Here is a 72,089-nt window from a genome sequence, read left to right on the forward strand (position 1 = left end):
GACAACTATTGTTGTAATTTGAGTAATAAGTTGATTTTCTGAAACAGTAAACGATAAATAATGAGTAATCAGTATGGTGCTTAAATAAAAGTGTATTATTTACTCTCACAAGTTTGGGGCCATATAGGATTAAATATTATTGTTGTGTTTCAGTTTGCATGTTTTGACTTCCAGAATAACTGGGTTATTCGAATCTCCACAGTCGATCATACGTTGGAAGTAGGTATGAAAGAAGATTTTCATGAATCTATCTGTAGATTGTCTAAAGTCTTTAGACATAGCACAAGTTTGCTGCAGGGTTCATGAGTGCTTTGATAAGATTAGAGTATTGGATTAAACCCACGCTCACTTGGATCACTTCATGGATTTATCACGAGCGATTAGTGAGACGATAATATTGTATATTCTTGAAACCGAGACGTGTGAGTTGTTATTTGTTGGTCGGTTGCACATTGATAATAAGTAAACGCACCAGTAACTTGGTGTTATAAAACTTATTGTTGTGTGTGATTCGATTAGTGAATGCAAGCGAGCATTTGAGTCGAAGTTTATCCATTCCTTTTACCCAAAGTGGGATAAAAGCGATATATGTTGGCCCCTCAATGATTTAGTGATGACACCTAAGCGCTTGGCCAAGCCAAGACTAAGTTGATGTGTTCAATTGTAGTCTTTTGTCAATCGTCATAAATCGGAAGTCAGGAAATAGTATAGAGAGGATGATTGAAATTCATGTCTTGTGTATATACGATATCTTGAGAATGGAGGAATATATGATCCCTTATCTAAACGACACGCTATCTGATAAGATCAGAGTTAACAACGACTTTTGAAAGCTACGATTGCTAATCAGGTTCTGAAGTCATACGGAAAATAGTTATTAGACTTATCCAAGTGGGAGACTGTTGGATTAGTGTCTAAGTCCATAACTATTTTGGTATGTACTTGACCCGATTATGAGCATGGTCCTTTTGGGTTGCCTTCACCATAGCAATATGTAGGATGAATTATGGAGAGAACGGTTTAATTATGATTTATTAATATATTATGAGAATAATATATTAAAGGTGAAATCATATTGTTTAATTAATATTAGTCAAGAATTAATTAAGAATTAATTTTGTGGCTAAAAGAGATTAATTAAACTTAGGGGACTGGAGTTGTAACTATAAGATAATTACAATTTGTCTATGGCTCACCTAATAATATATAGGTTGGATGAATTCTATGGGAAGCCCATTAGAAATCGTCCAAGGGATATGTTAAAGGAGTCTATGGGTTGCTTAGGGCTTAAGCAGCCATATTAGGGTTTCCTAGTTGTAAACCCTAATAGCCTACATGTATATAAAAGCCCCTATGCCCCAAAAACGTGGTGAACTCTTGGATTAGGGTTTCTGGATGATTTTGGCAGCCTCCTCTCTTCTCTTCTTCATCTTGTTGCTTAGTGGTGTTTGTGACTCCATTAGAGGTGCAACACTTGAGGCACTAAGCTTTCTGAAGCAAATCAAAGCAAGGAATTGATTGTTATTACAATATAACAATCAAAGGTAATTACTAAACCCTTATTTCAGTTCTTATATGATAGATCTAGGGTTTATAGCTTTGGATATTCAATTGCATGTTCATTAGACAAACTAGATCCAAAAGCTATTAGGGTTTGCATGTACACCATAGGATTGATGTATTGCTCAAATCCCATCACCTATGACAAAGGGACGGTTCAAGCAGTTACCAGAAAAGCTTGACTTAATCTTAGATCATTCTCAAGCCTTCTCTTCTACTAAATGGGAAAATCTTCTGACTACTCATCGAGCAACTGTGGAAATGATCACATCTGCAAATACCAAAGTCATTGAAGAATCCACCATGGTTGCCCAAGTCTCAGACAAGAAGATAATTCAAGTTGTAGAAAAGGTCATGCAATTATAAAACAAAGTCAAGGAATTCATGGCTGACTTTAGGACCTCTTCGGACAAAAACACAATAGATATTAATAAGGTCGTTGAAGGCTTTAGTTCTTCTTTGAAAGCTGAGAAAGAAGATCTTTCAAAATTTTGTGCCGACATCAAGCTTAACAATGTCGATCTGAACTCAACCATCACCACCCAGCTTGATAAATTACAGACTAACTTGGCAGCAGAATATAAGATAATACATGCCTTAGCGGAGCAAACTCATAAGGAAAATGTTTTGCATGAAAAATTGAAGAATGCTAAATCTGATGTTGCTAGGCTACAAGAAGAGAATTTCTCCATCAAGGCTCATAATTCCAAAATTCATCAACGACCATTGAGAATCGTTAAGACCAGATCTCCTCCATTCAATGATATAGTGTGCCTTAATTTGTCTGAAAAACTTAAGCCAATGTTCGCTCTGCTGAATCAAATCAATGGTGTTTCAGGAAGCGGTGCTTCTTTGAAACAAGGGGGAGACGAGGAGGTTAATGTGAAAGAAGATATTGATCATAATGGTAATGAAGCTTCTCGATCAAGGAATAAATGCAAAGCCATTTCTAAAGAAGAAGATGAAAAAAATATGTTTGAAGCAGAAAAGGATGAAAGAAAGAAACAGGATAAAGAGCTTGATGAGATCAATGCTCTCAGAAAGAAGCTAGACACAGAAGATGCTAAAGTTAAAAATTTAGTTTTTATTTTAGAAAGTCAGAAGTCCTTGTTTCCTGCTTGGACTTTACATCGAATTCATAAGGTAGCCATTGATCTTCTGGCGTTATACTGGCTACAACCGAAGAAATCTTTTGACACCAGAAATGAGATTGAATGCCAGTTAGACTTCCCCCTCACCCCACGAGTGTTTCTTTTCCAATGCTTCCAAAAGATTGAGAAGTCCCCAATCTCCAACAACACGATCAACAGAAAACTCTTCAACTTTTATCTCAAGTATGGGAAGCCTTAGTACGAGTCCTGGAGTCTAAAAAGGATCATAGGTTTGAAGGTCAGATTACCTGTGGAAAATGATGATTTTTCAAACATTCACTTCAAAGGATCTCGGGATTCAAATCATGTGCTTCATGAGTTTATTTTGGCTGATTTACCTTTCATGAATCTATATGATTGGATTTCGTTATTCAACATTATTACGAAGGATGTGAATAAATACGAGCCTATCTTTGACCATCTGAAGCGGATGATTAAGAGCTACATCCAGGAGATTGTGAAGAAGGATATTAAGATTGCCTCAGTTTTGAATAAAAGACCCATAATAAATCCATTTGAAGAACCTGAGGACATCCAGCAACTGCTAAGGGGACTGATCGACAAAGAATATTAGAGCATCATGTATAAGAAGAAGGAGGGTGCAGTTCTGAAAAATTGCATGTTCTTTTTAAGAGACAAACACTTGTATTCCACAAGTGCTATGAATCAAATCATGACAAGGGCTAAAGCAAACAAAACCAACCCAACTTCTGATATAAAATGCATGTCGGATATGATTCAATGGTATCTGGCTGTTAGGGTATCCCATCTGAAAATAGTGCCTAAGGTTTTTGAAGCGCAAAGACAACAGTGAAGTCCTTATTCCGATTTGACACAAAGCGGGAGATTGTTAGTTCTAATATTATGTTGTGTCAAATGTATGTTATTAGATTCCGAAATGGGAATGTCCATGTTCGGAACTGTTGTTTGTCTTTGTTTATATATAGCATGCATGTAACTTTTAGGGTTACGATTTTTAAAAGCAAGTACAGAATAGTTTTGCCTCAAGAACTATTATATTGTTGTGATTAATAATCATTCGGCACCTTTTTATCACTGTTATTTCTTGTCTTTAATTCATCTCATAAATATAAAATCTATTGATATTTATTGTTTCTCACACAAATAACAACCATATAATTCAAATTAGGCAGCAAATCCTAAAAATATTGATATGTACCGATCTCATGTCGTAAGAGATACTTCTCACGTCGTGATAACAGTTCTTTCGAAAAAAAAATTGTTCAGTTCACAAATGTGCGATCAATGCAAGACACACCAAGAGGCTTTGATACCACTGATGGTTTTCTTAGATTACAATAATATGCTCAAGCAGAAAATCACTTAACAATTAAGATTGGGCACATGCAACCTAAAAGGATCTATGTCTTCACACTAAGGCAACATACTTTGAATTGACAAAACTATGAAGAACCCTAACAATTTCAAAAATCTCATAGTAAAGTTATATACCCTGAACTTGTTATAGAAAACAAGTTGATTGAATCCTTCCTTATAGATTTGATTAGCTAGCAACAAAAGCTCAGTGCCTCTGATGGCTCGTACCCAAACCCTAGCAACTAGAACACAATGAGAGATATGAGATAATTTCTGGTTATTCTTCTAGTAGAAGATATTGAAGAATTATAGGCACCAAATGGTCCTATTTATACTTGATATGATAACCTATAAACCCTAATCCTGACTTAAAATAATATTATTTCAAATCCAGGTAGTTATCTAGTTTCCTTATCTTAGAAGGAATATTCCAAATGCCTTATAAGCATCCCTAAAACTGTCTACCCTTGTGGAAGGTTCTGGATTTCCTTTTTGTTCAACTATTAAACAATTACAATCCAGTCCTTGCACCCTTAATTAATTCTAATTAACTCAAAATTAAATCCAAATTAATTATGATTAATTCTTGATTAATTATTATTATTATTATTTCTAATTAATATATTAATCATATAATATAATAACAAATCATTTATTGCAATTTATTAATCATATAAAAAATGAATAAATTAATCTCTTTCTCCCAATATTATTCTAATCACTTGCTGGTTTTGAAGGCAACCCAAAAGGGATTTTGCTTCTAATTACAAATGATACCAATTTAGTTATAAGCTTAGACACCTTAATCCAACTGCAAAAGAATAGCTTTAACCTCCTTTTGACATGTGTTATCATATTAGGTCTCCTAATTAATACACATTTTATTCTTTTTTTTTGTCATGTGTCACCCTATTAAACCTCTTAATTAATGTATGTCACTTGTCAACCTATTAATTCTCTATTTCAAATTTTAATATTTTCACTTTAATTACAATAAATTAATAACAATGGAATAAAATTTAAAATAAAATTAATATAAATTATAAGGTAATATAATTTCACATATTTATTTAAATTAACGATTATAATTGATTAATAATTTTGTGTTCTAACTATTAAAGTTTAATTAATTTTGTAACCGTGGTTTCACGGGTTATAAACTAGTTACAGAATAATAACATAAAATAATGTTTTTAGGTTCTTACACTATTTATTGTTTTTATTTGAATTTACTTTTATATATATATATATATATATATATATATATATATATATATATATATATATATATATATATATATATATATATATATATATATAAAAGAGCCAATGGGTTATTGGGTCCATAAAAAAAAATAACATTATTTTTATTAGGACCGAAATTAATAATTTGCACATAATCATTTTTTATATATTACAATATCAATAAAAACTATTTTAAAGACATAAACATATAGACACACTTCATGATTTTAATTATATGAATTCATGCCGAAACATAAAGCCAAAAATCATAATAGAATCAAAATTAAGGGGAAATTAATTCAAACATATAGAAAAAATAAAAGAATTCGTTTCATGTCATATTATACTGGATCGAAAGCCTAATGTATATATTTCATACACACGCTTTCCCAAACAATGTGTACAATATCTTACCCATTAAATTTTAGAAACAAATTCTAGGTGTTATTAACAAGAATCAATGGCTCTGATAACATTGTAGATTCATAAGGTGTTCTTATTGTTCATATGAAAATAATCAATCAAGCAAATAATAACATAGTCTTTCAAAACTAGAACACTTATGATTAAACATTAGATCATGATTTTTTTTAAATTAAAAACAACCATAACCCTAAAAGTGAGGTTAAGGATTACCTTTAACTAGTTGTTGGAAGATCAAGGAACCAAACGATAGTCCCTCTGACATTATCGCATCCCTTAACAAGCCAACAAAGCAAGAACCCTAGTTGTGGAGTATGAGAAAATCAACCACAAAAGAACATTGTGAGTTTCTATAAGTCAACGATCAAGAGGACAAAAGGGAAGAGGAATTCGGCAAGGAAATGTCGAATTAAGGTTTTATGAGATGCCTTTGATGCCCTGTTGCTGTTATATAGGTGAGGAAAATCCAATCCTTTAGAAATTTTAATTTCATTCCTTGGTAATTATCCTCTATAATTATCTATTAATTATTCAAAATAATCAATTTAATTCTTTTAAGCATAATTGATTCCACTTATTTATTCATTAACTCTTAATAAGTAATTGTCATGTTAATTTCTAAGTATTTATTAAATTAATAATAAATAGTAAACTAACCAAATTAATTCTTAATTATTTATTGGGCATTGAGTAATAATAAATTAAATTTCCTCCATCTTTCATTAACTTCGTTTTTTTGTTTTACATTCTGAGTCAAAATGTATAACCTATACAGACACATAAAAACTGATTTGTGTGTTGCCATTTATAGTTTCATATATTTTAACCCAACCTTAAATAATAAAATTTCTTACAGATAAGTCGTTTTTGTTATCCACAATTCTCAGTCTTAACAAATTAATTAAAAAATGTTATTTTAAAATAACAAAATGTTAAATTTTAAATCCACTAATTTAATTTTTTTTATTTTATATAGCACTTCACTTAAGGGGTAAAGCTTACATCTCCAAAAGGCCAAAATGCAGTTGTTGCTCAAAATGTCATATGTACTTCAGTGAACTTATTTACTTTACGAGAATCATGTCTAACACGAGACTTAGCCGTTCGATTTTGTATTTATATTTATTTTGCATTCTATAATAAGTGCAACAATTAAATTAAATAATTTTATAACAGATTGAATTTTAATTTTAAAGCATGTCGGTTTCTAAAAGCATAAACTAAAATTTTAAATGGCTTCACTTGTTGCTTTAGATGGTTGCAAATAATGTCGAGGGACCGCAAAACAAACCCCTTTGGGGATCTAAATCAAGCTTCTTGAACTACTTAAAGACATTGAATTTCTGTTTATGAATTCAAGAATCCACAATGCAAATACAACACAAATAGAATATGTGTTTCCCATGAAAACTAAGAACAAGTCAAGATAAAAAGGGCAACACCATGCGACTCAACAGAAGCCGAGAGTGAATGTTGTAGTGACCCGTAATCTTTCCCACTCCAAACCTCTTTGCATGAACACGAGCCGAAATTTATCATAGGAAATGCCTTTGAGAGATTTGATATTGTTGTGGAAATAATTGTTCTTGAAGTATTCAAATTGAAATAAGCAAGATACACCTCTCCTGAAACATTACAATATTGGGTTGATGATATGAATAGGTTAACAAAACTAAATGTTAAAGATGTTCATGAGGTGTCCACATGGTGTCTACAATACATAAGTGATCATTTAAGTTCAAAAACCGAATCTTGTAAAAGTGATTTAAAGTTTTAAACATTTACCTTTCTTTCCGGTTGCAATCCATGAGCGAACTCCTCCGGGACCCGCATTGGCTTTTGTTTCTTTGATAGAAGCACATGAACCCGAATAACTATTCACAAGTGTTCCATTGCTATTTAGCTCCCACATCTAAAAACAAAAAATCAACAATCAAATAATGCATCACGTTTTATCGATATAAAAGATTAGCTCTCTCACCTCCTAAGAGGTGTTTAATGTTCCAACTCATACCTGGTTAGCATCCGGCCTACAAGGAAAAAAAGATGCTCTCTTATGCTCCTTTGAAGTAAGTTTCCGTTTGGATGAAGTATCAAAGCAAAACCCATCCCTATTTCTTGCATGTAGGTGAAGCTTCCCTCGATATTTTTCTCTATATGTAACTTCATCTCTAAAAAAAAAAAAAAAGTTAGCATCAATAAATTATTGGCCTTTATGTTAAAATAACCCTCTTCTCCCCGAAAGGTTCGAGTCTCAGTAGTTGCAGTGTGGGAGTTTTAATTCCAATGTGGATTGGGCTCCTTCTGGCTATTGGGCCCTTATGCTAGCCAGAGTGTCCCTGATTTACCTCTCACATGATGGTTCTAGGGCAAACAGTGTGGGCCAGCTCAGGGGTTACCGGAAGAATAATCTTTTTTATCAGAAAAAAAGAATGCTCTACACATGAAAGAGGTTTAGAAAATTACGATTGTAAAAGAGGGTCCGATTTGTAGAGACAAAAAGGTTCGAAATTTTTGGTTCTTGATGGCCATCTCCAACAAACTTGTTCAAGATCCGCATCAACTGCTCTCACAAACCACCCTTTGGCTTTGGAATCATGACAACTCGAGAGCCCTAAAATGAGTTTTTCTGATGCACCCGTGTCTTTTAGACTTCTAGTTTGAAAGTGTGGACCTTGTTTCAAGAATTGGAATTCAGCCGTGTTGGTAATGTAAGGAAACTGTAGACAACAAGATACAATTGTTAGACCAAGTTTGACTTTCGAGAGTCAACTTACTTACTTACCCTTCAACTTCCAAATTACAAAAATTTGGAGATAAAAAGTTGAAGTTCTCTAGGTCGAATACGGGTTTCAAAAACAAAAAGTTGACCTTTTTTGAAGCAAGTAATTAAGTAAAGGAATTAGTGGAAATAGTAAAACATGCCTCCTTATTGTTTGAGCTAAAAGAGTTGATTTCCAGTAGTGTTGGGTTTGTGATTAGTTGATAAGTTGCATCATCAAGCTTTCTCATATCTCCTCCAAACATTAAAGGCGATCGAGCCATTGACCACAAAGTCATCTGCAAATTGTAAAAAGTCAAAGAAGGTCAAAATTAAAAAAAGAATGAACAAATTTGATTCGATTATCTTTAGAGAAAGAACCAAATCAAACCCACCTGAGTTTTTTGCTCGTCTAGAGTAAGTCTCGACAACCTGTGTGGACCAACATTGACTCCTACAAATAAAACTTAATTAATCGATTTGGTATTTCATTAGCTCTTTACAAATTAAAAGAAAAAGATCTGTTTTTTTTTTATGAAATTAAAAATTTTGAGAACGAAAATTAACCAGGGTCAGTAAGCCATCCGAGTGGAAGCATATCTAAATCAGGCCATGAGTTTCCGAGCAAACCTCCACCTCCTATCATACTAGCAGCTGCAAAATCTCTAAGAAACAAGAAAATTTTCCAAATTAATTAAAAATGATACGACTTGGGTTATATTTAATTGGAAATCAACTTCGTTTAAATTGTTTGAAATTTCTGTAAGAGACGAAATTGGATTTGGTTCGACTTCATAACAAGTAGTAGAAAAATAGAAATGTTGTTAAATTACGACTTGATTCATAACAAATTTCAATTCAGAAAATAATATGGTTGACTGAAAAAGTCAACAATGTATACACATTACCTTGAAACATCAAAATGGGCTGCAACATCTCCCCAATTATCCCAGTCATCACCAGTGACTCTATACATGTTCACAAGGGTTGAAACTTGCTGAGCCATGACTGGTGTGGCACTTGTTCCAGGTGAGAGTGAATAAAGAATTGGACGATTAAGCCCCTCCAATATCTGCAATCGTTATTTGTTAAGAGGGCATTTATGTCATTTGCACACACAAGCTTTTGAGGAGATAAATTCATGTACCTCTGAAACAATCGTTATCTCACTTAGCTCAAAATCATCACCAAACACACAGTCGTGTTTTACTGTTAAAAAACACAAGCAACCATTATATTAGAACATGTTTCTTGTTATGAAGGTCAAGAACGTGAAATTGCAAATTTGAGTTAAAACATAATGTCCCTTTAAAAATGTATGACCATTGGGAAAATGTCTTGCATACTTTTAATAATATGACAAAATAAGGGAATCTTATGTATTCGCATCAAAATCATTTCTCTCTATAATGAGGTTATGGAGCTAGTGTAGAAGATGGAAGAAGTGTTATTTAAAGAATAGTGAGAAACTTACAAAAATCGACATCCCATTCAGCATATTGATGATAAAGGGACTTTAAAAAGGCTCTTCCAGCTCCTAATGTAGTGTCCACACTCATGAAACCATTTTTCATCCAACCACAAGATCTCTCTTTCAATCCTATATCTTTTGCATGCCAAACCTTTCCGGCTTCTGTGTATGCTTTTCCCTATTCATAATTCAAATAATGTTTATATAAACACATTTTGGGAAGTGTGCTATTAGTCAAATGTCTAAAATACCCTTCAACGATAACCAAATCAAGAATCTTGTAATGTCCTTCAAAGAAAGACGATTAAAATATGCTCCCACTATTGCATGAAATTGCCATGTTTGACCAAGCACACACTTTTAGGGAAGTGTTTTGTTAGTTAAATGTCTATAATACCCTTCAACAATAGCAAAAGAAAGAATCTTGTCGACCTAAATAAGTATTAAAAAAATGCATCTTTCCATTTTGATTCAATACTTTTAGGAATGTACTCAACCATCAATCAAATGTTTGAAATAAGCCTTAAAAAACAATAAGTAAAGAATGTTGTGAACCAAAATCGCTATCATCAATCTTGTAAGTCGTAACTATGAAATTTTATTTATCAAATGTCTAAAATACTCAAATGCCCTTCAAAGATGATAATATAAAAGAATCTTGTAAACCAAAATCATCTCATCACAATTTGTAATTTTGAGTGAATCATTGTAATAGCAACTTGGGAAACTTCCCATAACTACGAAACCTTGAAACGGGAGCTCTTGCAATTTTCATGGGTAGTAATTAAAGTACACTGTCTATATTAGTAAAGGAAAAGTACATTGCTACTCCCTACAATTTACCCCTCTCCTAACAAATGAAGAGCATAAAACTAAACTTCATCCTACGAATGTAATCTTATGATAAAACTACATATAGATAATGAATGGTGACTTTAAATCAAACAAAATATTTCATCTTTTGAGCTTAAAATTTTAGGAGTAATACCGTTGTAATGTCTAAGATAGGGGTGTTTGCATTCACGGCTTGTGTGCTTATGCCTCTCATAATATGGAACCCAAACTTCAAACCCATGTCATGAACTTTCTTGGCTACTTCTTTGAACCCTTTGCCACCTTTTGATGAAGGCCACCTACGTGGGTCCGGACTCATCCTCCCCCATTCATCAATCACATCGAATCCAAGCGAATCAACATAAGCACCAGGGACTAACTTTCTATACCAAAGGTAATCCACAACCGCATACTGTAACAAAATCAAGAAATCACAAAGAGAAAGGGTTTAAACAACAATGCTTATGTTAATTCAAGAATATCGTTTTTGGAGAGCTATTTGACTATTTTATTGAAAGTCTGAAATACCCTTTATCAAAATCAAGAAATCACAAAGCGGTAGAGTTATAACATCGATTTTCGATGGAAATGGATGATTCTTGGAAATGGTTGTTAAATTCAAGGATGTCATTTTGGAGACATGTTTGAGTATTTTATCAAATATCTGAATTCTGAAATACCCTTTAATGATCACAAAGGAAAGAAGCACACATCAACATCATACACATTTTGTGAAGATGACAACGGGCAAATTGGTAATTGACTAATTGTAACTTCAAATTTTTCAAAAGTGGAAAAAGTTGTGATTTTGATGGGCCAAAAACTCATAGTTTTATATAGACGTTTGACTATTTATCAAATATCTAGAACACCCTTTTGAAAATGAGAAATTAATGAAGCCCATATCAATATCTTCTATCTTTTTGTGATGACGAAATTGGGAAAATAGGAAACTATAACTTGGGACTACTCCAAAATGGAAAAGTTTCAATCTTTATGGGATGGAGGGATTATTGGTAAGACCTCATAGCCATGAGCATGCAATTTCTGTGAAATAAGTTGAGCATTTTGAAGAAATTCGTCTTCAGAGATTGTCCAACAAAACGAATCGTATGAATTCCAACCTCTAGGTGGTATGCTAGCATGGATTTCTGATAACACCCTGATACAAAAAAAAATATATTTCTAATAATTATACAATCGAGCATCTTAAATCATGTTAACATTAAAAATCCACCACAACAAACGCATAATCCAAAACCAAACAGAAAAAGACACATTGCAGTTAAAGCAAGATTTAGAACTTCAACTTATGCTTAAAGAGGAGCATTCCTTTCAAATTATACCAAATTGACAAGGATTTCAAGAAACGTAAGTAGTTATAAAGTAGTTGTTTCAAAAACAAGAAATAACAAATCTGTACAACTGATAACTGATTATGTAATTCGTATTTCCAAAAAAGCACGTTAAACACACACCCCCTAAGTTTTCGTTTTATAGATTAATGTTGTCATAAACTAATTATCCATAAACCATCAACTCTTATTCATTTCGATATTATGAATTGCTAAAGCAACTCTCATTTTGAGCTAAAGGGGGAAAAACGGCTGTGTTTAAATCAAATTCAAGAACAAACCCGTTTAAAGTAGCATAAAAGATTCAGTTTTTTCACTGTTTTTCGCACAAAAAATAAAAGATATCCTTCCATTAGATTAGTGTTGTCACGTATTTGAAACTAATCGTGATTCTTGAAAGTCAAAATTAATGTCAGCTAGATCACTAGAACCGAAAGCAAACCCCACATTTGAATTAATCGAATTCAAGAAAAAGGTATTGCTATTCTACAATTATTTATCAAATAATCAGACAAAGTTTCTATTATCGTAAGCTTTTACAGCTTGATTCAGGGAACCCATATGAATAAGACCAAAAATAAACCCATTTCTGTTGATTAAATTTAAGAACACGAAATCGAATGTCAGACTCTTTTGTTTTTGACCAAATATAAGTAAATAAATGACATGGTTTTAATTCCAATCACTGTAAGGTCGAACAGCATGAAAGAGAGAAAGAAAGTACCTTTCCGAGGAGAAAACGAAGACGATGAAGATGAATGAGTAGATAAGCTTATTCATGGCGTCACTGGTGTTTGACTGATCGAAGGTTGGAATCAAAATTTATAATGGGAACGGTTGAAAGCGACAAGGATAGAAATAAGATATAACGAAACGACGTCGCGGAAGAGGTGGAGGACTTATCGGCGTGATAAGACGATAGTTTGAGGAACTCTGGAAGACATTTTCGTCGGCTTTTGCCGGCGGTGATAGCGTAGTTTTAACTTCTCCGGCGAGGAGTCGCTGTCGTCGGTGGAGGGCATTGTGTTGGTCAGTAGTGGGGACATATAATAATAGAAGGCCGTTCAATGTTCGAACACGCGTGTCAATAGTTTGCATCATAGTACTCTCACTCGTGTCAATACTTTTAATTAAGGCTATCAAAGATTGGATCCTATATCATCGTTTTTTTCCCTTGCAAAACGTTAACAGTAAGATCTTATTAGAAATAGTTTATAATATAAAATAGTGAAATAAATAGTTTAAAACATAAAAACAAATCTTCAATATATAATTTAAGGATAAACAATTCAAATTAAGTTTTATATGATGTATATTCGATTCATTTAATTAGCCTGTATGTACATCTTATGCTCTCAACATAGTCAAAGTATGTACATATACTTATTATTTTTGAAATAACAAAATGAATATCTACAGATATAGGGAGACCTTCTTTGGGTGAAGCTACTTAGGGGGCGGTTAGCAGAGACACATGGTTTATTAGCGGGTTGGTCATATAGAAAGCGGTCAATGTTGTTGATTTGATAGTCTTCTTCCACAACTATGTGACCCGTAGAGTGAGCTCCTTTTGCTCTGATCATGTATGGGCATTACAAAACTTTTATTTGGTTTAAGGACATGTTAGCCGGTATAATAGAAGAGGCAGCTTTGTTCTTTGACAAAGGATTGCGCAGGTCTATCGAGGATACGGTGGTATGTGGAGGCCCCTTCTTTGGAGACATTCAGTGGCGTCTGACTTCCTTACCTATTCGTTTCGGTGGTTTGGGTTTGTACTCGGCATACGAGGTTTCCTCTTATGCATTTGTAGCCTCGAGGGCCCAATCTTGGGCATTACAAGACCACGTCTTACGTGACAGTGACGTATTTGGTATGGACTCGGATTACCTATGTGTTACGACTTGTCTTCGCGATACGATTCCGGGATTTGACTGTATCGATTTCACTAATAAGGACACCCCCCCCAAATCCCAAAAAGCTTTGGCGTGTGCCCTTTTTAGCAAAATCGTCCAAGATATGGAAGTCGACTTTGACATGACTGTCAGACAGAAAGCAGTCTTTGAGTGTCTGCGGGCACCTCATGCTCAGGATTTTCTGCTAACTATCCTTATTGATGGTCTTGGCCAGCATATGTCTCATGTGGAGTACTGAACTATCCTTCGTTATAGCCTCATGATTCCCCTATTCCCAATTGACGAGATATGTCCGGTTTGCCGCAAGACATATTTGGATACCTTTGGGGAACACGCGGTTCATTGTAGAGAGCTCCCTAGTTTCAAGTACAGACATGATGTGGTTCGGGATGTTCTTTTTGATGTTTGTCGGCATGCTGGTATTTCTGTGAAGAAAGAAGCGCCAGTGAACTTTTTGATGGACCCGCAGGATGGAAGGTCCACACTTAGACCGGCTGACATTTTGGTCTTTGGATGGATAAGAGGGAAGCATGTGTGCGTGGATCTTACTGGGGTCTCTCCTCTCGTTGGTTTGAGGAGCGGGGGGTTCACAACAGGGCATGCCGCTTTGAAAGTCGTTGTGTGCAAAGTGGTAAAACACGAGAATACATGTATAGAAAATCAACATGTGTTTGTACCTTTTTGCATTCGATACATTTGGTTTTCTCGCACCAGAGGCGGTGGAGCTCCTCAATATAGTTCAACGGGTCATGCATTCTAATGTCATATCTCCAAGATCCACAAATGTTGTTTTCAAAATAATTGGTTTTGCCATCCAGAAAGGGCTAGCGGTGCAGCTTATTGTTCGTTTGTCTTCAATCAATATGTGTTGAACTATTATAATTAATTTGATATCTAATAATAACAAGAAAGCATATATTACAAAATAGTAATTCTTTTTATATATTAAAATACATATATGCCTCTAAAAACCAATTTATGTAGCAATTTAACATAAATTGTTTATAGATATATTTTGTGACAAGATTATTACTGTAGTCATTATTAAATGACATATAATGTAATTGACATATAAACATAAGTAAATATGACATATATGTAAATAAAACTTATAAATAAATAAAAATGACATATATGTAATTAAAGCTTGTAAATGACCTATAAACATGACACATAAATGTTATAAGTTCAAATACTTATGTTTTAAACTTATAATATAATATATTTGTTTGTACCCCCCCCCCCCCATAAATAATTTAAAGGGACCATAGAAACTCACCCTTCAAGCATGAGTTTGATTTGTTCGGAGTTGGTTCTTTTTTGAGAGGTTTGACGTGAGAAACCACAATTTGACACATTTTTGAGCTAAAACAAACCACCGGGACCGCTTTGTAATATTTTAAACTAAAGGGATGGGTTTTTTGTAATGATTTAAATCAAAATGGATTATTTTAAATCATGTAAAATAGATGGAAGGGCTCTTTTGTAATTTTACTAACATAAGGGACTATTTTCATGATAAATTAAATCCAAAGGGACTGTTGTGTTTAATTTTTAGAAACCGTAAGGACTGTTTGGTAATAACTTAAATTAAAAAGGACAATTTTGATCTTTTAAAACAATGAAAGGGTTGTTTTTGCTTAAAATATACAAACAATGGCTGATTTGGTAATAACTTAAACCAATGGGGGTTGTTTTTGATCATTTAACACAAGTGAGGTGGGGTTGTTTGGGTTAATTAGCTAAACACAACAAAAAGGGGAGGTCATCGTCTTCAAATTGATCTGGAAAGGAAAAAGGAATGCGAACGGAAGCAGTCAACTGGAAGTCAACTGGAGCTCCGGTGGTGCCGTAGGGCCGGTCTAGACGGTGGGCGACCTGGGCGACCGCCTAGGGCCCACGGCTCCAGGGGCCCAAAATTTATTGGCTATATATATATATATATATATATATATATATATATATATATATATATATATATATATATATATTACCTAAATGATTTTTAAGGCCTAAAGTTGGTTCAAACTCAAACTAGCTCAAAACATAAACAATTTGGCTTGCTTGTTATTGTTAATTGAACGCGTTTATAGTGAAGAATAAATGATATTTTTTTTAATCTTTATTATATTTGTATTTAAAGGACCTTTTTTTTCTTTTTGCCCCGGGCTCCATATACGTTTGGACCGGCCCGTGGTGGCTGGGAAAATTGCGAGGAAGGGAGGAAACGATCTTCGGCGGCAGTCGCAACGAGGAAACTCGGTGAAGCATACCAGAGGTAGAACGATGGCAGGTGGGGTAGTGTTGTGGTGTTCGATCGAGAAAAGAAGAGGGGAAATCGGAGGCAGCGGTGGTTGTCGTCGATAGTAGTGGTGGCTATGGTGGTGGCGATTCGATTGTGCAAGGAAGGGAGCACCACCAGTGCTTGATTGTTTTGAAGGAAAAAAGGAAATGAAAGCAGCAAGGGATGCCATCAACGGTCGCAACTAGGGGTTGCTCCGGCGGCCTCTTGGCGGTTCCTTCCTGGTCCGATCAGCAGAAAACACGAAGGGGAGTAGGCAAAAGGGAGCATCGATCTTCAGGGGGTGTTTGGTTGTTGCTATTTGTCGAAGAAAGAAGGGAGGATGAGGTTGGAATGGCTGATGATGATTACCAGCAAACCTCTTCGTTACCATTGCAATAAGAGACGGGATAGTGAAAGAGTTGAGAGGGTGAGGAAGATCGTGAGTGAGGGATAGAGATATTGAGTGATCTTAATTTTATTGGTTTGTACAAAAATGATCTTCTAGCACATGTAGCTAATTTTAAATCAAGATATGGGAGATATAGTTTTAGGTAGATACTTGGGTTTTAAGAATTACACGACATATACTCACACATGCATAAGTATTCTTATGATTTTGGAAAGATTTTGGTTGTACTCCTAGGATCTCTTATGTACTAGATCAAATTTATGGAGATTTTCTTAGATGTTTAGAAGTTTTACCTAGATAAAAAAGTATATGCAAGGTACTTTTCAAGATTTGGTGATGTTTTCCATTCTCGTTTCCTCGATCCTCGTATGCTTATTCAATCCTATAATCTTTTTCGAAAGTGTTTTCTTATTTTCTCGGTCGTGATGATTCCCAAAATGCAGAAGGAATTCAATAATGATATATAGAACTCCGAGAAATAACGTTTAAAGTTTCGTGATTAATTGTTTCAGATTGGACAGATTTTACGAATCTGATTTTCGCCGAGATTAAAAATGTAATAAAATTGAAATAAAATAATAGACCGTAGTTGAGTTCAAAAACATGCCCAAAATTTTTTTTACGAGGTTTGTAGCTATTCCAAACGAAGCAGTGCACAGTTTGTTTCAGAAAAATCAAATAAATACTTATTTTATAACTTAAAATGGGCGTAACTTCTTCATACGATCTCCATTTTGGATGTTATTTATATCCACGAAATCAGGTGAACATAATCAATTCAAATAATTTATCTATAGTTCTCAAATGTACTTAATGATAAAATTTTATTTTTAAGGCATTAATCAATACTCATTTTGTGAATTGTTTTTTGATTGTTAATAACTGTCAACTTTGAGAATTTTCAAGGTATTCCTTATGAAAATTGAAATATAATGACTTCAATTGCACTCAAGAACAAAGAATACTATACAATAGGTCATTTTACATTTGTGTTCGTGGTGGTTTGACTGACGAACTTTGACCTACTTTTACCAATTGTTACATGTGACATATACTGTAACAACGTAAATTTCCAAAACAATTTTTCATTTTTAAAACGTACTTTTAATCACAAGATAATATTAAAACATAATGTTTCCAATGGTATCATCACAAAACATCCCGGAATCTCAAGAAATAAAACTCCATGAGTGTGTACGGATCATGCCGGCGCCTTCCCGCGGTCATCACTAGTACCTGAAACACATAACATTGTAAGCATAAATGCTTAGTGAGTTCCCCAAAATACCACATACAATACATATGCCACTCGAGGCTACAGTATGACCCTTGGGTCGATGTGTCTCAGCGGGACCCTCCAGTCCCGTAGCTCGTTGGACCCTCTGGCCCGGTCATAGCTCGTCGGACCCTTCTGTCCAGTCTGTGTCGTTGGACCCTTCGGTCCGGTCTATATCGTTGGGCCCTCCGGCCCGGTCTATTCAACAAATAGCATACATATAACACAATGCACATAATCTCATACATACACATAGCATACAAGACCCTCCGGTCTACACATAAATACCACTCTAAGTAATGTATAGTGAGAAGACTCACCTCGGGTATCTCGGATAACCTTGCACACGAAAACACTGATCTAGCCCCCGCCTAATCACATAAACAGTACTCTCAAATAAATAATGGCTCTCAAAGGCTAAATTAAATCCATTCCTACAATCCTACAGAAGGGTAAAAGACCATTTTACCCCTCCCTGACCCAAAAGTCCAAATGTTGACCAAAACCCTACAAGTCAACGAAAGTCAAAAGGAGGTAGTACACGGCGCGTACCATCTCTGTACGTGGGGCGTATGCCGGTGATCCATAATCGGGGTCTCAACCCCTTACGCTGCACATTCTGAGAGTTACGCCCAGCGTAAGTCTCAATTTCAGCCTTTCTTGGCTTTTGGTCTTAAATGGTTAAGACATAAACTCAAACTCCGGATATGACTTCTCTAAGACCTCTTAATCCATAAAGTCGAGACCTTTAAGCCTTTGCATGGCTGTAAAGGTCCTTAATCACTCTAACACCTTTCCTTCTTCCTCATAAAGTCTAGATCTCATGCATGGCTCAATATTCATGTCCAAGATTGGATTTTTATGAACATACAACTCATATTATCCTGAAATATGGCAGATCTAGGTCAATGGAGACCATTTTCTCATAAAGTCTCCACCTTGGGACCAAAAACCCTAAAAATTGGTCCAAGAAGCACAAATCACAAATGACAAGGAAAGCTTTAAGCTTTTTACCTAAGAAAGAAGCTCCAACCTCTGTAGAACTCGGATCTACTCTTGTCCACCAACTTCTAGCTCCTAAAATGGCCTCCTCTTCTCTTTCACCACCTTGAAATGGCACTTTGAAGTTTAGGACACACACACACACAAGCTAAGAACAAAGGGTAGCTCTCTATTAGGGTTTCACTCTCTGAAATGGTCTGAGGATAAGGCCTTAACATTCATTTTGTAGTGTACAAGCCACAAATTAGGGTTTGCATCTGGGCCCGCTACGCCCAGCGTAACCCTAGGTACACCCAACGTACCTAGGCGAGTCCGCGTCCAACTTAAGCGCATGAGTACGCGTAGCGTACTCTTCAGTATGCCCAACGTACTCATTTGCCTTAATATTTCTTTTAAGGGTTTAACTTGACAACTTGGAAAAATGAGAAGGCTTTAAGAGACGCACATGAATTCGGGATGTTACAATTCTCCCCCACTAGAACCAGACTTCGCCCTCAAAGTCTCATGCCGCAAACAACTCCGGATGCTGCTCCTGCATCTCTGACTCCGGATCCCAAGCAGCTCGGACCCTCTCTGATGTTTCCACTGGACCCGAACCTAAGGCACCTCCTTGTTCCTCAAAACCTTGATCTTCCGATCCAAGATAACGATCGGTATCTCAACATAATTCAGGCTCGCATCCACCTGAATATCCTCCAGCGGCACCACTGCCGACTCGTCGGCTATACACTTCCTCAGCTGAGACACGTGGAAGGTATCATGTATCTGAATCAACTCCACAGGTAGCTCCACATGGTACGCTACCCTGCCCACCCTCGCGGTTACCTTGAACGGACCGATGTACCGGGGCCCCAGCTTGCCCCTCTTCCCGAATCGGATTACTCCTTTCCAAGGAGACACCTTCAGGAGTACAAAATCCCCGACCTGAAACTCAAGCTCGGATCGTCGCCTATCCGCGTAACTCTTATGGTGAATCTGAGCTGTCAACAACCTCTGTCGGACCTGCTGTATCTGCTCTGTCATCTGAAACACCATCTCAGTGTTGCCCCTCACTCGCTGCCCTACCTCTCCCCAGCAGATGGGAGTCCGACACCTTCTCCCATACAACAACTCGAAGGGAGGCATACCAATGCTCGAACGGTGGCTGTTGTTATAGGAAAACTCAGCCAACGACAAATATGTGTCCCAACTTCCTCCAAAGTCCAACACACATGCTCGGAGCATGTCCTCAAGTGTCTGGATCATCCGCTCACTCTATCCGTCCGTTTATGGGTGGTAGGCGGTACTGAAATGTAGCCTCGTACCCAACTCCTCATGGAACTTCTTCCAGAATCTGGAAGTGAAAAGTACATCTCGGTCTGACACAATCGAGATCGGCACTCCATGTCGCGATACCACCTCCCTCACATACGACTCTGTCAGCCTCTCAGCGGAAGGGCTCTCACTGATAGCAAGAAAGTGAGCGCTCTTCGTCAGCCGGTCGACGATCACCCAAATTGCATCAACACCCCTCGCGGTCCTCGGCAATTTGGTGATGAAATCCATAGAAATTTGTTCCCACTTCCACTGGGGAACCTCAAGTGGCTACAACTTGCCATGTGGACGCTGGTGCTCGGCCTTGACCCTGCGACAAGTCAAGCACCTCTCAACGAACCACGCAACATCCCTCTTCATACAAGGCCACCAATACTCTCTCTTCATATCCAAATACATCTTAGTGGCCTCAGGATGGGTCGAAAACCTCGATCTATGCGCCTCCTCCATCAATATAGTATGTGCCCCGCCCAACAACGGCACCCAAATCCAACCCTGAAAGATCATAAGCCTGCGGCTATTGGTAACGAACTCAGATACCTGCCCGATCACTCGCTCTCTTTTACGGTTCTCTGGTCTCACATCCTCTGCCTGGGCCTCCCGAATGGTGTCCAACACCGGAGTCATCACTTTCAACCTCATACAAACATCTCGTATCGGGGCATTCTCCGCCCTACGGCTCAGGGCATCGGCTACGACGTTAGCCTTGCCCGGATGGTACAGGATCTCACAATCACAATCCTTTACCACATCCAACTATCTCCTCTGGCGCATATTCAGGTTGGGCTGATCCATCAAATATTTCAATCTCTTGTGGTCCGTGTATATGGTACACCGAACCCCATACAAATAGTGACGCCATATCTTGAGGGCGGATACTACTGCCCCCAACTCCAGATCGTGGGTGGGATACCTCGTCTCATTAGGCTTCAGCTGCCTCGATGCATACGTTATCACGTGCCCTCTCTGCATCAGCACCGCACCCAACCCCGATATCGATGCATCACAGTACACCACAAAATCCTCCATCCCCTCTGGAAGGGCTAATACCGGGGCTTCGCATAATCTCTGGCGAAGTGTCTCGAATGAGGCCTGCTGCTTAGGACCCCAACTAAAAGCCACGCCCTTCCGGGTCAACCTGGTGAGAGAACCGGTGATCTTGGAGAAATCCCTGATAAATCTCTGAAAGTAGCCGGCCAATCCTAGGAAACTCCTGATCTCGGTGGGGGATTTCGGCACCTCCCATCTCATAACCGCCTCAATCTTGGCCGGATCGACCAATATCCCATTATGGTTAACAAGGTGTCCCAAGAACTGGACCTCTCGTAACCAGAAATCACACTTGGAGAATTTGGCGAAAAGCCTCTCCGACCTCAATACTCTGAGAATCTCTCTCAGATGCTCATCATGCTGCTCTCTAGATCTAGAATCTACCAGAATATCGTCGATGAACACAATCACTGACCGATCCAACATTGGCCTGCACACCCTGTTCATGAGATCCATGAATGTTGTCGGCGCATTGGTGAGCCCAAAAGGCATCACCACAAACTCGTAATTCCCATAACAAGTCTTGAATGCCGTCTTCTGGATATCTTCATCCCTCACCCTCATCTGATGATATCCAGACCTTAAATCTATCTTGGAGAACCAAGACGCTCCCTGCAACTGATCGAACAGATTATCAATCCTCGGTAATGGATAACGGTTCTTGACCGTCAACTTGTTCAACTCCTAGTAATCAATGCACATCCGGTGTGAACCATTCTTTTTCTTGACAAAAAGGATCGACGCTCCCCACGGTGAGCTACTCGGTCTAATAAATCCCTTCCCCAGCAGCTCCTGAAGCTGCGAGGATAATTCCTACATCTCTAGCGGCGCAAGGCGATAAGGCGCCTTGGCGATAAGCGCTGCCCCCAGAACCAAATCGATGCAGAACTCCACCTGCCTCTCGAGAGGCACACCCAGCAACTCCTCGAGAAAAACATCCGGGAACTCGCGCACTATCGGAACATCATCAATCGAACTCGACCTCACAGCGGCTACTCGAGTATCCATCACATAGACTACAAACCCACTACAGCCCTGCTGTAAACTCTGCCTCGCTCTGGCAGCCGAACAAAATCTTGAGACAGGTCGGGTACCCTCACCGTACACCATAAGTACTCCCCCACTAGGTTCTCGTATCGTCACCATCTATCGTTCGCAGTCTATAACAGCCCCAAATCGGCTCAACCAATCCATGCCCACTATGACACATGTAACACCGTGAAATTTCAAAACAATTTTTCATTTTAAATTAATAAAAATACTCCAATCACATATTCTCAAAAATGTGTATCATTGGTTTTTCACTGAACATAAGTAGAAATCACAATCCCCAGAATCTCAAAAACATCTTCACTGCAAGTGTGTACTGATCATGCCGTCGCCTTCCCGCGATCATCACTGGTACTTGAAACACATAACACGCAAACGGTAAACATAAATGCTTAGTGAGTTCCCCAAAATACCACGTACAGCACATACGCCTTTCCAGGCCATAACTCTATGGGATCTTCCGATCCAAGTGTCTCAGGGGATTTCCATCCCATAACTCTGTTGACCTTCCGGTCCATATCATCCTGACCTTCCGGTCCACATCATCATACTCATATCATAACATATTACATATACAACATACATCACATATTCATCATACACATAAGACCTTCCGGTCACACATAATTACCCCATCGGGTAAGGAATAGTGAGAAGACTCACCTCGAAGATGTCGGATAATCACTCGCGCTCAATCCTCTGACCTAGCTTCCTCCTATAGCATAAATACATCTCTAATTAATACCTTCCTGACTTAGTTTGACTAATGCCCTTAAGTCAACACAAGTCAACTCTGGTCAACGTTAGTCAATGGCCACCTTTTAACCCAACTCTTCGAGTCAGGCACTGACTCGGCGAGTTCAGACGTGAACTCAAGTCCCCTAAATCCCCCTCTGACTCACTGAGTCACTCTCCCCACTTGGCGAGTCATCAACTGTGTGAGTCACGGGACAACCCGGTCCGACTCGTCGATTCTGCTCATAGACTCGGCGAGTTCATTCCATGATCAAACTCAAAAGACCTTCTGAGGTCAGATCTGTTCCTCTAATCCATAGATCTGACCTTCCTAAGCTCATTAAGCACGTAAAGGTTCAATCTTGATACTCATGCAACGTCCAAACAACTCTATTTGATGAATTAGCCCCAAATGCAGCATCCTAAGTCCATTTCTTCCATAACTCATCATAAAGCAAGATGGATAAAGCTCTCTGGACCACTATGGGTCCAGATCCGAAGTCTAAACACGAAAAGCGACCATATTCCCAACAAATCATCCCAATAAAGGGTATAGAAAACCCTAGATCTATGGATTCTTCAACAAGACAGAAAAAGGATCGATATGTTACCTCAAGGATGATGTCCTTTGCTTGAAATCCATAGATATGCAACCTCCTTGGCCTCCTCTAAGCTGGAACCACCTTCTTCTTGCAAAACCAACCCAAAAAGATCAAATAATGGCTTCTCTCCTCTCACAAACGCTCCAGCACTCTTAGGGTTTCTCTCAAGGGTCTGGTAGCCGCAAATGGTGGCTATAAGGGTCCTTAAATAGGTCCCAAACCCGAGAAATTAGGGTTTCTTTCGTCAGCTCTGACTCGACGAGTGCACTCCCCTAACTCGTCGAGTCTAATCATTTTCCACTTCACCCATTCGCGACCTGACTCGACGGATCTAAGCAACAACTCGTCGACTCACTCAACACAACTCAAATTATAATATAAATTAATGTACCTGGGAAACCGGGCGTTACAACACACACATCCCCCATCGCAATTGGGACCAGATCTATCGGGAACTCAACACTAAAGATCTCGAGTACACAACCTCGAATCACATCCATAGCATACACCGCTCGTTCGTCAGCTATGAAAACCCGTAGCGGTCGACTCAACGCCTCCTGTTGGATACTGATGTGCTGACTAAACGTTAAAGACATAAATGACCGACTCGCACCCGAGTCAAATAACACCAAAGCAGGTACAAAAATCAGAAGAAAAGTACCTACGCATATCATAATATAAGCACAATACCTCAAAACTCAGCATAAATAAATGAAAGAATACATACCAGCCATGACATCGGGCGTTGCACGGATCTCCTCCGCTGTCAACTGGAAGGCTCTCTTGCGAGCCTTCGGTGCCTCGGCCTTCACCGACCGAACCTCAGTAGCTCGGGCAGCAGGTGCAGATCCTGTGCCGATCCCTGCAGCATTTGTGGGCACTCGTCCTTCCGATGGACGGTCTGGTTGTAATGAAAGCAAACCGTAAATCCCTTGGGACAATCCCTTGCATAATGCCCCTCCTTCCCACACTTGTAACATAGCCCAGCTCTGCACACACCCTCATGGCTCTTGCCACACTTCCCACAAGTGCGGCCCTTTGGACCCCGGATCTCGAATCAGCGGGCTTTGCCCGCTTAGCTGCCGACTACGCCTGTGCCGGTCGCCTGTCCCTCCTCTGAGACTCGGCCTCCTCCCTGACCTGAGTCTCCAGCTCAATCTCTTTCTTCCGGGCATTTGTCTGGAGCTCAACAAATGTCCGGTATGACGAGTTCGCCACGAACTCACGGATATCCCTCTTCAATATGCTCAAGTACCGACTAATATGTGCCTGCTCAGAGCAAAACATCGCCCTCTCATGAAACATCCTCGTAATCACCGTCACACACTCAGTTCCCCGCTTGAGGGGTAAGAAATCCCGGGCTAGACGTTCCCTCTCCATAGGGGGAACATACTCATCTCGAAACATCGTGGTGAACCTCTCCCAGGTCACCGCAGTAAGCTCTGCCGTAGTGAAGTCTGCCGTCACAAACTTCCATAAGTCCTTCACTCCCAAGCGAAGCTGGTCCAGTGCAAACCGAACTCTCAAATGCTCCGGACACGAGCAAGTATAGAAACATCCCTCATTATCATAAATCCATCTCATCGCAATGATCGGATCCTGCGTCCCATCAAACTCTGGTGGCTTCGTGTTGCTGAACTCTCGGTACAGCAATGAGTCACCCCCCTGCAGCCTGGCAGCAGCAATGGCTGCGGTGGCCGCAGCAACAACAACATCAGTAAGAACAGCGTACCGCTCGTCAAAAGTCTCGATCAGAGTGGTCTTGATAGACCCAAACATCTCCAAAATCTCGGCTCAGATGGCCGCAGCCACCTCCTCATGAATTAATCTGTGGATCTCCTCAGCACTAACACCACTTCTCTCAAGTGTGTGGCGTGTCCTAACCATGATGTCTCTCTGAAATACAACATAAAAATATCAGAGATCCACTCGAGCATACTCGCACTCGATAACTCAACCCTACTTGTTCCCTAGTACCCTAAGGATTCTTACTTGGACTGCGCACTGATCCGGGTCTTCAGTAGTACGGGCCCTATACTACCATCCACATTGCATCAATATTCACCCCAAGTACTCCTCCTTGGATCCTAGATTACAAGTACTCTACATCTCACTAGCATAGGCTACCCTTCGGTAGACCCCTCATAAGCTCCTCACTGCTACCTACTCACTCTCAAGCATCTCATAGCAACATAATCTTCCAAGGCTAAGGCATCACAAATCAGGCCACTCTAGTCCTAATAGGAATACCTAGCCTACTCTTAACATGCATAACATATCATAACATATCTCTTAACACATAATGTAAGGGTATTTTGGGAAATCCCCGTTCGGGCGTAGGATGATCGTACACACTGCTTCCTTCTGCTTTTCTCAAACTCTTTTACTTCTTTAGAAAAATTGTTTATTTTATGAAAAACTACCTCAAATCCTCAGTTCGAGTTCAGACGCGCCCAAAGGGGCATCCAAATCCCTCAAACCAAGGCCTTGATACCAACTTGTAACAACGTAAATTTCCAAAACAATTTTTCATTTTTAAAACGTACTTTTAATCACAAGATAATATCAAAACATAATGTTTCCAATGTTATCATCACAAAACATCCTAGAATCTCAAGAAATAAAACTCCACGAGTGTGTACGGATCATGCCGACGCCTTCCCGCGGTCATCACTAGTACCTGAAACACATAACACATAACACTGTAAGCATAAATGCTTAGTGAGTTCCCCAAAATACCACATACAACACATACACCACTCAAGGCTACAGTACGACCCTCCGGTCGATGTGTCTCAGCAGGACCCTCCAGTCCCGTAGCTCGTTGGACCCTCTGGCCCGGTCATAGCTCGTCGGACCCTTCGGTCTGGTTTATATCATTTGGCCCTCTGGCCCGGTCTATTCAACAAATAGCATACATATAACACAATGCACATAATCTCATACATACACATAGCATACAAGACCCTCCGGTCTACACATAAATACCAATCTAGGTAATGTATAGTGAGAAGACTCACCTCGGGTGTCTCGGATAATCTCGCACATGAAAACACTGATCTAGCCCCCGCCTAATCACATAAACAGTACTCTCGAATAAATAATGGCTCTCAAAGGCTAGATTAAATCCATTCCTACAATCCCACAAAAGGGTAAAAGACCATTTTACCCCTCCTTGACCCAAAAGTCCAAATGTTGACCAAAACCCTACAAGTCAACAAAAGTCAACAGGAGGTAGTACGCGGCGTGTACCATCTCTGTACGCGGGGTGTACACCGGTGATCCATAATCGGGGTCTCAACCCCTTACGCTGCGCATTCTTGGATTTTTGTCTTAAACGGTTAAGATATAAACTCAAACTCCGGATCTGACTTCTCTAAGACCTCTTAATCCATAAAGTCGAGACCTTTAAGCCTTTGCATGACTGTAAAGGTCCCTAATCACTGTAACACCTTTCCTTCTTCCTCATAAAGTCTAGATCCCATGCATGGCTCAATATTCACGTCCAAGATTGGATTTTTCTGAACATACAACTCATATTACCAAGAAATATGGCAGATCTAGGTCAATGGAGACCATTTGCTCATAAAGTCTCCACCTTGGGACCAAAAACCCTAAAAATTGGTCCAAGAAGCACAAATCAGAAATGACAAGGAAAGCTTTGAGCTTTCTACCTCAGAAAGAAGCTCCAACCTCTATAGAACTCGGATCTACTCTTGTCCACCAACTTCTAGCTCCTAAAATGGCCTCCTCTTCTCTTTCACCACCTTGAAATGGCACTTTGAAGCTTAGGACACACACACACAAGCTAGGAACGAAGGCTAGCTCTCTATTAGGGTTTCACTCTCTGAAATGGTGGCTGAGGATAAGGCCTTAACATTCCTTTTTTTAGTGTACAAGCCACAAATTAGGGTTTGCATCTGGGCCCGCTACACCCAACGTAACCCTGGGTACACCCAGCATACCTAGGCAAGTCCGCGTCCAACTTAAGCGCATGAGTACGCACAACGTACTCTTCAGTACGTCCAGCGTACTCATTTGCCTTAATATTTCTTTTAAGGGTTTAACTTGACAACTTGGAAAAAGGAGAAGGGTTTAAGAGTCGCACCTGAATTCGGGATGTTACATATATGTGGCAAATATATTTTTTTGGAAAAGAAACTTCTCTAATAAGTGTTTCCGACTCAACTTTCGCGCACCGACTAATCCTCTGTTGCGAACATGAGGCTATGCCTCATGTCATGGAGTCACTGCATGAGAACCTCCATAGCTACAGGGGTTGAGTAGTGTCTGGATTTGAACATGAGTCAATAGGTTATTCACTCTATCTTCCACATGTCTTACCAAGTCACAACAACCCAAGTGGTTAGCGTGGCAAAGACAATTACCCGGGAGGGTAATGAACTAATAGTTTTGTTCATATCTAGACAATTTCCTTTTTTTATTTACATTCGACCATAAAATCTGTTAAAGTTGTTCATATAATACCATTATTTCATAAATTTAAATGTGTACTTAGTTTACGTAGACCCTTAAGGTGTATTTAATGGAAATACCTTAGTGTACTTAGACCATGTAAAAATTTCACCATGGTGTGTGTCGAAAAGTTAGGTGTATTCGATATCACCAAGGTGAAATTTTAAAATGGTCTAAATACACTAAGGTATTTCCTTTAAATACACCTTAAGGGTCTAAATCGATGTTCTAAAACCGGTTTAAACTGACCGATCGATTTGGTTGGATCGGAAACCGATGATGGGAGTGGTTCAACAACGACCAATTGTATGTCAATTTTAAACTGGATTGAAACGAGACGGAATCTTCAAAAACCTGCTTGAACCGGTGTAATGAAACTGGTAAAAAGCCGTTAGAACATGTTTATTGGACTTATATAGTTGAATTTCGCTTCATACATTCCATTTCCAAGTAAATATGATATTTTTCGGATTGTACACAACTCTAAGGTTGACACACACCATCACTAGATGTAGGAAAATTCTTGGTTGAACCGACAGTTGAACCGGAAACTAGTCACCAGCACGGTTCACCAGATGTAAGGAAATTCTTGGTTGAATTAACAGTCAAACCAGAAACTAGTCATCAGATCAGTTCACTTGATGTAGGGAAATTCTTGGTTGAATTGACCGGTTCAACCGGAAACTAACATAGTTTAGATAATTGATTTATATGCTACTATGTGTTAGTTGGTTGATTGTGTTTTCTTACTTGATATATATTAAGAGTTTTTGTATCGATATTAGTAATTTAGTATATTAAGGGTAATAACTGGTGACCGATTTAAATTTCTGAAACAATGCTATTATATGAACAACTTTAACAAGTTGGATGGTCGAACATGAACAAAAAAAAATTACCCTCCTGTGTAACTATTTTTGCCATTTATATGACATGTATTTGAACACTTCCAATAAATTTATTACCTATATATATATATATATATATATATATATATATATATATATATATATATATATATAAAATTAAATAAATATGAACAAAAACAAAAAAATAATTATCATTTCTTTGAGATTCCGCTTAAATAAACAAGAAAAAACATCATAAATGGTCCCTATGGTTTCCCAAAATCTGAAGTTTAGTCCCCGTGGTTTAAAAACATCATAGGTGGTCCCTGTGCTTTCGAAACTTTTGATGATTGGTCCTTATTACTAACTCCGTTAAGTGTTGTCCGTTAACTGAAGGACATTTTCGTCATTTCACTACCATAGGGACCATTTATGATATTTTTCGTATTTAAAAAAAGAAATTAAATATAATTAATTATATAAAAGGTCTTTCTCTCCCCATTACATCTTTTTTCCAGCTCAACCATTTTTACCCCTCTTTCATTCATACATACACATAACGGCTTTCCAAAATGGAGATCTGGGAACCAAAAATACAAAACAAAAAATAATCAAAATCTGGAAAACCCAACAAAGATCATATATGGTTCGAAGAAAACAAGTTTCTTTTTGTGGGTTTTTCATCATCTCTATCTCCTCTTTCATTGCAGGAAGAGTGAATTGGGTATCGATGGTAATATAGCTATGTCCTTATTTTGTTTGATGATATTGATGAAGAACTAATGCAGCTACCTTGAACCAGAGTTTTTGTTGATTGTTATCGTAGCTAATAGAATAACTATTTATATCTGATGAACAGTGAGAGATAAACACCCACATACAAATCGATTTCCAGAAATCAGAATACCCACACACTATCTCAAATTGATTTACGAAAACAAAAACAAACACGATTTCAGTGTTTAATTCGAATTTAGGATTTTGATTCTTAAGTTACCACTGAGAAAAAAGCCCACAAATGATTTCCATTGAGTTTATATTGAGGAAGAAGAACCAGAATGTGTTGGTTGTGACTAGAAAACTAAGATGGGAGGAAGTGGAGTTATAAGTGCCAGAATTCAACTACCAAAATCTTCATCTGTTTCACCTCCTACCTCTCGAAATCATTCTATATCTTTGAAGATGTGTTTATCCAAGAATCAAATGAGTACTTGTTCATAATGAAATCGAAGGCAGATCCAAACCTGATGAATTCGACTAGCCTTAGAAATCGTAAGTGGTTCCTCATGAAATCGATGGAGGAGATCGGCCAACCTTCTTCTCCATCACGACACCATCAAAAACCCCAAAGACTTCGTTGTGTGGCTGGAAAGGTGTCGATTTCACATAAGCATCTTCGAACCAGGTTCTGATAACGTCTCAAGCCAAATTCTTTGCTATTTTATGGTCTAACAAGTCCAAATCAAAATGTAAATACTCTATCGATTTTGGATGCTTTGATTTTCTAGAATCGGTTGAAGAAAAGGAATGGTCATTGCGGTTGCATCTTTTGATTTACAACATTTATTCAAGAACCGGAGGAATTTAGGAACCAGACCTTACCCCATTATTATTGTTGTCAATTTGAGAGAGAGAGAGAGAGAGAGAGAGAGAGAGAGAGAGACCTTTTATATATTTAATTTCTTCTTTAAAAAAAACGAGAAAACATCATAAATGGTCCCTGTGGGAGTGAAATGACGAAAATGTCTTTTACTTAACGGACAAAACTTAACGAAGTTAGCAATAAGGACTAATCGTCAAAAGTTTTGAAAACATAGAGACCATCTGTGATGTTTTTAAATCACAGCACTAAACTTCAAATTTTGAAAAAGACGAACACTTATTATGTTTTTTCCATAAGCAATCTCAAACACCGGTCTCTGTTCACTGTTCACCAGCTCTGACACCGGGGTTTTAGGTTTATGATGACGATTGATGGGGTTTTAAGGCTTACTTGTGCTCTATCCAAGTGGTGTTACAAATGGAGACGCAGTCGATAAGGCTTCGTTTGGTGTTCGAAGATGGTTCACTTCTTAGCGAAGCACAACGATCCGACGGTATGAACCAGAGTTGGCTTCTAGTCGAACCAAACCAACATCAGAAAATCTCCGACGTCTGCAATCATCTTCTTCACAGTTTCAACCTTCGTGATTCGTGCCCTAATGGCATCCTCCTCTACGTAATTCTCTTTCCCTATCTACCCCAATCTATCGATGCTAATGCAGAAATGCACAAAACCTAATTTCACTCTAAATTGCATATCAACGAATGTTATGAGTTTTCTCTCAAAGCTAATTTGGCGTAAAAATTATATATACTCTTCTCAGTTTCATTCAAAAAGATAATAATAAATAATCAAAGAACCTTTCTTGATAATAAACAATCCGTCGTTTACAATTCTCAGAGCTGTTTTGTTAGCATCTGTTTACAATTCTCAGTTATGCAATCTAAATTCTTGTATTGAACATCAAACCAGTGTAAATAACCTTGAAATACCTAAACCCTTTTGAGCTTTGAACAGAAACCAAAGCTATCTCCTCTTAATTTACAGGTTAAACTGAAAGGCATGTTACGAAATCAAACCTAATCTCTCATACCATATGTAATGAGGATGCTGAATTCTTAAATCTGCAAATGGGCCCAAATAACCTCCAAAACAATTAAACTAATGGTGGGAAATCCGAAAATGGTTTATAAAGGGATCACAGTTGAGAATCACAAGTAATTTAGGATGTGAATGTGATGTTACATCCAACCTAGTACTTTACAAACGGAGATGAAAAAAATGAAACTGTAATCAAATTTATAACTTTTTTCTTTTTCAGATGGATGGCTTTGTGTTACCACCATCTGAGTCAACTCGAATCCTGAAGGACAAGGAAATTCTTTGGTCAGCTTAATTTTTTATTTTTTTTATATAAACATGTAACTGGTTCTTTAACAAGTGGACATATGTTTGTTACTTCAGTGTAAAAAGGAAAGAGATGGGTTTGGCTGAAGCAATAGAGGGGGGAGATGCAGGTAATTTGGTTGACTATGTGGAAGTCAACAGGAAGGAACCTGTAAATAATGCCATGCTTCTTCTAACAAATGAAGAGGAAAAGTTGGAAGATGAATCTTCATCTGTAGAAACTGTTTCCAAGAAAAGAAAACTTCAGAGTTCAAAGTAAGTCATGCAATCTTTTTTAAAATTTATGATACACTAAAGGGTCTGTTTGGTTGGATGGAATGGAATAAAATGCTTTTTCTTACGAATTCACTATTTTGTATATTATTAAGTTATAATTATAGAATTAAAATATTATAACAAAAAAGTGTTTTCTAGTTACTTTTAGAAAATAAAATCGTAATCTAACTAAAATATTGAAATTCCAAGAAAGTCCCTTATTAAATTTGTTCTTTGCCTCACTTTGGGAGTCATAGGGTGAGCGGTGTTGAAGGTGAAGTTGTGAGATTACTTAGCCAAATGGATTCATCATCTTCTTCATCAAGTTCGGACTTTGCGTATTCTTCATATTGGCATTTATCTTCATCATCAAGTTCGGAGGACGTGTCATCATCCAATACATATGTGTGTAATAGTCACGTTTTGTCAACAATTGCTCAAGCTACATTCCTTCTTTTTCATGATACTACAAGTTCAAGCGAGCCAATAAATACAACAACAATAGATCGTGAAGCTTCACATGATCGACTCGTGCAAGATTATTTCGGTGAGAATCCTGTATATGGTGATGAGATTTTCAAAAAAGGATTCCGAATGCGAAGAGAATTATTCCTGCGAATAGTTGATGATATGGAGAGAGAATTTCCATATTTTAGATTATCATGGGATGCTAGAGGCAAAAGGGGTTTCAGTCCGTTACAAAAATGCATATCTGCAATATGTCAACTAGCATACGGGACAATTCCGAACGAATATAATGAGTACTTGAGTTTGTCCGAAAGAACTTCACGTGAAAGTCTGCAAAACTTTTGTACAAGTATTATTCAATTGTATGGACAAGAATATTTGCGTAAACCGAGTGTTAGTGACATACAACTTTTGTATGCGGCACATGAATCAAAATATGGATTTCCTGGAATGCTAGGCACTATTGGTTATACACATTGGACTTGGAGGAATTGTCCAACAGTATGGCGAGGACAATACATGAGAGGTGATCTCGAGTTCCCAACAATTATGCTCGAAGCAGTAGTCTCGCAAGATTTATGGATTTGGCATGCATTCTTTGATGTCGCTGGTTCCAACAACGACATCAATGTTCTCAATCAATGGCCATTATTTAATGAAGAAGTAAATGGAACCGCATCCACGTGTCCTTTCCAAGTTAACAAAGTAAAATACAAGCATGGTTATTATCTTGCTGATGAGATTTACCCCAATTGGGCTACTTTTGTGAAAGCATTTACCTATCTAGACGACGATAAACGAAAAAAGTTCAATGCAACACATGAATCGGCAAGGAGGGACTTGGAACAAATTTTTGGTGTCCTTAAAAGTAGTTGGCGTGTATTTCGAAACCCTGCACGGGCAATGGATCCTAGAAAAATTAAAAATACAATGTACGCTTGCATTATATTACACAATATGATTTTAAAAGACGAAGGTCTAGCAATATGTCCATTTTTAGAAAATGATCGTCCAACCGATCAAAAAGGTCTAAAAGTAAATCAAGATACTATTGAGGAATTGCGTTGTCAAGAAACTCACAACAATCTGCGATTAGATCTTGTGGAACATATTGTAAATACTTGCGTACCCAACCTAGACTACTAGTTGTATCTTTATAGTATGATACTATTTATTTAGTTGTAATGTTTGTTTCGAGTTTATTTATTTACTCTCCATTTTTAAGCATTTTAATAAAAAGAAAATGTATCGGATGTTGTGAGATAGAAAAATTGTCATTTTCATAGTTTTGGGATGGAGTAGGAAGAGAAAAAATCGATTTGTGGCTAGGAATGGAGTTCCCTCCGCCCTAACACATATGAGAGATGGAATAAAAGATGAAGGGGGAATGATAGCGTGACAATGAAAATGATTCAATCATGTCATCTTGATTATTCAATGTTTGGTCTTATAATTGTGTTTTCTATATAATTTTCCAAATTTTATTATTTTGATAATAAATAAAAACAAAATCATAGTTATGGTAATAACAAGGTTTTAACGTCATTAAGAAGTAGTTATTACGATTTGTAACTTATGTTGTGTGTTTTGGCAAAGAAAGAAAAATAAAGAAGAGAAGTTCTCTATATCAACAACCCTAAATGACATTTTTATTCGAGAAATGAGCTACTTTGATATCAATGATGTTTTAAAAAATGAAACATTAGTTCGTTTACTTCGGATGACTTTTCTTAGTTTGTGTTCTTTATTTTAAATCCAAAAATAAATCAATATTATATAATAAATAGATAAAATTGCAAAAATAGTATTTTGGTTGTCAAAAATATATGTTTTCGGTCCAAAAACATTTAAAACATTTAGTGTTGTATCAGTGGTATAATTTTGGAGATTTTTAATGATTTTGGTCCCTATCTACTTTGAAAAGACTATTATGCACTTATAACTTATTTTTCATTTTTATTATCTATTTTAATATTTTCAACACTTTAAAAAAAACACCCTACTACTTTTCTCTTCCCCATTCACTCCTCTTGACCCATTCCCAAATTACAAGACCTTTTTATCATCCACAACCTTCATCAGAAAACCATCCAACATCATCGGTGCGTCTACACTCGCCTTCCATTGTACAGAATCCCCCCCCCCCACCCCACCACCACCACATCTCCCTTCCACCTTTAACCCGTCGATGCGTTCTCTTCTTAACGTCATCGGTGAGTCCAGAGTTTCCAGGTTAACAAAGTACAATACAAACATGGTTATTATCTTGCAGATGAGATTTACCCCAATTGGGCTACTTTTGTGAAAGCATTTACCTATCTAGATGACGATAAACGAAAAAAGTTCAATGCAACACACAAATCAGCAAGGAAGGACTTGGAACAAATTTTTGGTGTTCTTAAAAGTAGTTGGTGTGTATTTTGAAACCCTGCACGGACAATGGATCCTAGAAAAAATAAAAATACAATGTACGCTTGCATTATATTACACAATATGATTTTAAAAGACGAAGGTCTAGCAATATGTCCATTTTTAGAAAACGATCGTCCAACCGATCAAAAAGGTCTAAAAGTAAATCAAGATACTATTGAGGAATTGTGTTGTCAAAAACTCACAACAATCTGCGATTAGATCTTGTGGAACATATTGTAAATACTTTACGTACCAAACCTAGACTACTAGTTGTATCTTTATAGTATGATACTATTTATTTAGTTGTAATGTTTGTTTCGAGTTTATTTATTTAGTCTCCATTTTTAAGCATTTTAATAAAAAGAAAATGTATCGGATGTTGTAAGATAGAAAAATTGTCATTTTCATAGTTTTGGGATGGAGTAGGAAGATAAAAAATCGATTTGTGGCTAGGAATGGAGTTCCCTCCGCCCTAACACATATGACAGACGGAATAAAAGATGAAGTGAGAATGATAGCGTGACAATGAAAATGATTTAATCATGTCATCTTGACTATTCAATGTTTGGTCTTAAAATTATACAACGTTTTCTATATATTTTTCCAAATTTTATTATTTTGATTATAAATAAAAACAAAATCATAGTTATTGTAACAAGGTTTTTACGTCATTAAGAAGTAGTTATTACGATTTGTAACTTACGTTGTGTGTTTTGGCAAAGAAAGAAAAAATAAAGAAGAGAAAAGAAGAGAAGTTCTCTGTATCAACAACCCTAAGTGACATTTTTATTTTGAGAAAGGAGCTACTTTGATAGAAATGATGTTTTAAAAAATGAAACATTAGTTCATCATATTCAGATGACTTTTCTTAGTTTGTGTTCTTTTGTAACAACCCATTTTTCACGTCCAAAAATTTCATTTTTCAAACAACACTTAGTAAAATCATTTGTAAATAAACATTGTCTAATCAAAACATTTCATAAACGTAAACCATGTCTGAAAACCAAAACATGTAATCAATCAAAATGTCAGAGTGTAAATCCCAGAACAATCCCATAAATGCGGAAAACAGTGTGTGCATGGTGTGCCGCTACCGCGTCAGCTCATTCTCCTTCAACGAAGAGGTACCTGAAACCAAAACTGCAAACTGTAAGTACGAAGCTTAGTGAGTTCCCCCACTGTACCACATACCATATAATCACATAACGTACATATATTGCCAGGCATATCTGGGTGCCCGACCTACCCCTTCGGTCCTCTCGACCAGATAATGACTAGCATATCTGGGTGCTGGCCTCCCCTTCGGTCCTCTAGACTGGATACTGACTAGCATATCTGGGTGCTGACGAACATATCTGGGTGCTGGCCTCCCCTTCCTCTTCTCAGACATACAATTATACTAAGACTTACTTAGAGGATCAATTGAGATATGGTTCTTAATCATTAAGACCTATCATAAAACATAATAAAATGTACTCGCCCTTCTTCTTAGAATAGAGAAACTTTTATCTTTCTGCCTACTTGATTCTTCTTATTCGTTCTGTTATTGATTTAAACTCTTTCAATCAATTCAGAATTACACTTAATCTTATAAGTATAATCATATTTACTAAACCTTTAGTAAATCATGACGAATATCTTTGTTACTCTTGTGGTGGACTTGATCAACACACAACTTTGTGTACTCGATCTCTTAGTCCTTCACTTGACACTTTATCAACGAATTAGTCTAATTTCCAAATATGAAATTTCTCATTCATCATGCAACCAAGTTGCATGATTCCAAGTTTCTGTCCAATTGAAACTTGGGCGATGAGAAACTCTCCCTATTTGGTAAATTCTTGACATTTCCACAAATAACATAATTAAGAATCAAATCCATTATTGCTGATAATAGAAACATTCAAACATCAATTTTTCATACACACCATTGTAAGGATAAATAAATAATATAAAATAAAAATTTATTTTATTGCGGAAAAATTTGTCCTTACAATGCAATTCATTGAAAAACTATGTTAATACATATTTCATAGCAATCTATTCTAACTCCAAGTAGTAGCTCAAAATTCTAATCTTCGAGCAATGCAATCGAAATCCATTTCTTGATGATTAGATTCAGCTCACTTCTTCCCTTAAGCTTCCTTTCTTTTCTTCGATCCTACAAAACATTAATTGTAATCTTATCACATCATGTATTAAGAATCTAGAATAGGAACTTAAAAGGAGTTAGTTAATGGATTTTACCTAAAGTAGAGCCATACGTTTTGACTCTCCCATCTCTTAGATCTCTTAGGTAAATAGGGCAGCTTCGTCTCTAATGCCCCTTCTCTTGGTAATAAAATCAAGTTGACTCTTTTGGAATAGCACATGGAACTACTTCAGACTTTGCCTTTCTCTTATGATCAAACCTTTCGATCATGGCATGCCTTTCGTTTCCATTGCCTATATCCATAGAGGTCTGGAAGGAAGATTCACCAATCAACTTTGCTTTTCCAGTGGCCAAAACCATTGCTGATTCAGCAGCAATAAGCATGTAGGTCAGATCTATAAGGGTCACGTCGTGGTTCATCATATAGTACTCTCTTAAGAACTCACTATATGAGTTAGGAAGCGACTGAAGAACCCAGTCAATAGCCAGCTCCTCATAGACAACGGATCCCAGCATTCTTAACCTATCAATGTGTGACTTCATCTCTAGGATGTGTGCACACACCGACTTCCCTTCTTCATGTTTACTTGCCAAAAGGGCTTGAGTGAGCTTGAACTTTTCAAGCCTTCAAACTTGTGGGTTAGGGAGAATAATTGGAGGGGGTGGAGGATGTGAAGCATGATCTCTTGTTCCTCGATCGAATCGTGGAATATCATCTTCATGTGGAAAGCTTGTTCCACGGGATTTGGGAATACCATAGTTGTCGTACTTTGACATCTACAAAACGGGAGAAAATAAATTCAAGTTAGTTAATTGACTGAGTCCTTAATAAATCACCCAAATGAGATACTAAGGCTAGGACCCAACACAATATTCCACAACTTGGGAGAGGGATGTCGTAACCCAAACTGCAGAACATTTGAAGGTAAGTGAATGACGATTCACTAATTTTCCACCATGAAAAACGAAAACATATTAAGTTTTAAATGCTTTGAAAACTCCTAGATTCTTTGAGATTCATTGAACTTTTCAATGGCATGTTTAAATCTCGATATGCCCCTCGATTTGTGACTGAGATGCCGAGGATCACAAAACAGGGTGTGAATAACCATGCAAACTTACATGGTGCCCCCACATGTTACAGTCACCTATTTGATGTGCCGGTTAACCACACACGCTCCACCGAACTATGACAAACATTGATTCACCCTTTGCTACCTTTGCTTAGAACCATTTAGTGTGCCGGTTAACCACTCACGCTCTACTAACGTCTTCGCAAGGGCACAAAGTGTAATTTCATGGAATTGCATCAATTCACTTTTGCCTAAAGTAACTAAGATTGAGAATTTTTAAAAACATTTAGTTACTTTTGTACTTCATTATACTTATAATGGAAGGTTTTTGTCCTATCCTACCCGTTCGGCTAACGACCCTCCACTAGTCAAGAGTGCGGTGGGTAAGAGTGGATACCCATTCAATCGCCATTTTATAGGCAATTTCTTAAACACCCCTTTTAGACCAGCTTCGTGAATGAGGCCTACTAACGGTAAGACTGACTTTTACTCATACATATATATATAATATTAGACTTTTAATGTTATATATAGTATAGGGTGTATTTTACACTTTTAAAATACTAGGTGGTCAAATTTAATATTTATACTTTTAATTTAATTAAATTGTAAACCAAAACTTTATGTATTTATTAAATCTCTTTTAATTATACGCTTTAATTAATTAATAAAACCATAATGGTGTGATTTGAACTTTTCAAAATACTATGGTTTTACGTTTTTATTGATTCCGATTTATTCTCCTTCAAAAAGGCTAAAAAAAGACGAAGGGTAGGCATAGGTGTCCTTTTGAACTTGGATGGTTCAATTATGTTGGACTCACAACAAAACGAAACGAACTAAGTAAATACTTAAGTTGAATTCGAAACAATTCGCAAAGGTGCGTATATTTTGTAAGGTATTCCTATGAGGTCTAACAGATGCATTCATAGAATATCATAGCTGAGTACTTAGTATTCTGAGATAAACTTCAGACATGATTTATGTTTCTGATACTTATAGTTTCATGAGAATTTGTAGTAAATATTCGCTAAGTATTCGTCAATGTTCACTAAACATTTCGAGAATTTTTAAGCGTTTTTGAATTGTGATTTTCCTTAAATATTCTGGATTCCGAGTGGTTTAGTCTATCAACAACCGAATCCAAGCTTAATTGTTCATCGGTCCAACGATAACTAAATATAGGTGATCAGTCTATGTCTAGTTGTGGTCCGGCCCACATACAATCAACTTAGCTCAGGCGTTTGACCTAAAACCTTTCTTTGTATTATTATTCGACGGTTCGAGTTTATATAGCTCTATATTGATGGGGTTAAGGAATATACCTAACCTAAAAGAGTAAGCCCTAGGCTATAGTTGTGTTTTCCTAAGAAAGTACTAGTTCGCTATAGCCAATAGCTCTGATACCAATCTGTCACACCCTCGACCGACGGCGGAAACGCCGAGGTGCATGACGTAAACCAGTAATCACAGTTATTGAACATACATTGAACAATAGAAATATAATCTTTTATTACTACCGAAATGGAAATTACATTGACAATAGTTATTGCTGAAACGCTACACACGCCTAACAATCCGGCGTTCACATTTGTATGATAAGAATATCGGAGAATCTTCTGTAGAAACTCTTCTGACCTTATAAATAACCTGAGAATACATGCATTAAGATACGTCAACAAAAATTGTTGGTGAGTTCTACAGGTTTTGACACAAAGTATTTTTACACCAAAAAATGTTTTATAAAATTTATCTGGTTGACCAGCTTTTATAAACACATATTTTTCTATCGAAAGTATAAAATAATTGCGTCATAAAAGTATATTTAAACTCATTTAGAAATGTCATTTTCTCAAATCCAAAAATACACCATTTGTAAAATATATAAGTAAACCAAACTTATAACAAATTCTTACGGTTCTCATGATCAAAATGCTCTTTATATAAAGATTTTGAAACCAATTTATATAAATAAAGTCATATCACACTTTGTGTAAACATAAAATAGCCAAGTTTTCTCTTAAAACTTTGTACAAACGTTCGTATAGTTTATATGTAAAACTCAAAATTTTGAATTTTATAAACTTTGTAAATCTGTGTCATATTATTAATTAAGCATTATCTTACTTAATTTGGAAATCAACACTTAACCAGTGGGGCAAACTCATCCCAAAATACTTTTCAATAACCGGTAAATTATAAATGCATATTTTTACCACTCGTATAATTTCAATGACAAATGTTAACCATTATCTTTACAATTATATTCTTTCAAACGTCTCTGCTTACGGAGAATTGAGTCGTAGGGAGAGGTAGTTAAATACCTAAACACTCTTACACACTCGGCCCAAATTGGGAGGATTGACTCAATCTAGATCTATACTTCTTCGAATAGAATCTTCAATATATCAATTTGTCTATAACCGACACTATTCGTCGCTCCTCCACAAGCCAAAAAGGCAGAATAAACAAGCCACACAGGCACAATATAAATATAAATGGAGGAATCGAGATCATTACTAACGTTTAAAAACAGTCGTATAGTAACGAAGAAAGAAACACTTGACGTCTGTTGCCTCGTCAGACGAAGTTGTAGCTAGCAACCACAGACGGAAAATAACCATTAGCATAAATCTTTCCATAAGAAATAGATCTACACCAAGGTTCTTTATTATAAATCTATGCCGCGTACATAAACCTACAGTATATGATTCCTCATGGATTAACGATTATAGAGCTAGGTGTCGATTCCAGGATTTGATCCTTACAAAGGAAAAATACACCATCATAAAACTCTCTCTTTCACCCCTTTCGATACATTCCTCCCACAAACACACACGGGATACACAATCCACAAAAATCCATGACGATAGTTCTTCAACTCATAAAATTCGTCGTTCACTAGGGTCACTAACGCGAATCTTAGATTATTAAGATTTTCGAAGCTTAGTGAAATTAGTTAAATAGTGAAATTAACATAGCGTTCGACTATTGTGGCGATAATAATTTGAATAGTTCCTTACTTCAGCCGATAAGGAGGATGTTCGTTCGCGTAGCCGAATACTCACTTATGTCGATGTTCGATAAGTTGCATAATTTATATGATATATAATTTAATAGGTAATAATCCCCAAAAATCCGAGAATTAATTATATTATCATATGTGATGAGCTTCGTATCATATCACAGCTAAATGATTTATATTTTTATAATAATTATAAAGATAAATTATATCGTTTACCTAGTAATCGTTTCCACATTATGATCGGGAGTATAATAATAATAATAATTGATTTTTGTTATATTTTCAATTAATTATTATATATTTGTCAAATCTTTGTTTATAGTCGTTTAAGACAATGTACATTTTCGTTGTACACAATTTATTTGAATAACATATTTTGTTATGTATATAATTTTATGCTTTCTCAATATTCTCGTGTACATATATACGAAGAGTATTACAGTTATAATTCATTGAATAACTTATATCTTCATATCAATCTACTTATAATCATGTGATTTTTATTAATATTAATTAATATATCACTACAAGGTATAAATATATCATTTATAGCATTCTACTATTACTTATATAATTTATTAATGCTTTATACCTTTTAGATTGTTATCATCATAAAATCTTAACCAATAATAAAAGTATAATGTTATTTTATGTATAAAAACTTAAAAATCATCAAAACTTTAAATAGACACTCATGTATTCTCCCCCAAAATTAAAACTGTAAAAGAGGGGCCGCAGAAACTCACATTTGATGCGTGATCTCGATCTAGGCTCGCTTCGTGAAGCTTGTCGTGAGAAACCGCAACTTAACCACTTTTGGACTTCAAAACATTTTTGGGTTTGTTTGGTAAAATATCAAACTCAAAGAATTTCTTTTTGTATTGAATTAAACCAAAAGGGACTATTTTTGATCTTTTAAAAATAGCATAAGGACCATTTTGTAAAGACTAAGTCCAATATGATTTGCCTTGAAAGGATTTATGTGAAAAGGGTCAGTTTTAATTTAAAGGATTAAACACAGGGACTGTATGTGTCAAATCCATCAGATGGACAAAAGGAACGCGTCTTCTTAGTTCATTCATTAGGTCGACTAAAGGAAAAGGAACGGACATTTTCATCACGGGGGGGGGGGGGGGGGGGGGGTTGTCGATCGAAGGTGAAACGGGAATAGATGCATAAACTGAGGGCCAACATCAAATTCCAGCGAGCCTTTCTTGTTTCCGATGAATCATTCCCGGCAGCAAAGGAAAACGAAGGGAGAAGGGATCTCCGGTGACGACCTGCGAATGGAACCAGGGAGTGGAGGCGGCGACTGGTGCCGATCGAAGGGAGTACCACCGGTGCTCAATCGGACTTAAGAAGGAAGAAGGGCGAGAGTCGGCTCTCCGGCGGCGATTCGTGAAGGTAATAGGGAGGCAGCAACGGCTTTTGCTGTTATCTGTGGTGGTGAGAAGGAGGCTGTTCCGGTAGCTTCCCTTGGTTATTCTTGTCTCCGATCCGGTAGTAAGCATTTCACCAACGAGGGGTGAATGAATCCGAAGCAGGTGGGTGTTTGAGGTTTGTTTCAATTAATCAGATAAGACACAAGAACAACAAAACTTCTTCTTCTTTGATTGTTTAGATAGGAACTAATAAAAGATTGGATATATATATATATATATATATATATATATATATATATATATATATATATATATATATATATATATATATATATATATATATAGGCTTTGTTTTGATTATCAGCGAATAAGTAAGAAAAGAACCAAAAGAAGAGGTTGATGGCCTCTTGTTGTTTCTTGGAAACCAAAATCAAAGAAGAAAGAAAGAAGAAGATGGAAGAAAAGGTTGCTGACTCTTTGGTTTTGTACAGCCACAATCGGAGAAAAGAAACGATAATAAAACAAAGATCAAGTGTTTTCAATTGTGTGTAGCCTTGGATAAGATTAAGAGTAGAAGAAACATAATTTTCAATTTCATTTATTGGTTGTACTTTTAGATAGATTTAGAAGCAATGTAATGCTTCAATCATTCTATGTATTGATGTATATATTATATGTATTTTTATATGTATAATCATGTATTTGTGTATTATTGAGTGAATGTGGTAGAAAACATAAATATAGTTGCTATAGTTATATTGTTGAAAGTTTATATTCAACTAAGCATGACTCAAAGTGCCAAAGTACAATGTCATATTTGGAATATCTATAATAGTGACATTTTCTAATTTTCTTGATTCGTGTGCCTTTGATCCGAATATCAAATAATTTTTCTGAAAATGACAAATGATAACTTCGTTTTTAAGGTTTCCAAAAAGTCAGACAGATCTTAAATCTGATATGTAGAACTCCGGGAAAATCCGTTTAAAGTTTCGTAATTTATAGGATCGGATTCGACAGAATTTACAGGTCTGATTTTAGTTGAGTTTAAAAATATAATAAATTAATAAACTGTAGTCTGAATTCAAAATTGTGCTCAAAAACAGTTTACGAGACTCGTAGTTATTCCAAACGAAACAATGCATGGTTCGTTTCAAGAAAATCAGATAAATATTGATTTTTATAACTTTAAAGAGTCGTAACTTTCCCATACAAAGTCCGTTTTGGTCATTGTTTATATCTACGAAATCAGAAAAACATAATCTATTTAAATATCTTATCCATAATTCTCAGATATATCTGATGCAAAATTTTATTTTTAACGCCACAAATAAATTAGAATTTTGGTGATTTTCAATCGATCTTCAACAATAGATACTTTGAATACAATACCTTTAATATATTTTATAAATATAAATTTACACAGTTGGTCATTAATTCCTAGCGGTGCGTGGTGGTTTGACCGCCGAACACTGACCGATCTTTACCAATTGTTACAATAAAACCTAAAGGGTTTAATTTGAAACTTTTCCAAACTTTGTCAAGAATATTCTAGATCACAAAATTCAAATAAGGCAATTAACAATTAATTGGTGGTTATCTAATTAGACCTAGTTCAAATTCTTGCAAGATAATGATCAAATAATTCAAATAATTTAACATTTAGCAAATAAGGTAACAATTATCTAATTAGATGACCAAAATCTTTTATTTTGACAAATATAATCATAAGGAATCAATAAAATTCGTATTTTATTAATTTTAAACAATTATGGCAATTATCCTAAGTCAAAATAGGCAAAAATCCCAAAATATGCTCGAACTCACCAAGTTCCTCTATGGACTCGCCGAGTTGGAGCTACTCGCCGAGTTCATCAGTCAGGGGGCCAAAAAATCGATTTTCAAGCTTGAACAAATGAACAAGGCATCAATACAATAGAAACCAATCAAGTCTCTGATACCACTGATGGGTTTTAGCCATAAGAACATCCTATGTGCTCATGCAAACCCTAATGCTTGGATCTAGGTTTCTCTATTGTACATGCAATTCATCCAAGACTTTAAACCCTAGATCTAGCATACAATTAATCATATTAACATATGAATGGGGTTTAGATCTTACCTTGATTGTTATGTAGCAATAACAATCTCAAATCCTCCTTTGTAATGGCTTTATAAAGCTTAGAGTCACAATTGTCACTCCTCTAATGGCTCACAAACACCAAGAGCAAGAGGATGAAGAATGAGAAGAGAGGAGGCTGCCCAAAACGTCCAGAGACCCTAGTGGAACTCTTCCCCACGTTTTTGGGGCTTAAGGGTACTATATATACATGTAGGCTATTAGGGTTTTCAACTAGGAAACCCTAATCTGACTGCTTAAGCCCTAAGCAGCCCATGGACCCTTTTAGAATATCCCTTGGACGATTTCTAATGGGTTTCCCCATAGAATTCATCCAACCTATTATTCCAAGGTGATCCATAGCCCAAATGCAATTATCTTATAATTACAGTTCCAGTCCCTTAAGTTTAATTAATCTCTTTTAGCCACAAAATTAATTATCAATTAATTCTTGACTAATATTAATTAAACAATATGATTTCTCCTTTAATATATTATTCTCATAATATATTAATAAATCATAATTAATTCTTTCTCTCCATAATTCATCCTATCAAGATGCTTTGGTGAAGGCAACCCAAAAGGACCATGCACCATCGGGTCAAGTACATACCAAAATAGTTATGGAATTAGACACTAATCCAACAGTCTCCCACTTGGATAAGTCTAATAACTATTATGCGTATGGCTTCAGATCCTGATCTGCAATCGTAGCTTCCAAAAGCCGATGTCAACTCTGATCTTATCAGATACGCGTGTCCTTTAGATAAGGGATCATATATTCCTCCATTCTAGATATCGTATAGATATAAGACATGAATTCTAATCATTCTCTCTATACTATTTCCCGAATTCCGATTTATGACGACTGACAACAGACTACAATTGAACACATCAAATTAATCTCGGCTTGGCCAAGCGCTTAGGTGCCATCACTAAATCATCGAGGGGCCCAAAGATATCGCTTTTATCCTACTTTGGATAAAAGGAACGGATAAACTTTGATTCAATTCTTGCTTGCACTCACTTACCGAATCACACACAACAATATGTTTTATAACACCAAGTTACTGGTGCGTTTACATATTATCAATGTGTAACCGACTCGCAAGATACAACTCACACATCTCGGTTTCAAGAATATAAGATGTTATCGTCTCACCAATCATTCGTGATACAATTCATGAAGTGATCCAAGTGAGCGTGGGTTTAATCTAATGCTCAAATTATATTCATAAGCACTCATGAACATTGCAGCAAACATTTGCTTATGTCTAATACACTTTAGACAATCCACATACCAATTCACCATAGTCTTCATTCATACCTACTTCCAACATATGAACGACTGTGGTCCGTTCGAATAATTTGATTATTCTGAAATAATTAATTATTCAGGAAGTCAAAACATGCAAAGTGAAACACAAGAATAATACTAATCCCATATGGCCCTAAACTTTGGGCATAAATAAAACATTTTATTTAATCTGTGTCGCGCCACCACCTCTCGGATGTAGATATCGGCCAACTTTTCGGCCGAGATACTCTCCTGGATCGGTATGAAGTGGGCGATCTTGGTCAACCGATCCACGATGACCTATATAGAATCTACTCCCCGTGCGGTCCTGGGAAGCTTGGTGATAAAATCCATCGTGATGTCTTCCCATTTTCACAGCGGAATATCCAACGGCTGCATCTTGTCGTGTGGTCTCTGATGCTCGGCCTTGACCTTCCTGCAGGTCAAGCACCGCTCAACGTACTAAGCTACATCCCGCTTCATGCAGGGCCACCAATAGTCTAGAAAAAGATCTCTATACATCTTCGTCGCCCCGAGATGAATGGAGAATCGGGATTTGTGCGCCTCCTCCGTCAAAACTTGGCGCACGCCTCCGCGATACGGTACCCACACCCTATGGTGTAATGTTAATAATCCTCGGCTATTATAATCGAAAGAGGAAACCTGATCCACTATACGCCCTCTCTTCCGATGTTCCTATTTTATAGCCTCCTGCCGAGCCTCCCGAATTTGCTCTAATAGTGGAGTCACCACCGTCATCCTCATGCACGCACCTCTGATCGGCGCTACCTTGCGACTAAGCACATCGGCCACCACATTGCCCTTCCCTGGGTGATAAAGGATCTCGCAATCATAATCCTTCACCACGTCCAAGCACATCCTCCTCTCTGACCCTCATCTGTGATATCCTGAACGCAGATCAATCTTGTAGAACCAAGATGCTCCCTGTAGCTGGTCAAAGAGGTCATCAATCCTCGGGAGCGGGTAACGGCTCTTCACCGTGACCTTGTTCAGCTCTCGGTAATCTATACACATCTGATGCGAACCGTCCTTTTTCTTCACAAATAGAATTGGGGCTCCCTAGGGTGAACTGCTCAGTTCAAATGAATCCCTTGTCTAATAGCTCTTGCAGCTGTGTAGATAACTCTTGCATCTCAGGAGGAGCCAACCGATACGGTGCCTTGGCTATCGGAGCCGCACCAGGGATTAGGTCGATCCTAAACTCCACCTGTCGCTCCGGAGGTATCCCATGAAGCTCCTCTGGGAACACATCAACGTAGTCTCGCACCACCGGAACCTCGCTCACCATCGCCTTACCCGCCTCCCGGGTATCCATAACATACGCGACATATCCCGCGCAACCCTGCTGAAGGTAGCGCCTAGCTCTCGCTGCTGAACATACTGTGGGTCCACGTTGTGGCCTCTCGCCGTGGATCACCATCTCTCCCCTACTTGGGGTCCTGATTCGCACTAGCTGATGTGCGCAATCTATCACCACCCCATTAGGGCTCAACCAATCCATGCCTATGATCACCTTGTTCCCACGCAACGGAATGGGAACCAAGTCTACCAAGTAGCGCTCCTTAAATAACCTCAGAATGCAATCCCTGAACACTGCTGATGCTCGCACCGATCGATCATCGACAATCTCTACCTCTAAAGGGGAATCCAACATACCCGAAGACTTAGTGAACTTCTTGCTAAGCGCAAGAGAAACAAACGATCGGGTGGCACCCAAATCAAACAACACCTGAACTGGGATACCGTTCACATGGAACGATCCTAAACGCATATACATAGAGCACATATCAACATCATAACATCATATAAATAAAACAGAGGGAAAGAATCATACTCGTCACCACATCGAGTGCGGCACGTGCTTCCTCGGTAGTCAGCTGAAATGCTCGGCTCCTCACCACCGGAGCCTCTACCTTGCCCTGCCGTCCATCAGTGATCCACAGGGTCGCTGGAGTTGGCGCCTTCATTGGCGCTGCTGTTGTCAACTGGGGGCAGTTGACCTTTTTGTGGCCCCTCTGGTTGCAATGGAAACACAGAAACTCTGACGTCTGTATCACAGGTGTAGGGGTGGTACAATCCCTGCTATAGTGCCCCGACTTGCCGCACTTGTAGCAGCCTGACGATCCCAACTTGCACGCTCCCTCCTGCGTCTTTCTGCATTTCCTGCAGCGACCTCGCCCCTGTTGGCCTTTCGGCCCTGCGCCTGGTCCCTTGGGCTTCTTCCCCGAAGCCCCCGTAACCTGCCCCTCCTCTGCCTTCCTCTTCCGGAGGTGCTCCAGGTCGATCTCCCTTTCCCTTGAACTTGCAATCATGGACTCCAGAGTATGGCAGGCAGAAAAACTGACATGCTCCCAAATATCAGCTCGTAGCATGTCATGGTAGCATGTCATCCTCATATCCTCATCACCCGCATACTGGGGCATCAACAACGCCCTATCCCGGAACTTGGCGGTGATCTCCGCCACAGTCTCCGTGGTCTGCCTCATATCCAAAAACTCCCTGGCCAGCTGTTGAAGCTCTACAGCTGGCGCAAACTCTGCTCGGAACCTGGTCACGAAGTCTGACCATGTCATAGCCTCAACAGCCGAGGCTCCCAATGAGTCACCAACAGACTCCCACCAGTCTCTAGCCCTGTCCCTCAAACACCCTACTGCAAATCGTACCTTCGACCCCTCGGGGAAAAAGTCGGTCAGCTGTGCGGACTCAATATCCGCAATCCATTGTTTGGAAGCAATGGGGTCCTTCGCCCCATGAAAATCCGGCACACCACTGCCCCTGAAGTCCTTGAAGGACAGTATGCGAGATCCTGACTTGCCAGATGCCATGTCGCTCCTGAACGCCTTGAGGCGATTCTCCATCAACTCAACTATCCCTTCCTTGATCGACCCGAATATAATGGGAGTCGACTCAAGGATGCCCCTGGTGATCTCTGACGCGATGAACTCATGTAGCCCCTCATCTACTGGCTCAGAACCTGATCTTGAACCCGATCCCTCTCCTGAACTGCCAACTGCTGGCCTCGAGCATAGTACCACCATTCTACAATACATAAATAACAACCGTTAGTGATACTGATATCTCTTGAGGGATCACATCTACTACAAGTTCCCTGGTCTTATCTCGGCCTTCCTCAATTCGGGTACGGATCCTCTGCTTTCAGTAGTACGGGCCCATACTACCTTCCACATCTATCCGTACCTTCTTCAAGGACTGCCTCGACTCCACCAAATCCCTTTTACCACTGCTGATCACTGCTATCCTCATCCTAGGCTTACCCTAGGGAAAACCTCTGATTCCACCCTATCCGGTCCTTAGCTGCTGAAGGCCTCCTTGCAATGCCAATTAGCCATTACCTGAATACCATCACATGTGGTGAGGCCCATATAATACTTCGAGTAAAAGAATCGTCCCTACAACGGTTAGACTCAAACGAGAGTTGCGCAATAGGGCCAAATCCAACACTCTGAGATTATTCAACCCTGATCAAATGTGACGTGACGTATTCACCTAATGGCTAACTCTCATTGTTTAGAGTCCTACAAAGCACAAAGCAAGCATCATTCGAACAAAAGGGAACAACTCTCTAGCAACCATATTCTCATAACAGGAATCGCACTAGCATACAATGCTAAGCTCATACTATCAGACATAACCTAAATAGGCTATCCTACATTCCTACTGCTGTCTACTCAATTCTAGCATGCATCTCTCATAGGCTGAAGCACATAAAGCAGGCACATAAGGCATCACTCCTAGATCCTTAGTCCTTTACTAGCATGCTGTTCTACTGAAACTGTTAAACGTAACATAAACTTGTATGGGTACTTTGGGGAATACTTACTTGAGCTCGGCCGGTTGCGCACATCATACACTTGTTCCTTATCAAAACTCTTTTATCTTCTCTTTTAGAAAGTCATTTTCTTTGTAAAAATCTTTTAATCCCTCGATTTGATTTCAGACACTCCCGGAGGTGTGTCCGAACCCCTCAAACCAGGGCTCTGATACCAACTTGTAACAACCCATTTTTCACGTCCAAAAATTTCATTTTTCAAACAACACTTAGTAAAATCATTTGTAAATAAACATTGTCTAATAAAAAATTTTCATAAACGTAAACCATGTCTGAAAACCAAAACATGTAATCAATCAAAATGTCAGAGTGTAAATCCCAGAACAATCCCATAAATGCGGAAAACAGTGTGTGTATGGTGTGCCGCTACCGCACCAGCTCCTTCCCCTTCGACGAAGAGGTACCTGAAACCAAAACTGCAAACTGTAAGCACGAAGCTTAGTGAGTTCCCCCACTGTACCACATACCATATAATCACATAACGTACATATATTGTCAGCCATATCTGGGTGCCCGACCTACCCCTTCGGTCCTCTCGACCGGATAATGACTAATATATCTGGGTGCTGGCCTCCCCTTCGGGTCCTCTAGACCAGATACTGACTAGCATATCTGGGTGCTGGTCTCCCCTTCGGTCCTCTCGATCGGATACTGGGGACTGTTTCACCCCCTACTACTACCACATAACACATATCACATAATCTATCTAGCATGGTTGGGCATGACTACCTCTTCGGCCCTATTGACCGGTAATCTGGGGACTATCTCCCCTACTGTCACTAGCACATAGCATCATATCATACTAGCACATAAACATATAAGGTAATAGCAAACCTAGATGAATATCACGGAGACAATCATCTAATCATACAACTCCTACTGATGGGCCGACATTGTGGCCGTAGACCCACCGCTACTGGAAGGTAACTCACCTCGTAGTAGTTGTTGATCTGTGTGGGAACTGTCTGTCTGCTGCTGATGCTGCTCCGAAAATCCTTCGGCTGTAATTTCCCACAAAACACTCGATCAAACACTGCTAACTGCCCTTGGGGTAAAATGACCATTTTACCCCTGACCAAGTCAAAGTCAAAGTCAACTACCTGACTCGCGAGTTGGCTCGCCAACTCGTCGAGTCCGTATCCTTCCCATTTGTCCTTATAGTCGACTCTACTCGTCGAGTTAGGCGATGACTCGACGAGTTCTACTTCTAAACTGATGTCCAATGATTCTTCATCCGACTCGTCAAGTTGTATGAACAACTCGTCGAGTCTGTTCTTGAGGCAAGAAGATTGCCTTGGACTCGCCGAGTCAGGGCATTGACTCACCGAGTCCTTCCATTATTGGGTCTGGCTTCCGACTCACTGAGTCCACCTATGGCTCACTGATCCCACTCGGCATAACTTAAAAGGGGAAAATCGGGGACTCGCGACTCACCTCGCCGAGTCCGAAGAACGACTCGCCGAGTCGCATGCATGCAGTTACTATATACTCAATTCTGCTTGAATTCATTGCATTCCATTCATAGATTTGGGTTCTTTGGGTAGGTTTTACACGTAAAGTTTCCAACTTTATGTGTATTCATGCATCAAAAGGGAATTAAGAGGCTTAATAAGGATTAAGAGAGTAGATCTAGGACTTATACACAAGTTAGGCTCATAAAGGCAATAGATCCGAGCTCCTGGAGCTCAATCATGCCTAGATCTGAAGTCCCTTAACACAATAAGCTCATTACTAAAAAATAAAGACTAGAAGAGGCCTTAAAATGATTACCTTAAGCTCTTAAGGAGTTAATAACGAAGGGACAGAGAGGGTTTTGAGTCTAATACCTCTAGAAGCTCTGAAATGGCACAAAGATCTTGAATCCTCTTCCTCTCCCTTGATCTACCTTCTTCTTCTCTCCAAAACTTCAAGGAATTACACCAAAAGCACTCAAATCACTAAAAGAAGGGTTAGGGCTTCGTGAGGGGTGTTTTGGACGCAATGGGGGTCGTTATGAGGCACAAAAAGATGTTTAAATAGGGTGCAAACCCTTGAAATTAGGGTTTCATCCAGACTGGCGGACTCGCCGAGTCCAGGATATGGACTCGCCGAGTCTCCACGTTAAACGTGCTCAATATCCCGTCCCTACTCGGCGAGTCAAGCATACAACTCGCCGAGTCCAAGGCTAAAAATGTAAAATACTTAGATAAATCATACATACCAGGAACCAGGTGCAACATCTTTATTTTAAATCCAAAAATAAATCAATATTATATAATAATTAGATAAAATTGCAAAAATAGTATTTTGGTTGTCAAAAATATATGTTTTCGGTCCAAAAATATTTAAAACATTTAGTGTTGCATCGGTGGTATTATTTTGGATATTTTTAATGATTTTGGTCCTTATGTACTTTGAAAAGAATATTATGTCCTTATAACTTATTTTTCATTTTTATTATCTATTTTAATATTTTCAACATTAAAAAAACACCCTACTACTTTTCTCTTCCCCATTCACTCCTCTTGGCCCATTCCCAAATTACAAGACCTGTTTATCATCCACAACCTTCATCAGAAAACTATCCAACATCATTGGTGCGTCTACACTCGCCTTCCAGTGTACGCAATCCCTCCCCCCACCCCACCACCACCACATCTCCCTTCCACCTTTAACACATCGACATCTTCTCTTCCTAACATCATCGGTGAGTCCAAAGTTGCCATCCCCGACATCTTGTCGCCCATGCCACTTACTCTGTGTAAGGAAGCCAAGCAACATCCTGTCCTCTAAAATCCTTATATCCCAATCTGAACTCAATGACAAAGGTCAATGGTGGTGGATTTGAAATCATGAATAAAAATCGATTCGCCGCCGTGAAAAGTTGATTCACTATCTCCTCCGTAGATTCATCATCTGTAAACTCTCATTTTGATTGGGGAATTGATATCGAAACCATTTTCAATTTTTGGATCAAGAGGAGGTGATTTTTGGATCTGGAAACATTTTTAGGTTTTGATATTGGTTGCAGGTTCCTGGTTTGTTCTTGATTTTGGCTTGATGTTAATTACAATTTTTAGTTTTGATTTCATCGGGTTTACGATTTGTTTTTATTTTGGTTTATTTTTGTTTTTTCATGGCGGTTCAATTTCAGTTTAATTTGTGGATGAAAATTCTTGGTTGTCGGAGATGAAACGTGAAAAATGGTCTGAGATAGTGGTTGGTGGGTAGAGGTTGGTCAGAGATGGTTGTCGTCGAGTAGAGGTTGACCGACTGTCTTCTCCAACGATAATCTTGGCGTGCTTAAATATGATATATATATATATATATATATATAGAGAGAGAGAGAGAGAGAGAAACAAAGAGAAAGAGAGAGGGAGAGAGAGTGTGAATGAGTGAGTGAGTGAGTGAGTGAATAAGTGAATGGGTGAGATAGAGAGGGGGGTGGAGGAGATGACAAGGGTGAGTGGGATTTTTTTTGTTTTTAAATAAAATAATAAGAAAATAATTGAAATAATTTTAAAAAGAATTATTTAAGGGCGTATTCGACATTTCAAATTAGATATGGACCAAAACCACACAAAAAATGGAATCATAAGAATCGAAATCACATAAGATATTTAAAATTGGACCACTATACACCACCAAATCTTTTGAAATCAAAACTATATATTTTTACCAACCATTGAGACAACTTTTACAGTTTTGTCAAATAAATATTAGGGATAATGACTTAAAAGGGTAATATATTTTTCGATTTGTATACATCTGTCACTTAGAATTTTTTTCGTCTATATTTACCCCTTCAACTCGTTAAATTGTACACATGCAGTCCTTATGACCGGTTACTCTAGGTAAGCCGAAAAAAATGTATTAATAGAATAATATATTTCTCACTTTGTAAGCATTTAGTCCATAATATTTTTTTGCACATTTAGTACTTAAATTTTTTTATTGCAAAATAAGTCAATATTGTTTTTGTACACATTCAATAATTATGACCGATTTTTTAGGTTTTTCGTATGACATACTACGTGGGAAAATCACTAATAAGTTGTTTGGGGTTATAACCAATGCAACTTCGGCTGCTTGGTTGCTTAGATCTTATTGTAACATCCTAAAAATCATAAAAATTTAAAATTTTCGAAAACGATCATTATCCATAATTGTTTTACAAGAAAAGTCATTGTTTTAAAAAGTAAAATCATATCAGAGTGTCCCAAAAGTCAATATCATGAAAATATGAAGATGTGCACGATCTGACATTGCTTTCCTATGATCCTCAGAAGTACCTGAAACAATAACTAAAACTGTAAGCCAAAACTTAGTGAGTTCCCCCAAAGTACCATCACACCACATAACAATCAAAGCATGCAAATATAAGCATTTACCCCGATTGGACCGCCTTGCAGGGCCTACAACCTATTTGGACCACTTTACGGGCCTTCGGCCTGGACCGCCTCAACCCATCCACAATATGTCAGCATATGTAACAAACAAACATAAACATAGAGCTAACAAATACAGATAACCATGCAGATATACTAATCAATCATATACTAGCATAACACTATCATATAAGTAGGATACATAATCTAGTGGGCCTACATTCGTGTCTTCGACCCACAAGTACAGTGAAAAAAAATCACCTATCAAACCGAACAAAAGCTGAATAAATCTTTGCTCCAAATACCGACTCTACCCGTCACTTATTATCCAAATCATTGCCCAACTTAAAATTATTATCAAATTACCCAAAATACACTTTAGTCAAAATTTGTCAAACTCAACAAACCAGCCGAGTATGCAGAGATGTACGTTGGCATACTCCGTTTGATCGAAGAGTCGGGACTTAGACCACGTACACGCAACGTACCATTTGGTACACCCATCGTACGCACCTAGTCAGCTACCCTTCTCAAAAAGAGCTTAATACATTAATACTTTTTGTCTAAAACCATATCTATGCCCAAAAATAACATTATAAGTCATAAAGTTTCCAACTTTATGACTTTGCATGGCTAGAAGTGCTTAATACCGACAAACCCTAACTTCTTAATCCATTAGGACATCCTAGCACATGTATGGGGAAGAATTAAGATCCAAGATCACATTTTTATGCTTCTAGACATCTCAAAATGTCTGAAAGGACAACTTATATGGGCTAGAGCATGCCATACTCATAAAGGTCAAGAATTGGGACCAAAATGCTCCATGAATCAAGACTAACAAGATCTAAGGAAATGTAAGCGAAGTTCAAGACTTTATACCTCCAAATGATGCCAAAAGATGATGTTACTATGGATCTAAAGAGTCTCTCTCCTCCAAGGTGATCTTCTCTTCTTCATTTCTCCTTCAAGACTACCAAGATACACACACAAAGCTCAAAAAGGCTCTAGATGGATTAGGGTTTGCTTTTGAAGGGAAAAGTGGGTTGGAGGCTAATGAGGGAATGAGTCTTGGAGAGATAATGTTGTATAAAAAGGGTCCAGACCCTAAAAATTAGGGTTTGTGGATCAGGTACGTACGCCCTGCGCACACTTTGTACGCTCAGCGTACGTGAGTTCGATCCAAAATTACAAAAATGCCACTATGAGCCATTTCACAACATTTCTCATACACAATGCAATTATTCTTCATACTCAGGGTTAAAATTAGAAACACATCATCATCGAAGTGTTACACTTATGGTTTGGCTTAGGTCTTGTGTTCTAAACGTCGTAACTTCTTCGGATCTCAGATTTTAACAATCTTTATATCCACGCGTTCATATTTGAGTCTACTACAAGGGTTTTTTTTTTCAGATTAATCTCATTAAAAAGTAATATATTTTTACTTAGGATTTTATAAAAAAAAAAAAAAAAAACTTTCATACATATATTCATAAAGAACCCATGAATATAAAAATCGTAAGTAATATATATATATATATATATATATATATATATATATATATATATATATATATATTACTTTTTAATGGGAGTAATTTAAACAAAAGTTGTAGTATAATCAAATATGAATGCATGAATATAAAGATCATTAAAATCCAAGATCATATAAAGAAGTTACGACGCTCATAACACAATACCTATGTCAAACCATAAGACCTAAACAACCAAGCAGTCGAGGCCGTGGTGACAATAAACATCAACAACCCCAAACACCTTACTAATTATTGTCCTACATAGGATGTCGTGAAAAAAACCTAAAAAAAATGTTTGTAAGTACTGAATATATATAAAAATAACAAAGACTTATTTTGCAATACAAATAATATTAAAGACTAAAAATGTATAAAAATATTAATGACTAAATATGTACAAAATGAAAAATATATTATCTTTATTAAGTCATTTTTTCTATCTTACATGGAGTAGCCGGTTATTAAGACCGAATATTTACAGTTTAACAAATTAAATAAATAAATATAAAAGAAAAATAGCGTATCTATTCTAATAAATGAAAATCTTTTTGCCACATGGCACATTCTCATTGATTTTGCCACTTGTCATTTTGTGGTTATTTTCAATTAAATTTTTTCCACATGGCATTTTGTGGTTGTTTTCATTTTTATTAAATTTCATATAATAATTTATTAAATATATTAATTTCAATAAATGTAATAATAAATGCATATCAATTTCATTAATTGACTTTCCTTCTAATTCCAAATTTTCAAAATTAAAACCCCATTAGTTTTCTTTGTTTATTTATCTAAATTATATGTTTAAATTTAAAGGAGAAAAACACTTTAATTTTAATAATTCAATATTTTTCTAATTTTTTTTTTTATAAATTTAAACTTCTTAAATTTTTAGAATTTCATATTTTTTTTAAATGAACCCATGTAATACATAATCTTGCACTAGTATACAAACAAAATATATATATATATATATATATATATATATATATATATATATATATATATATATATATATATATATATATATATATATATATATATATATATTAAATTTCACTTATTATCTCCGATGCTAAATTTAAAACCAACACCCTTCGGTCCTTTTAGACTTTAGCAACGAAAATTGTTACATTGAAGGCCACTTCAATTTTTCTAATTTTGTCGTATGCAAAATTTCCCAAAACCCAAACCCTAAAAGATGAACTCAGTGTCCAGGAGCTTCTCGTCCATCTTCACACGCCCAAATGTCGCATTAAACAATCAGATCTCATATTTACAGCAATGGCGGGGGATCCGAGTGAAGATTCTGAACAACAATTTGGAGAGAGGACTGACTTATATGCAGAGGATAATGCAATCGAGTGGCATCGAACGGATGATTAAAAACGAACAGTTATATCACATCAAGAACTCAGAGAAACGAATTTTGGCTCGAAAGAATCTACAGCGTAGGCTTAAATCGCAAGACCTGGCTCGTAAGCTCAAATCGATTCTCGTTAGAAAAGTCAGGTACGATGATGCGGTTCTAATTGTTTTAAGTTTATGCATTACGTGTTTTAGGTATTTAGCTTATTGCACTTTCGTCAAATATATGTTGCTTGTGAACATAGAGGGTCCTGGAGATTTTGATTTTGGTATATATATTGCTGCAAGATTGTTAATTTACATGTTTACATCTCTTGATTTGTTCAATTTACTTTTTCTTTTCAATGGAGGAAACCGATTGACTCACTTACATGAAAGTATTCAAACTCCCTGTTCTATCGAACTCAGTGCCAACCATTTCATGAATATCAGGATGAAACTTGCGAGCATGATATTTAAAGACATCTTAACCTGTTGATCTCTGTTCTTTGTTGTGCATTAGTTAGTCTATTTGGAATTTGATCAAGCTACTCGAATTCATGTGTCACTTTTTTGGCAACTTTAAAGGCCTTGAGGTTATGTTATGGTTTTGTTTTTGACATGCAGGGGTTATTGAGCATATCTGGTTGAATGCAGAAGAGAGTTGTTTTGTTTTTTGTTGCTTTGATCACAGCCATTTACTGCATAAAATTGTAACATCTGTTGATCTGTTCGTTTAAATTTCTCATGAAATAGTTTTATTACATGTTACAGATGTGAAATTGTGCATTAATATGGAGAATAACACTATCTAGGCCTATGAAAACCTTATGATAACTTTAAATATAAAATCTTTGACTTTATATGCTTTTATTTTTTTAAAGATTAAATACCTTCATCAAAATGTGTATATTTTTACTCTTTACACACAATTATTGATTTGATATAAATATGTTTCGAAGTTGACTTGAATGTTGCTATTACTTCATTGTTATTCGGTGTTGGAGTTGAAAATAAAAATAGTTATCACTTTAATTGAATTTTCAATACATTGTGAAGTTTTTCATGATCATGATGTCCGGTTTAGGTTACCTAAATTTGCAAAGTCTGAATCATCAAACATGAGTTTTTATGTTTTAGAGATGGCGAATTCTTGGTTGACTTTTAGGGTTTGCTTTGTTTAGTTGAATGGAATCACAAAAATTGGAATGAACAACGGAATGGAATGAACAAGGAAATTGAATGAGAATTGATTATTAATTTATCATGTTTGGTTGGTTTGAGGTATTCTGTATATTTGGTCCCTAATTTATTTTTTTAACTCGGACCGTTCTTATAATGTATTTTTGTTTCGTGGTTGGTTCCTAATCGATTTTAAATGATTGTTATGCCCTTATAATTTTTTAAACTTTTTTAAGATTTTTGTTTATTATTATATTTTAATTAAATGTAAAAATAAAAAGTAACATAAAGCTAATAATTAACAGCTTTTTCTCACCCTCGTAACATTCACACATACTCGTTTACTTCACCAGCAACCTTCATTACCTCTCTCCCTCTCTAATCTCGTTCTCTGAAGCATCATCCCCACAAAAACCCACTTTTAAAAAGTAGTATGACATTCTTATTCTCTCTCCATATTTCTTCTTTAAACCAAAGGAAGAACAACCTCAGTGGAATCTGTGGACCGCCGGACCAAAGTCGCCGGAAACCACCGACGCCGCCAGACGAATGGACCCTAGACGCCAGAAATAACAGTACATTGCCTAAAACCTCAGGTCGCCATCAATTTGTACTCTAAATCCACTAAAAACCGTCGGTCATCGTCGGACCACAAATGTAGAAACAACCAGATGTCGCCATAAACATCCATAGGTTGTTGATCTGAACTCTAAACACTTCATATACCTACGTACATTGCCGATCTTTTTTCTAAAGCCTCCAGGAACCTTCGAAAGTCATCAATCTGGACTCGAAAGTCATAGAACTACACCATCGACCATATGATCCCTTAGTATGCACCATCAGTCGCCGATCTGCATCATCTCCAACAATCTGCACAATAAACGCCGATGTACACCTCCTTTGTATCTGTCATAGACACAATCATCGTCGCATCCAAACTAACAAACATAAACATTCTCTGTGTTCTGATCTGGATTTGTTGTTTGATTTCCGGTTAGTATTTTTTGATTTGATTTTTTTAATGCATATGGTTTGAGTGGGTTCAATGAGGTGATTTATGTGGTAGCAAAGATGGTGATGATTTACTTCGGTGGCATAGACGGAGGTGGAACCATACTTCAAGCAATAGATAAATAAATGGATGAAAGACCGGAAGAGATTTCATAAATATATAACACTAAATTCAAAAAGAAAACATATATATATATATATATATATATATATATATATATATTTTATTAAAAGAAAAAGAAAAAGGTAAGGGCAATATAATAGTCTTTTTATGTGTGAGGGACTACAGGACTACAGACGCAATAAAAACATATATTAGGGACCGTCCCGAGTTAAATAAATAAGTTAGGAACCAAATGTGCAAATTATCCCAAGCTATAAGGACCATTCATATAATTTACCCAATAAAAATATATCATTAAGTAAATTAAATTTAAACATATTTTATTCGGCTATTATATATGGTATATGTATTTTAACAACTTAAGAATTAGATAGGAACGAAATCTTAAAGCATATTTTTATGATAAAAAAAAGTTGTTTCCAATATATAAAGAATTAGATATGATTAAATATTAAAATATATTTATAATAAAATATACTTTTATTTATTTTTGGAAAAAATAATTTATTTGCAATTTTAAATCTTTTAAAAATCTAATAGTATTAAAATTTATTATACATAATAAAAAGAATAGTATTGTTTTGTGTTTTCATAATTTGATCACAAATATACTTTTTTATTTTATATTTCGGTCATAAATTTTTTTATATCGGTAGATTTGGTCCTTAGACATTTTTATATTGACAATTTCCTCCCCTTTATTTTGTAGAATGATACTTTCTACTCCTTTACTTTATAAATGACACTTTCCATTATTTACTTTATAAAATGTTATTTATACCCCTCAAATTTGAACAACGACAATTTCCACTCCTTCAACATTTGTATATGGTGATGTTTGTAGGTTTGTTCCCTAGACTTTCATATGTTGGCAATTTTGGTCCTTCGGAAACCATACCAACAAAACGATAAAATGATGAATTACAGTACTTTCTTTTTGTGTGGGTAGAACATAGTAAGCAAAACATCGTCTACATCCTCCACAAAACGGAAAGAGGACAATTTCTATATAAATAAAATATACTTTATAATTATAATATATCCTATTGCTCCTTAAAAGATTTGAAAAAAAAAATTCAAACCTCACATAAGAAAATCGCAATCTGATGGAACCTCAGCCTCCGACGAGTCTTCTGGTCTTCTGCTGCGGCGGAGATCTGACATCACAATCAGAGAGACACGTTAGAGCCGACCCAGGGACTGTGCCCCGGGAGCGGGCTCCGACGGTCAAGTTAGATCAGCTAGAAGATCTGAGATGGTTCTCCATAGCTAGAGAGAACCATCTTGGCGCTGGTGGCTGACGGCGGCGGGTGGCGGCTGAGCCACCCGACCGGAGTATAGTGGCGGTTGAGCCATAGGGGAAGAGTCTAGGGGAAGGTCCAAGGGAAAGTCCCTCTCCATGGAGGAGATACTATTCATTATATAGGGGATAATTAGGTCAGGCCTTGGGCCTGCCCAATTCAGGCCCAGCTAGCAAGGAGCTGGGCAAGGCCGCCAGGAGGCGTCGGGCGGGGCTGGCGAGCGCGCCCAAGGCAGGGCTGGCGGGCGCGCACTAGGAGAGGATGGCAAGGGAGCGCCAGGCAAGGCTGACAGGAGCGTGCCAGGCCAGTTGTAACAGCCCGGAATTCCAGGTATTGTTATATTTATGATTTTGGGTGTTTTAAGAGGGGACTCGACGAGTTGGAGCCCAGACTCGCCGAGTAGGATCGCGGAACTGGTCGCGGGTTCGCGACTGGACTTGACGAGTCCGGATATGGACTCGGCGAGTCTGCGCTGTTTAGCGAAACCCTAACCGTCCAGGTTTGGGACACATATAAGGGGCCTTATGGCCGTCATTGTTCACCCTAGTTCTTTTGAGAGAAACCCTAATTCGATTGTGAGCATCTGGAGCAAGATAGAAGACCATTATTGATCTTGGAAGTGTTATTGTGCAAAAAAGAGGAGGCTTGGTTAAGGGAACAACAAGAGAAGCCACATTCTGAGGATTGGAGACACAGAGAAACATTATTCAGGTAATATTTTCGAGTTGCATTCTTCTATGTTGATGTGTATATGGATTTAGGGTTTATTGAACCCTTTTGTGGCTAGATTGAGTATTCCCTTAGTCCCCCAAGCGATTGGAACCCTATATTGGGACCATTGGAAGTCCAGAGTGTCCCATGCCTGAGCATTTCGGGAATCAATGGAGGTTTTGGATTGGAATCCTTATGCCTTAGGCCAAAATGTAAATTATGAGTCATGGGGTGTATTATGAGCACCGAAATGAGGACTTTACGTGATGAATCAGTCTAGGAAGGCCAGACCTATGAATGGTCGGAGCAGATCTGACCTTAGGAAGCAGTTTGAACGGTTGCATGGCATGGACTCGCCGAGTCCGATGAACAGACTCGGCGAGTAGCTTGAAGATTGCCTTAGAGTCGAACTGGGACTCGCCGAGTTGTTCTTCAGACTCGGCGAGTTGAGTCGGGGTGGCCCCGCGATTCTTCCAGGAGGAACTCGTCGAGTCAGGGGAGATACTCGACGTGTAGAAAGGGAATCTTAGGGAATCCGTGAGGACGTCTAGACTCGCCGAGTCGCCCTAGCACTCGCCGAGTCCGGTCGAGTTGACCGTCGACCGTTGACCGTTGACCAGAGTTGACCTATGTTTGACTTCTTAGGGATAGTCAAACTTAGAAGATAAAAGTGTTAATAAGAGATGTATGATGTTATAGGGAGATTGTAGCTCGGCGGATCGAGCACGAGTGACTTCGGGATTTACTAGCTTTCGATATTCACGAGGTGAGTCTTCTCACTATACCGTACCCGGAAGGGTTTGACTGTGTGACCGGAAGGTCGGATATGATATGTGATATATGTGCTATATGTGATAAGTTACTTGTTATGCGTGCTATGTATGTTTATGTGGGCCGGAAGGCAATATGTTATGGGCCGGAAGGCGATTATGTTATGGGCCGGAAGGCGTTGTGTCGTGGACCGTAAGGTTGGCGTGGGTAGGACCAGAAGGTTTACCCAGCAGGGACGGAAGTCCCCTGAGACACATGGACCGGAAGGTCAGGGCCTGGAAAGGCGTATGTGCGTAAGTTGTATTTTGGGGAACTCACTAAGCATTTATGCTTACAGTTGTTATGTATGTGTTTCAGGTACTAGCGAGGACCGTGGGAAGGCGCCGGCGTGATCTGTACACACTGATAGATGTTTTGTGATCTTGGGATTCATATGATTTGTATTTTGACATGAGACTTGAAATGTTTATGCCTTGTTTGAATGAAAACACTTTATTTTGAAATGAAAAATTCGTTTGAAAATTTATGTTGTTACAAATTGGTATCAGAGCCTAGGTTTGAGGGATTCGGGTGCACCTTCGGGCGTAACTGAACTCAAACCGAGGATTTGAGGAAAACTTTTAAAATAAAGGCATAAACTTTTGTAAATGATTTTGTGGTAAACAAGAAAGAAGCAGTGTGTACGATCAGTCAGCGCCCGAACGGTAAAGATCCCCAAAATACCTTACAATGTTAAGTTATGAGATAAGTTATGATGTGAACTGTTATGCATGCTAGAAGACTAGGTATTCATGATAGGACTAGAGTGGCCTGATTTGTGATGCCTTAGTCTAGGGAAGTTTGCCGATATGAGATGCTTGATAGCGTGCAGGTAGATAGTGCATATCAAAAGTAGAGTACTCACTATCCGGGGTTTGGGGAGGAAGATTTGGGATGAATGCTGATGCGGTGTGGTCGGTAGTATTGGGCTCGTACTACCGAAGACACCGGGTCAGTGGGAGACCCAAGTAAGAATCCCTGGATATCGGAGACTGAGTAGGGTTGCGTTATCGAGTGCGATTATACTCGATGGAGTCTCTGATAGTTTTATGTTGTATTTCAGAGACATCATGGTTAGACCACGCCACGGAGCGAGTTCGAGCGGTGTGAGTGACGAGGAGATTCGTCAGATGATTCATGAGGAGGTGGCTGCAGCGATCCGGGCTGAGATTCCGGAGATGTTTGGGTCTATTAAGACCACCTTGATGGAGACTTTTGAAGAGCGGTACACCGCATTGACTGAGGCTGCAGCCGCTGCAGCTACCGCAGCTGTGGCCGCTGCCAGGCCACAGGGGGGTGACTCGTTGCTGTTTCGGGAGTTCAGCAACACGAAGCCACCTGAGTTTGATGGGACGCAGGATCCGATTGCTGCGATGAGGTGGATCGCTGATATTGAGGGGTGCTTCTACACTTGTTCATGTCCGGAGCATCTGAGGGTACGGTTCGCTTTGAACCAGCTCCGTCTGAGAGCGAAGGATTGGTGGAAGTTCGTGACGGCGAACTTCACTTTGGCAGAGATTTCAGCAGTGACATGGGAGGGGTTTACCTCTATGTTCAGAGACGAGTACATTCCCCCGGTGGAGAGGGAACGATTGGTTCAGGAGTTCTTGACCCTCAAGCAGGGTACTGATTCGGTTGCGGCGATTACGCGGAAGTTTCATGAGAGGGCGATGTTCTGCCCCGAGCTGGTGTCCACAGAGCAGGCTCGGATGAGCCGATACTTGGGTGTTTTGAGGAGGGATATCCGGGAGTTTGTGTCAAACTCCACCTATCATACCTTTGCCAAGCTTCAGGCGAATGCCAGGAAGCGCGAGATTGAGTTGGAGACCCAGGCCAGGGAGGAGGCCGAGTCTCAGCGAGTGGACCGGCGGCCGGCTCAGTCTCAGCCGGCAGCCAAGCGGACTAAGTCCGCCGATTCGAGGACGGGAGGTCCGAAGGGCCGCACTTGCGGAAAGTGCGGCAAGGGTCATGAGGGGACATGTCGATCTGGTGCTTGCTACAAGTGTGACAAGGAGGGGCACATCGCTAGGGATTACCCCAAGGGGTTTACGGTTTGCTTTCATTGCAACCAGACAGGCCATCGGAAGGCCGAGTGCCCTCAGCTTCTTCAGGGATCTGCACCTACTGCCAGGGCTACTGAGACTCGACCGGTGAAGGCCGAGGCCCCGAGGGCTCGTGGGAGAGCCTTTCAGCTGACTGCGGAGGAGGTCCGCGCTGCGCCCGATGTTATGGCAGGTATGCTTTATTTCATGTATTTATTTTGATGTCGAGATGTTATGCTTATGTTAGGATATGCGTAGGTACTTTCCTTGTGAACTCTGTGCCTGCTCTAGTGTTATTTGACTCGGGTGCGAGTCGGTCCTTTGTATCTTTGGCTTTTAGTTAGCATATCAGCGTTAGTCGTGAGTCGTTGAGTCGGCCTCTGAGAGTTTCTATAGCTGACGAGAGAGTGATTTGTGCCACGGAGGTTCTCCGGGGATGTGTGTTAGAGATTTTCGGGGTCGAGTTTCCGATTGATCTGATTCCTATTGCGATGGGTGATGTCTGTGTCATTGTGGGCATGGACTGGTTGAGCCGATTCGGCGCCGTCATCGACTGTGAGCGTCAGCTGGTGACTATACGAGACCCTAGTGGGGGAGTTCTTTCGGTGTACGGCGAGGGTACCCGTTCGGGATCAGCTTTTTGTTCGGCCGCTAGGGCGATGCAGTGTCTACAGCAGGGCTGTAAGGGTTTTGTGGCGTATGTGATGGATACGCGGGAGGTTTCCGAGAGACCGAGATCAGTTGAGGAGGTCCCAGTGGTGCGTGAGTTTCCAGATGTTTTCCCCGAGGAGCTGCCGGGAGTACCTCCTGTGAGGCAAGTAGAGTTCGGTATCGATCTGGTTCCGGGGGCCGCGCCTATCGCTAAGGTGCCTTATCGTCTTGCACCTCCAGAGATGCAAGAGTTGTCCTCGCAGCTTCAGGAGTTGCTGGGGAAGGGATTCATTCGGCCGAGCAGCTCGCCGTGGGGAGCACCTATTCTGTTCGTCAAGAAGAAGGATGGTTCACACCGGATGTGCATTGATTACCGGGAGCTGAACAAGTTGACGGTCAAGAACCGTTACCCGTTACCGAGGATCGATGATTTATTCGATCAGTTGCAGGGAGCATCTTGGTTTTCCAAGATCGATCTGAGGTCAGGGTACCATCAGGTGAGAGTGCGGGATGAGGACATCCAGAAGACAGCGTTTAGGACGCGATATGGGCATTATGAGTTTGTGGTGATGCCTTTCGGGCTCACCAATGCCCCGGCTGTGTTCATGGATCTCATGAACAGGGTATGTAGGCCGATGTTGGATCGGTCAGTGATTGTATTTATCGATGATATTTTGGTGTATTCGAGGTCTAGAGAGCAGCATTAGGAACATTTGAGGGAGGTCCTTGGGGTTCTGAGATCGGAGAAGCTTTATGCAAAGTTCTCCAAGTGTGACTTCTGGTTGCGGGAGGTCCAATTCCTAGGACATGTTGTTAATCAGGAAGGGATATTGGTCGATCCGGCCAAGGTTGAGGCGGTGATGAGTTGGGAGGTGCCGAAGTCGCCCTCGGAGATCAGGAGCTTCCTTGGGTTGGCAGGGTATTATCGGAGATTCATTAAGGATTTCTCCAAGATCGCAGTGCCGCTCACCAGACTGACCCGGAAGGGTGTTGCATTCTCATGGGGTCCCGAGCAGCAGACCTCCTTTGAGACACTTCGCCAAAGGTTGTGCGAAGCCCCGGTGTTAGCTCTCCCGGAAGGGATGGAGGATTTTGTAGTTTATTGTGATGCATCTATTTCGGGGTTGGGTGCAGTTCTGATGCAAAGAGGGCATGTAATAGCATATGCATCGAGGCAGCTGAAGCCCCATGAGGCGAGATATCCCACGCATGATTTAGAGTTGGGGGCAGTAGTGTTCGCTCTCAAGATTTGGCGTCACTACTTGTACGGGGTTCGATGTACGATATACACGGACCATAAGAGCTTGAAGTATTTGATGGACCAGCCCAATCTAAATATGCGTCAGAGGAGGTGGTTGGATGTGGTCAAGGATTATGATTGTGAGATCCTGTACCACCCGGGCAAGGCTAATGTGGTAGCCGAAACATTGAGCCGCAGGGCGGAGAGCACTCCACTGCGAGATGTATGTTTGAGATTGACTGTGATAACTCCAGTGTTGGATGCCATTCGTGGGGCACAGGCCGAGGCTGTGCGACCAGAGATGCAGAAGAGAGAGCGGGTCGTTGGGTTGGTTTTCGAGTTCGTTACGGATGGACGAGGGCTTATGACGTTTCATGGTCGGATTTGGGTACCGTCCGTGGGTGGTACGCGTATTACTTTGATGGAAGAGGCTCATCGGTCGAAGTTTTCGATCCATCCGGGGGCTACGAAGATGTATTTAGATTTGAGGAAAGAGTATTGGTGGCCCTGTATGAAGAGGGACGTCGCATGGTTCGTTGAGAGGTGCTTGACCTGCCGCAGGGTTAAGGCTGAGCACCAGAGACCGCATGGCAAGTTGCAGCCATTGGAGGTTCCCGAATGGAAGTGGGAACAGATCACTATGGATTTCATCACCAAATTGCCGAGGACTGCCAGAGGAGTTGATGCAATTTGGGTGATTGTGGATAGGTTGACGAAGAGCGCTCACTTCCTTGCCACCAGTGAGAGTTCTTCAGCGGAGAAGTTGGCAGAGATATATGTGAGAGAAGTAGTATCTCGGCATGGGGTGCCGATCTCGATTGTTTCAGACCGGGATGTACGCTTCACTTCCAGATTCTGGAAGAAATTCCATGAGGAGCTGGGTACTAAATTGCATTTTAGTACTGCATATCATCCCCAGACAGACGGCCAGAGCGAGCGAACGATTCAGACGCTGGAGGACATGCTTCGAGCGTGTGTGTTAGATTTCGGGGGTAGTTGGGATGCGTATTTACCCTTGGCATAGTTTTCCTACAACAACAGCCATCATTCGAGCATTGGTATGCCACCCTTTGAGCTGTTGTATGGTAGGAGGTGTCGGACCCCCATTTGCTGGGGAGAGGTGGGACAGAGAGTGATGGGCAGTACAGAGATCTTGCTTCAGACGACAGAGCAGATTCAGCAGGTTAGACAGAGATTATTGACCGCCCAGAGCCGACAGAAAAGTTATGCAGACAGACGCCGGTCCGAGCTTGAGTTTCAGGTCGGCGACTTCGTACTCCTGAAGGTCTCTCCTTGGAAAGGAGTGATACGATTCAGGAAGAGGGGCAAGTTGGGGCCCCGGTATATTGGGCCTTTTCGTGTGATTGCGAAGGTAGGCCGGGTAGCCTACCGTTTGGAGTTGCCAACGGAATTGAGACAGATCCACGACACTTTTCATGTGTCGCAATTGAGAAAGTGTATAGCCAATGAGTCGGCAGTAGTTCCATTAGAGGACATTCAGGTGGATGCGAGCATGAATTATGCCGAGAGACCAGTGGCCATCAGAGATCGGAAGATCAAGGTTCTGAGGAATAAGGAGATACCTCTAGTGTTAGTGCAGTGGCAGCACCGGAAGGGATCGGAAATGACCTCGGAGCCGGAGCGTGAGATGCGAGAGCAGCATCCGGAGCTATTTTCAGAGTGAGACTTCGAGGGCGAAGTCTAGTCCTAGTGGGGGAGAGTTGTAACAGCCCGGAATTCCAGGTATTGTTATATTTATGATTTTGGGTGTTTTAAGAGGGGACTCGACGAGTTGGAGCCCAGACTCGCCGAGTAGGATCGCGGAACTGGTCGCGGGTTCGCGACTGGACTCGACGAGTCCGGATATAGACTCGGCGAGTCTGCGCTGTTTAGCGAAACCCTAACCGTCCAGGTTTGGGACACATATAAGGGGCCTTATGGCCGTCATTGTTCACCCTAGTTCTTTTGAGAGAAACCCTAATTCGATTGTGAGCATCTGGAGCAAGATAGAAGACCATTATTGATCTTGGAAGTGTTATTGTGCAAAAAAGAGGAGGCTTGGTTAAGGGAACAACAAGAGAAGCCACATTCTGAGGATTGGAGACACAGAGAAACATTATTCAGGTAATATTTTCGAGTTGCATTCTTCTATGTTGATGTGTATATGGATTTAGGGTTTATTGAACCCTTTTGTGGCTAGATTGAGTATTCCCTTAGTCCCCCAAGCGATTGGAACCCTATATTGGGACCATTGGAAGTCCAGAGTGTCCCATGCCTGAGCATTTCGGGAATCAATGGAGGTTTTGGATTGGAATCCTTATGCCTTAGGCCAAAATGTAAATTATGAGTCATGGGGTGTATTATGAGCACCGAAATGAGGACTTTACGTGATGAATCAGTCTAGGAAGGCCAGACCTATGAATGGTCGGAGCAGATCTGACCTTAGGAAGCAGTTTGAACGGTTGCATGGCATGGACTCGCCGAGTCCGATGAACAGACTCGGCGAGTAGCTTGAAGATTGCCTAAGAGTCGAACTGGGACTCGCCGAGTTGTTCTTCAGACTCGGCGAGTTGAGTCGGGGTGGCCCCGCGATTCTTCCAGGAGGAACTCGTCGAGTCAGGGGAGATACTCGACGTGTAGAAAGGGAATCTTAGGGAATCCATGAGGACGTCTAGACTCGCCGAGTCGCCCTAGCACTCGCCGAGTCCGGTCGAGTTGACCGTCGACCGTTGACCGTTGACCAGAGTTGACCTATGTTTGACTTCTTAGGGATAGTCAAACTTAGAAGATAAAAGTGTTAATAAGAGATGTATGATGTTATAGGGAGATTGTAGCTCGGCGGATCGAGCACGAGTGACTTCGGGATTTACTAGCTTTCGATATTCACGAGGTGAGTCTTCTCACTATACCGTACCCGGAAGGGTTTGACTGTGTGACCGGAAGGTCGGATATGATATGTGATATATGTGCTATATGTGATAAGTTACTTGTTATGCGTGCTATGTATGTTTATGTGGGCCGGAAGGCAATATGTTATGGGCCGGAAGGCGATTATGTTATGGGCCGGAAGGCGTTGTGTCGTGGACCGTAAGGTTGGCGTGGGTAGGACCGGAAGGTTTACCCAGCAGGGACGGAAGTCCCCTGAGACACATGGACCGGAAGGTCAGGGCCTGGAAAGGCGTATGTGCGTAAGTTGTATTTTGGGGAACTCACTAAGCATTTATGCTTACAGTTGTTATGTATGTGTTTCAGGTACTAGCGAGGACCGTGGGAAGGCGCCGGCGTGATCTGTACACACTGATAGATGTTTTGTGATCTTGGGATTCATATGATTTGTATTTTGACATGAGACTTGAAATGTTTATGCCTTGTTTGAATGAAAACACTTTATTTTGAAATGAAAAATTCGTTTGAAAATTTATGTTGTTACAAATTGGTATCAGAGCCTAGGTTTGAGGGATTCGGGTGCACCTTCGGGCGTAACTGAACTCAAACCGAGGATTTGAGGAAAACTTTTAAAATAAAGGCATAAACTTTTGTAAATGATTTTGTGGTAAACAAGAAAGAAGCAGTGTGTACGATCAGTCAGCGCCCGAACGGTAAAGATCCCCAAAATACCTTACAATGTTAAGTTATGAGATAAGTTATGATGTGAACTGTTATGCATGCTAGAAGACTAGGTATTCATGATAGGACTAGAGTGGCCTGATTTGTGATGCCTTAGTCTAGGGAAGTTTGCCGATATGAGATGCTTGATAGCGTGCAGGTAGATAGTGCATATCAAAAGTAGAGTACTCACTATCTGGGGTTTGGGGAGGAAGATTTGGGATGAATGCTGATGCGGTGTGGTCGGTAGTATTGGACTCGTACTACCGAAGACACCGGGTCAGTGGGAGACCCAAGTAAGAATCCCTGGATATCGGAGACTGAGTAGGGTTGCGTTATCGAGTGCGATTATACTCGATGGAGTCTCTGATAGTTTTATGTTGTATTTCAGAGACATCATGGTTAGACCACGCCACGGAGCGAGTTCGAGCGGTGTGAGTGACGAGGAGATTCGTCAGATGATTCATGAGGAGGGGGCTGCAGCGATCCGGGCTGAGATTCCGGAGATGTTTGGGTCTATTAAGACCACCTTGATGGAGACTTTTGAAGAGCGGTACGCCGCATTGACTGAGGCTGCAGCCGCTGCAGCTACCGCAGCTGTGGCCGCTGCCAGACCACAGGGGGGTGACTCGTTGCTGTTTCGGGAGTTCAGCAACACGAAGCCACCTGAGTTTGATGGGACGCAGGATCCGATTGCTGCGATGAGGTGGATCGCTGATATTGAGGGGTGCTTCTACACTTGTTCATGTCCGGAGCATCTGAGGGTACGGTTCGCTTTGAACCAGCTCCGTCTGGGAGCGAAGGATTGGTGGAAGTTCGTGACGGCGAACTTCACTTTGGCAGAGATTTCAGCAGTGACATGGGAGGGGTTTACCTCTATGTTCAGAGACGAGTACGTTCCCCCGGTGGAGAGGGAACGATTGGTTCAGGAGTTCTTGACCCTCAAGCAGGGTACTGATTCGGTTGCGGCGATTACGCGGAAGTTTCATGAGAGGGCGATGTTCTGCCCCGAGCTGGTGTCCACAGAGCAGGCTCGGATGAGCCGATACTTGGGTGTTTTGAGGAGGGATATCCGGGAGTTTGTGTCAAACTCCACCTATCATACCTTTGTCGAGCTTCAGGCGAATGCCAGGAAGCGCGAGATTGAGTTGGAGACCCAGGCCAGGGAGGAGGCCGAGTCTCAGCGAGTGGACCGGCGGCCAGCTCAGTCTCAGCCGGCAACCAAGCGGACTAAGTCCGCCGATTCGAGGACGGGAGGTCCGAAGGGCCGCACTTGCGGAAAGTGCGGCAAGGGTCATGAGGGGACATGTCGATCTGGTGCTTGCTACAAGTGTGACAAGGAGGGGCACATCGCTAGGGATTGCCCCAAGGGGTTTACGGTTTGCTTTCATTGCAACCAGACAGGCCATTGGAAGGCCGAGTGCCCTCAGCTTCTTCAGGGATCTGCACCTACTGCCAGGGCTACTGAGACTCGACCGGTGAAGGCCGAGGCCCCGAGGGCTCGTGGGAGAGCCTTTCAGCTGACTGCGGAGGAGGTCCGCGCTGCGCCCGATGTTATGGCAGGTATGCTTTATTTCATGTATTTATTTTGATGTCGAGATGTTATGCTTATGTTAGGATATGCGTAGGTACTTTCCTTGTGAACTCTGTGCCTGCTCTAGTGTTATTTGACTCGGGTGCGAGTCGGTCCTTTGTATCTTTGGCTTTTAGTCAGCATATCAGCGTTAGTCGTGAGTCGTTGAGTCGGCCTCTGAGAGTTTCTATAGCTGACGAGAGAGTGATTTGTGCCACGGAGGTTCTCCGGGGATGTGTGTTAGAGATTTTCGGGGTCGAGTTTCCGATTGATCTGATTCCTATTGCGATGGGTGATGTCTGTGTCATTGTGGGCGTGGACTGGTTGAGCCGATTCGGCGCCGTCATCGACTGTGAGCGTCAGCTGGTGACTATACGAGACCCTAGTGGGGGAGTTCTTTCGGTGTACGGCGAGGGTACCCGTTCGGGATCAGCTTTTTGTTCGGCCGCTAGGGCGATGCAGTGTCTACAGCAGGGCTGTAA

General features: G+C 39.3%; 3 protein-coding genes and 2 long non-coding RNA genes across 8 annotated transcripts; 3 read left to right on the plus strand and 2 right to left on the minus strand.

Moving 5' to 3' along the window:
* Positions 1-6,993: 6,993 nt before the first annotated feature.
* LOC145066113 (Melibiase family protein) lies at positions 6,994-13,197 on the minus strand. The gene is made up of 13 exons (XM_079013293.1): positions 12,863-13,197; positions 11,807-11,945; positions 10,938-11,195; positions 9,953-10,127; positions 9,626-9,687; positions 9,387-9,550; positions 9,046-9,143; positions 8,874-8,932; positions 8,643-8,777; positions 8,184-8,437; positions 7,732-7,888; positions 7,503-7,629; positions 6,994-7,342 (listed from the first exon to the last, which is right to left on the minus strand). Exons 1-13 carry the CDS (start codon positions 12,916-12,918, stop codon positions 7,128-7,130), a joined length of 1,899 nt encoding a protein of 632 aa, XP_078869419.1. The 5' UTR covers positions 12,919-13,197; the 3' UTR covers positions 6,994-7,127.
* A 17,782-nt stretch (positions 13,198-30,979) lies between these two features.
* LOC145070219 (uncharacterized) lies at positions 30,980-33,976 on the plus strand. 3 transcript variants are annotated; one of them, XM_079017154.1, is made up of 4 exons: positions 30,980-31,315; positions 31,962-32,026; positions 32,105-32,302; positions 32,554-33,976. In XM_079017154.1, exons 1-4 carry the CDS (start codon positions 31,118-31,120, stop codon positions 33,914-33,916), a joined length of 1,824 nt encoding a protein of 607 aa, XP_078873280.1. In that variant the 5' UTR covers positions 30,980-31,117; the 3' UTR covers positions 33,917-33,976. The 3 variants fall into 3 exon arrangements, with proteins under 3 accessions (XP_078873280.1, XP_078873281.1, XP_078873282.1); XM_079017155.1 differs by having other exon boundaries at positions 32,560-33,976; XM_079017156.1 differs by lacking the exon at positions 31,962-32,026 and having other exon boundaries at positions 31,190-31,315.
* Positions 33,977-37,134: 3,158 nt separating this feature from the next.
* LOC145069273 (uncharacterized) lies at positions 37,135-42,403 on the minus strand. Of its 2 annotated transcripts, XR_013689389.1 has the most exons (3): positions 42,179-42,403; positions 37,430-38,111; positions 37,135-37,343 (listed from the first exon to the last, which is right to left on the minus strand). It is a non-coding gene; the product is annotated as an uncharacterized LOC145069273 (long non-coding RNA). The 2 variants fall into 2 exon arrangements; XR_013689390.1 differs by lacking the exons at positions 37,135-37,343; positions 37,430-38,111 and adding an exon at positions 39,895-40,057.
* Positions 42,404-42,568: 165 nt separating this feature from the next.
* LOC145069272 (uncharacterized) lies at positions 42,569-43,523 on the plus strand. Its single transcript, XR_013689388.1, has 2 exons — positions 42,569-42,976; positions 43,160-43,523. It is a non-coding gene; the product is annotated as an uncharacterized LOC145069272 (long non-coding RNA).
* Positions 43,524-57,104: 13,581 nt separating this feature from the next.
* LOC145071315 (uncharacterized) lies at positions 57,105-58,216 on the plus strand. Its single transcript, XM_079018217.1, has 2 exons — positions 57,105-57,518; positions 57,981-58,216. The coding sequence occupies exons 1-2, from the start codon at positions 57,208-57,210 to the stop codon at positions 57,988-57,990; spliced, it is 321 nt and encodes a 106-aa protein (XP_078874343.1). The 5' UTR covers positions 57,105-57,207; the 3' UTR covers positions 57,991-58,216.
* The last annotated feature ends 13,873 nt before the right edge of the window (positions 58,217-72,089 follow it).

The sequence above is a fragment of the Lactuca serriola genome, chromosome 8, assembly GCF_051521515.1.
Source record: "Lactuca serriola cultivar US96UC23 chromosome 8, Lser_US96UC23_V15, whole genome shotgun sequence".
NCBI classification, from domain to species: Eukaryota; Viridiplantae; Streptophyta; class Magnoliopsida; order Asterales; family Asteraceae; genus Lactuca; species Lactuca serriola.

Bases quoted from the DNA above. Each gene is read 5' to 3' on its own strand.
- LOC145071315 (XM_079018217.1), top strand. From the start codon at position 57,208: ATGAACTCAGTGTCCAGGAGCTTCTCGTCCATCTTCACACGCCCAAAT.
- LOC145070219 (XM_079017154.1), top strand. From the start codon at position 31,118: ATGGAGACGCAGTCGATAAGGCTTCGTTTGGTGTTCGAAGATGGTTCA. The intron at 32,027-32,104 runs GTCAGCTTAATT...TTGTTACTTCAG, and splicing joins AAGGACAAGGAAATTCTTTG to TGTAAAAAGGAAAGAGATGG. The intron at 32,303-32,553 runs GTAAGTCATGCA...TCACTTTGGGAG, and splicing joins AGAAAACTTCAGAGTTCAAA to TCATAGGGTGAGCGGTGTTG.
- LOC145066113 (XM_079013293.1), bottom strand. From the start codon at position 12,918: ATGAATAAGCTTATCTACTCATTCATCTTCATCGTCTTCGTTTTCTCC. The intron at 9,144-9,386 runs GTAATGTGTATA...CTTGTTTCTTAG, and splicing joins GCCCATTTTGATGTTTCAAG to AGATTTTGCAGCTGCTAGTA. The intron at 8,933-9,045 runs GTTAATTTTCGT...TTTTATTTGTAG, and splicing joins CGGATGGCTTACTGACCCTG to GAGTCAATGTTGGTCCACAC.